This window comes from Triticum aestivum, chromosome 4A, assembly GCF_018294505.1.
Source record: "Triticum aestivum cultivar Chinese Spring chromosome 4A, IWGSC CS RefSeq v2.1, whole genome shotgun sequence".
NCBI classification, from domain to species: domain Eukaryota; kingdom Viridiplantae; phylum Streptophyta; class Magnoliopsida; order Poales; family Poaceae; genus Triticum; species Triticum aestivum.
In genome coordinates this window covers 269,392,592-269,464,680 of record NC_057803.1, presented here as the reverse complement: position 1 = coordinate 269,464,680, position 72,089 = coordinate 269,392,592, and positions in this window count along the sequence as shown.

The window sequence follows — 72,089 nt, the reverse complement described above, 5'->3', positions numbered from 1 at the left end:
TATGTATACCTCAAGCTGAAGATGTCTGGGCCCAAAGGCGTGATTACAATCACTGGTGATCGGCAGAGAGCGAAGGAATGTTTCCAGAAAGGCTCAAAGATTGCCGATGAACATATGGAAGCAGTTGAAATGCAAGAGTGCCAGAAGAACGCAGATCCGAGTGATTTGTTACGTGCCAACAAGCCCGCTTCAGAATCTTCATTTTAGTCGTCTGGTGAAAAGAAACAAGTTCATGTTCACCCGACCGATCCTAATGCTGCTCCGACTCATATCTCAACAACACTCGGTAGCAAATAGGAAGAAGCGCTCATCCAGTTCCTCCGTGAGAACTGGGACATCTTTGCATGGAAACCTTCTGACATGATAGCTTGTACTAGCTGTCCCCCTTCAAATTTGCCCGCCGTTGTTGGCTCCCTTCCTGCTCAATATTTGGGAAGAGGACCAGCGCCTCTATAAATAGGACTAGCACAACCATAGGCAGGGACGGATCATCAAGATCATCCCCCCACACACAAGTTGGCCAAGCACGAGAACACCTCACCCTCAGGAGGCTGTTCTTCCCATTGTATTGTTCATCATCAGACCAAGAGGCAATCCACCACCACCACACTGGAGTAGGGTATTACACCACAACGGTGGCCCGAACCAGTATAAATCATGTGTCTTTCTGTGTTGCGAGTTCGTCGAGTTCGTCCGCGAGATCTTAGTGAGCTAGGGCGTAGATCGGTGGGAGGGAAAGACTTCGCGCGCACCCTAGTGTTCGAACCTTAACGGTATGCCGGAACCCCACATCCAACATTTGGCTCGCCAGGTAGGGGTGCACCGTAGCTTCCCCTCCGTCAATCTGCGCTCCGTCACCACCGCGCTTCGCCCACATGGCAGATGCCCTGCCGCTGACCCCGACAGTCAATGTTGACGATGGGGCCAGGGAGCTCTGTGCCCTGGCCCCCACCCTGCGGTGGGTGCAGTGGCCGCCCAAGTTCAGGCCGGAGATGCCGCTGCGCTACGACGGCGGGGCGGACCCGTCAGCTTTCCTGCTGACGTACGAGGAGGCCGTCCTCGAAGCCGGGGGTGATGAAAAGGTCATGGCCAACTGGCTTCCCCTGGCCCTCGTCGACGAGCCGCGCGCCTGGCTGCTCAACCTTCCTGGATCCACGGTGGCATCTTGGGAGGAGCTCGGCGACCTCTTCACTGCTCGCTACGCGGTGCCGCCGCACCAAGCAGTCGTGGCTCTGCTGGGCGGCTCTCAAGCACCACCGTCAGACCGCCACGCCAAGCCGTTCCTTCGTCAGATCGGGGCCACCTCCGCCCGGGGGCTCCGCTGGGTTGGGTTGCGCCAGAGGCCCCGACCTCACCTTCGGCTCACAAGACCACCCCGACTCCACCGCCGGCTCCGGAATGCTCCCGATGCTCTGCACGCCCACCATCTACAACGTGGCTGTCACCAAGACCCTCATCGATGGCGGTGCTGGCCTCAACTTGCTCTTTGTAGAAGCCTTCATCCTTCTCCACATGCCACTCGAGTGGCTCGGCCTCAGCAAGCCCTTCTCGGGAGTGGGTGGTGGAGCTGTCCACTCCCAGGGGCGGATCCGCCTCCTTGTCACCTTTGGCATGTGCGACAACTATCGCACCGATCTGGTGGACTTCGACATCGCTCGCATCGGTCTCCTGTACAACGCCACGCTCGGGGAGCAAGGGCGTCCTCACCATCAAGGGAGACACTAAGGAGGCCGTGACGGCGCTCAGGCTCGCCTTCAAGACCGTGGCAGCAGCATAACCCGCCGACGCCGGTGCCCCCGCGGCCAGGGAGGCCGCGCCCACCAAGAGGAAGCAGCTGTTCACCAAAGACAAGGCGGAAACCAAGCAGGTACCGGTCAGCGAGGACGGGTCTTTAGGAGCCACCTTCAACATATGAGTCGGCCTTGACCCGGAACAAGAAGAAGCCCTGGTGAGGTTCTTGCACACGAACAAGGAGATATTCCCGTGGGAGCCCAATCAGCTGGTAGGGGTCCCGAGGGAGCTTATCCAGCAACATCTAAGGGTGTGCCCCAACATCTGCCCCGTGAAGCAGCAAGGAAGATGGCAGTCCACTGAGAAGCAGGCCTTCATCGTCCAAGAGACACGCAAGCTGGAAGCGGCAGGTGCCATCCGGGAGGTCTGATACCCCGAATGGCTGGCAAACCCAGTCGTAGTGCTGAAAAAGGCGGGAAGGAACAGAAGTGCATCGACTTCACCAATCTTTACAAAGCCTGCCCCCAAGATACGTTCCCTCTCCCGCGCATCGACCAGATTGTCGACTCCACCGCCGAGTGTAACCTGCTGTGCTTCCTGGATGCGTTGTCAGGGTATCATCAAATCAAGATGGCGGTGGAAGATGTGGAGAAGACGGCCTTCCTGACACCATGTTCCTGGTGATGCCTTGGAACCACAGCTCCACCATCTCTTTGTTAACCTCCTCCGGGTGGATCCGAGTGGTGTCCTAAATGCCCGAGGACATCCACATAGGATGATTGTGGGCCTGGAGAGGCTGGATGCGTCGACTGAGAAACACTTCCAGCAGGTCCATACTAGTCACGACGTCCCGAACTAATAGGACCACTTGCTCCATTAGCATGCTCACCTCTGCCTTTTCTGCTGGAGTTACTTTGAAAGAAGTGGGCTATTGGAATCTTTCCATGGAGAAGGGAGGGAGACCAGTCCACTGACCAGGAGTCGGTTGGTCCTTGAAGTAGAACCAGGTCGGCCCATGTTGCATAACCCGGACGCCTGAGGACCCCCTTATCCAGGACTCCCTCAGTAGCCCGTGAACCAGGCTTCAATGACGATGTGTGCTGTGCACAGACTGTCTTCGGCATTGCAAGGCAGGTTCTTCCTCCGAATACTTTAAAGTAGTTGATCAACAAGAACAATGTTCGGATCTGTTTAACTGGTTAACCCTCCAACAATAAAAGCATAATACTTAAAATATGATATACCCATCGATAACTTTTTCCAGCGAAACGTCAAGCTTAGCTCTGCTATCATGTCGAACCGTTTTTGGGCCTCTCGCCTCGCGTTTTAACACGCAACTCCTATTGACACGTCTTGTCAAACCAAAGATCATGTCCCCTTATTGCGGGATTCTCATCAATATAAGTTTTGGTAATCGAACCATCCGGTTCGCAAGACCCCTTGGGAACAGGCAATTTTTAAGGCTCAAGGGAGGGGGGCGCTTGATATTCGTAGTCTATATAATTGGATAGATTCCAACTCTTCCATCCCACGCCTCATTATCTCTCCCTGCCTCCCCATCCAAGATCCAGTGCCCAAGTTCCAAGCTTTTATCCCCTCCACAACTCCTCCGACCATGTCCAGCTCTCAGGGTAAGTAGATGGCTTCCTCCGTCATGGAGGAGAACATCATGGAGCTGCGGGAGGCGCGCTATCTAACCGCGGAATTCAAGCATAGGCTTCCCGATATGGCGCAGGTCATCCCTACTCCGGTGCCCGATGAGAGGGTGGTGTTCATCCCCCACTTCCTTCGCGGACTCGGATTCGCCCTCCACCCCTTTGTGAGGGGTCTCATGTTCTCCTACGGGCTAGATTTTCATGATCTAGCACCAAATTTGTTCCTCCACATCTCGGCATTCATCGTCGTGTGTGAGGCCTTCCTCCACGTCCCTCCACACTTTGGCTTATGGCTCAAGATTTTCATCTGAAGCCGAAGGTGGTTGATGGGCAACTCGCGGACTGCGGTGGCGCCATTGTGAGCAAGCTCCCCAAAGACAACTGGCCAAAGGGAGTCTTTGTGGACACCGTCAGGATATGGCAACAGGAATGGTTCTATCTCACAATACACCGCGGCCCTAAGTGAGCAGCCGATCCAGCCTTCAGATCCGGACCCCCGCTAAGGCGCAAATCCTGGACCGACAAGGGTCCGGACTGGGGGTCGGTCAATGAGGTGCTGCTGCTGCAGAAACGCGTCCAAGGCATGATAGCGAAGGACATTACCTCGTTGATGTGATCCAAGTGATGTTGATCCGCCGAGCACTTCCCTGCCAGCGGCGGCCCCTCAAGATGTGGGAATTCAATCCGGAAGGGCCGCAGACCCTACAATGGTTCTACGACACAAAGCATAAGGGGATCTGGAAGTCGTGGCCAAAGTCTTCGGATGACACCGGCCTCGACTGCAATCATCCAGCCTCCGTGGTAAATTCTAAAACCTCCGAACACCAATTGGTGTGTCCATCCGAAGGAGAAGTATTGAGTAGTCCATCTACAAACAGGTCTGGACCAAGAAGGCGGAGCATATCCGGTGTCCGTCTCCGCTCCCCGTAAACCCAGCCAGTCCTCTACTAATGAGGATGCTGGTCCTGGTGCCATACAAGGCACCGGTAAAGAAGGAGGAGGAGGAGGAGGAGGAGAAGAAGAAGAAGAAGAAGAAGAAGAAGAAGAAGAAGAAGAAGAATAAGAAGAAGGCGCTTCAGACGCAGTGTCCGGAGAAGCTGATGCCCAGTGCTCTGACGAGGGCGACGATGACGATGAGGAGGAGGAGGAAGAAGAATATCCTCCCCGCAAGGGCAAGAAGAGGGCGGCTCCAAAGACCTGGAGGCCGAAGCAACCAAGAGGGACAAGATTACCCTCTCCAATGACTCGGAATCAGACGCCGAGGCCATCCCGAAGCAACGTTGTCGGACCAAGCCCCAAGACGACTCGTTAGTAGTCCTGGATTTTTCCACATACATCCAATCTCTATGGACTATGATGATAACACTAAGTTCTATTTATTTATTCCGACCCGCAGTCTGCCCCAGTAATCCTCATCCTCGGGTGATCTGCCACCGGAGATGATGGAGAGCGAATCGCCTCCACTAGCTTCCCCGCTGCCTAGTGCAGATGACACCGAGGTGTCATCACATAGGCCCTCCACGGGCCTCTAAGTAACGCAGCGGGGTGACCAAACGGCGCCGGAGGGCTACACCTCGGCTGCCAAAGGACTGGGGGTACGACCCCTATTGAGACCAGCGAGGGGGCCCCCGGTCAATCCGTCCCACAGCTGGATACTACTCCGAAGACCCATACGGCTCCGGAGTCTAGTAAGCGACCCCTTGCAGGGGAAGGGGGAGCGGCGTCCTCTGTTAATCCGAAGGCACCGAATACCACGACGGACGCACTACAAAGTGCATCCGTCTTGGATGAGCACCGCATCCTGATGGTTATGGTGGCTGAGAAGATTCAGTCCGCCCAGAGCGGGCTGAACGATGCCTTCTCCATCCTGCTAGGAGGCTTCGAGTTACGCCATGTAGTATTTTTGATCATTTTTACGAGAAATATGCCTGTATATAGAAAGTAGCCCCTGAGACTCTATTCGGTTCTTTGAAAGAAAAGTGATAAGAGGATCAATAGTCAGTTGTCAGGTGGTAACATGCTATTTTATTTGGATTAAAATAGGCCTCCCTGTTAGCGGGGACTGCCCAATCGGCGGAAATTTCTGAACTCAAACAGAAACTAGAGCGAGCTGATGAGGACCTAGTCCTTTTTAACAAGCGGCTCGACCAGGCGCAATGTATGAGATGCTAGTATGTTATTCCTATTTATGTCCGTATTCTGTGGGATTTCCAGAGCTGCAATGTGTGTGTTTGTGCAGATGGTGCTACCCCCGTAAGTGCGAGTCCTTAGAAGAGGAAAATAAGGCGAAGAGGGCCGAACTCACCAAGGCCCTTCAAGACACCAAGGAGGCGCGGTCCAAATCCCGCACGGTGCGCGAGGAAATCCGGCAAGCCGGACATACAGTGGCTGGTAAGCCCTTTCCATTACAGGATAAATTTGGGGATCGGGGTATGCCTTGCTTAATCGACTATGGAGTTATCCAGACGCATATGCGGATCTGCCGAAGAGTGCTGCGGAAGCTGCCCAATTCTTCCGGGCCAAGGATGGGTACGCAACGGAGAAGCTTTTCTACTCACAGTTTGAGGGGCAGGAGCGTCCCGCACTACTAAATGACCAGATTGCACAATGGGCGGAGCTGCACAAGATGTCTAGCACAGCCATGAAGGACGTCATAGTCTGCTTTTGGCCGACCGAAGCCATTCCGGACAGCTACTTCGGCCTTGTGCGGCGTCTCGTCGATGCGCTGCCCCGAATGGACGCCATCAAGAGGTGGTCCTGCATAGAAGGAGCGCGAATGGCCTTCGCCCGTTTGAAGATGCACTGGGCAAAGATGAAGGCCGAAAAGGTGGCAGTTGAGGGCCTGCCCGAAAGCAAGGACCATCGCACACCGGAGCGCTATTTTGAGGACGTACTAATAGGTGCCCGCCTTGTAGAAGGCCAATGCTCGAAGGATGTAGTGTTCGAGCGAATGAGTCCGAACTATTCAGGAGTTTGTATTATGAGCTAAGGCTTTTGTAATATATTCATGCCTTTATGAAGTGTTTTATCCTCCAGTGCAGCCTCTTTTTATATCTGAGAGTTCCCAGTCATCGGCTTCAACCCCCATGTAGATACTACCGGGGTGTTCAGAATTACGCATGACTACACATATCCCAACGTCTTGGTCCATGAAGGAGGTGTCAGCACGGTGAACCAGGCAATTAGACTATGCAGTTTTATTCATCTCACTTAGCCATAGGAGTTTGACGATGGGTCTACAAAGTAGCCCCTGACGTGTATGCGGCCATCCCAATGAGGATGCATTGCAAATGTGACCCGAAAACAGTCGTTCATGTAATACGGAAAAAATCGCTAAAGATTTTAATAGGTCGCCGAGTCGCTGACCAGCTCTCACCGCATCATGACAGTCCGTTTTCGGCTTTCTCTACTGAGGTGATTAACCGGACGAACCGGAAACATAATTGTAGTAGTTCTCCCTTTACTACCCTAGCGGATCAGACGTAATGTAAGGTAGCAAACACAGGAGCCGGTGACCCAACTATTGACCAAAGATATGATTCGGAGTCGATGCATATAGTGTCGAGCTCGGGATGCCGAATTGTGCTATAAAGTTGTTCGAACTTTTTCATTGGGAACACATGTGTTGCCATATAGAGCGCCACGCAATTTGTGCCGAGGTGTGTGCGTGAGACAACTAAAGAGATGGAATAAAGTTTATAAGTAAAGACGATACCCAAGAATAATTTGGTTTACTGGAATCTGGTTGATGCATCAAAACGCTAATCTTACAAAGGGTACCATAGTCACCAAGGTCATTTTACATGCCGGTGATCTAAGGCTAAGGGAAAAAGCTTTATACAGATTCTTGAGTGAAGTTGTGGTCTATGAATGTAACACCCTCGATGCGACTATAGCTCCCACGTGTCGAGGCACGACTTAGAGACAAAATCGCATTGAAGGCATATGTCGCAAGTTAGGCAATCTTCACAACATCCCATGTAATATAAATAATAAAGGGAAGAAAACATAGTTGGCTTACACTCGCCACGTCAATCAAGTACATAAATAACATTACATCATCCAAACACTCAAGGCCCGACTACGGCACCAAAACAAAAGAGAACCTAACATGCGACAACGGTCCCATTCACCCCCAACTGGGCACCACTACTGATCATCGGGAAAGGAAACATAGTAACGTTGAGAGTCCTCGTCGAACTCCCACTTGAGCTCATACGCGTCTCCTGGAGCGGAATCATCAGGCCCTGCATCTGGTGTAATAGTAATCTGTGAGCCACAGGGACTCAGCAATCTCGCACCCTCGCGATCAAGACTATTTAAGCTTATAGGTAAGGCAAGGTAAAATATGAGTGGAGCTGGAGCAAGCGACTAGCAAGTATGGTGGCTAACTTATTCGCAAAAGAGAGCAAGAAGAGGAGGCAAAGCGCGAGCGAGAAACTAGAGAGCAACCTGTGCAAACATTACTCCAACACCGTGTCCGCTTCCCGGACTCCGTCGAGAAGAGGCCATCACGGTAACACACACAGTTGATTCATTTTAATTAATTAAGGTTCAAGTTATCTACAACCGGACATTAAAAAATTCCCATCTTCCCATAACCGTGGGCACGGCTTTCGAAAGTTCAAATCCCTGCAGGGGAGTCCCAACTTAGCCCATGACAAGCTCTCACGGTCGATGAAGGAATAGACCTCCTCCCAAGATGTTCCGATCAGACTCGGTATCTCTGTAATTCAAGACACTTCGACAGGTTAAAACAAGACCAGCAACACCGCCTGAATGTGCCAACAAATCCCGATAGGAGCTGCACATATCTTGTTCTCAGGGCACACTCAGATGAGACTAGCTACGAGTAAAAAACCAACCCTCAAGTTTCCCCGAGGTGGCCCCGCAGACAGCTCAGTTCGGACCAACACTCAGAGGAGCACTGGCCCGGGGGGGTTAAAATAAGATGACCCTCGGGCTCCGGAAACCCAAGGGAAAAAGAGGCTAGGTGCAAATGGTAAGACCAAAGTTGGGCATTGCTGGAAAAGCTTTAATCAAGGCGAGATATCAAGGGGTTCCCATTATAACCCAACCGCGTAAGGAACGCAAAATCCGGGAACATAACACCGATATGACGGAAACTAGGGCGGCAAGAGTGGAACAAAGCACTTGGCAAGAGGCCGAGCCTTCCACCCTTTACCAAGTATATAGATGCATTAAGATAACAAGATAATATAATGATATCCCAACAAGTAAATAAATGTTCCAACAAGGAACGGCCTCCAATCTTCACCTGCAACTAGCAACGCTATAAGAGGGGCTGAGCAAAGCGGTAACATAGCCAATCAACGGTTTGCTAGGACATGGTGGGTTAGAGGTTTAACATGGAAATTTGGGAGGCTTGAAAGCAAATGGTAGGCATCGTAGCATTGGCATAGCAAAAGAGCGAGCAAACTAGCATAGCAAAGATAGTAGTGATTTCGAGGGTATGATCATCTTGCCTGCACAGTTGTCAGAGTTGACTGGATCCTCGAAAGCAAACTCAACGGGCTCCTCGTTAGCGAACTTGTCTCCCGGCTCTACCCAAACAAGACAAACAAGCAACAAGGGCACAATCAACCACGTGCAAACTCAAACAACACAATGCAAAGATGATATGCTATGCGGGATGCGATGCGGGATGCAAAATGTAAGATATGACAGGAAATGCATGAACCTGGCCTCAACTTGGAAATCCAAGTGTGCCACTGGAAAGATGAGATGAAATCGCTTGAAAACGATATAAAGAACGCCGGAATCGGAGTTACGGTTTGGAAATGGCAAGCGATTCGAATATGACACCGGTCTGCGATTTACAGCAAGTAGCCAACTAAATGCAATGAGATGAACATGCTACAGCAACCAAACATGACAACAAAATACATGGTAGGGATGCATTCAAGACGCTTAACAAAAGTCTAGCACTGAGCATGGCAAAGTAAAGCATGGCATGGAGCTACTCAAATGGCTTAACAAAAGTCCCTTAGTGACCTTGAGCCAAAAGGGATCAGAAAATACAATTGTAAGCACGTGAACATAGCAAAAACATAATCAGTTTTCAGACTTAGTGAAAAACTGACACATACTGAAATATAGCTCAAGTAGGCATGTTTACGAGCTCGATGCACTCACTACGGTGCAAGTCATGGCAAGACAAGCATACACCCATCAAGAAGGCACAAAACGCAAGCTAGACATGGCAAGAACAATAGCATAGCATGCACGGATCAACTACAACATCATCGGCAAAATTGCAAACAAGTTGACAATCTGCCCAGATTCACAAAGTAGCAAAAATAGAGCTCGATTGACTCAAGCTAAGGTGCTCCATAATTGCAAACAAAGACATGGATGGATAGAGCACTACAATATTAACAAAACATCCTTACTGATCTTCCTCAAAAGAGGCACGGATCACTAGGAAACAACATGAACATATGACATCATGAGATATACAGCTCCAGGACTTAGTGAAATCACAAAGTCCCTGAAAACAGAATTAGCAAGTGCACCACTTTGCAAGATTGCACAATTCACCACACACATCACAAAAATACATGGGTTGCACCTCTGGAAAGATGACAAAACCCTTAACAAGACACATGTAGAGCATCAGGGCATAGCATGCACACAATAATCATGGCAAAAATGACAAAAGTGCTAAACGGAGTAGCAGATCTGACAATTAACTCAAGTAGCCCTCTTCTAACAGCATTTCTGGCATCAAGATGAACTCAAATGAAAATGATGTAATGGAATGAAATAATGTACTCTTTGAGACGAACATTTTGATATGCTATATGCATGAATCGGAGCTACGGATGCAAAGTTACGGGGTCATGAACAGAGGCACTTGGATCGGAATTTCTGGGACTTAGAGAAAATCAACCTCGTGAAAAAATTAGGGTTACTGTAGCAACCGATCAGATCTGGGCGCGCCTCCCGAGGTTCGACGCCGGGCCCTGTTGGCCGGAGTTGAGGACGGGGATGGGCGGCGCCGGCGAGGACGGAGATGAGGCGGCGGGGTCGCGGCCGGGCGCGGACAGGGCGGCGGCGGCGGCTGACGGCGGGAGCGGCGCGTCCGGGCGACGCCTGATCCAGGCGGCGTGCGGTGGCTGACGGCGGCACGGGCTGGTGCGATGGCGGCAGGGAAGCGGTGAGCGGCTCGGGAGGAAGGAGAGAGGGCGCGGGGCGCGCGGCCCGGTGAGGCGCGGGAGAGGGCCCGCCTCGGGCCTGGGCGGGCCGGCGGGAGTGGTGGCGGTGATGTGGTCTGGGGCGCCCACGTGGCGGCTCCCAGTCGGCGGAGGCGTATCCGTACGTTGTCCGGCCTGTGCGGACACGTCCGGCGGCGGCGGAGATGGTTTTTTTTAGGGTTTGACGAGGGGATCCGAGATTTGGAATGGGGGAGGTATATATAGGCATAGAGGGAGCTAGGAGAGTCCAAATGAGGTGCGGTTTTCGGCCACGCGATCGTGATCGAACGCTCGAGATGGTGGAGCAGAGTTTGGTGGGTTTTGGGCCAAATTGGAGGGGTGTTGGGCTGCAACACACACGAGGCCTTTTCGGTCCCTCGGTTAACCGTTGGAGTATCAAACGAAGTCCAAATGGTACGAAACTTGACAGGCGGTCTACCGGTAGTAAACCAAGGCCGCTTGGCAAGTCTCGGTCCAATCCGGAAATGTTTAATCCCCACACACGAAAGAAAGCTAGAAACGACCACCGGAGGAGAACGAAGCGCCAGAATGCAAAACGGACAACGGGGAAAATGCTCGAATGCATGAGACGAACACGTATGCAAATGCAATGCACATGATGACATGATATGAGATGCATGACAACGAAAACAACACACGGAGACAAAGACCCGAACCCGAGAAAATAAAATAACTTAACGTCGGAAACGGCAAGAGTTGGAGTACAAATTGGGAAATTTATATCTGGGGTGTTACAACACTCCACCACTACGAAAGGATCTCGTCCCGAGATCTAGGACTGAAAGAACGCCGGGTACTCAGAACAGAGGTGATCCTCGTGTTCCCAGGTAGCTTCACGGTCGGAATGGTGTGACCACTTGACTTTGAGAAATTTGATTGACTTGTTGCGAGTCTTGCTTTCAGTCTCTTCAAGAATAGCAACTGGGTGCTCACGATAAGAGAGATCTTCTTGGAGCTCAATGTCCTCGAAGTTGATGGTGCGGTCAGGAGTCTTGAAGCACTTTCAAAGCTGAGAGACATGGAACACGTCATGAACATTTGCAAAGTTTGAAGGAAGCTCGAGTTGATAGGCGAGGTCGCCTCTCTTGCTGACAATCTTGAAAGGTCCCACGTATCTGGGGGCAAGCTTCCCTTTGATACCGAAGCGACGAGTACCTTTCATAGGAGAGACGCGGAGGTAAACATGATCTCCGATCTCAAAAGCCAAATCACGGTGCTTACTATCGTGGTAGCTCTTCTAGCGGGATTGGGCTGCTTTGAGGTTATCTTGAATGACTTTGCACATTTCCTATGCCTCTGTGATTAAGTCATTACCCAGAAGCTGACGTTCACCGGTTTCAGACCAGTTGAGAGGGGTACGGCACTTCCTGCCATACAGATTTCAAATGGGGCCTTGCCCGAACTTGCTTGAAAACTGTTATTGTAGGAGAATTCAGCATAAGGAAGACAATCCTCCCACTTCATGCCGAAGGAGATCACACAAGCCCTGAGCATATCTTCAAGAATTTGGTTAACACACTCGACTTGACCGCTAGTTTGAGGATGGAAAGCTGTGCTGAAGCGGATGTTGGTGCCCATGGCCTTCTGAAAAGAATCCCAAAACTTCGAGGTAAAGATGCTGCCACGGTCTGAAGAGATCACTTGTGGGATACCGTGCAGAGAGACAATACGAGAGGTATAGAGTTCCACCAATTGAGCTGAAGTGATCGACTCTTTGACAGGCAGAAAGTGAGCCACTTTGGTGAGTTTATCGATGACAACGAATATAGCATCATTGCCACGCTTGGACTTAGGAAACCCAGTGACGAAGTCCATCTCAATGTGGTCAAACTTCCATTCTGGAATGGCAAGAGGTTGGAGGAGACCTGCTGGCCTTTGGTGTTCTACCTTCACTCTTCTGCAGACATCACATTCATTCATGAATTGAGCGATCTCGCCCTTCATTCGAGTCCACCAATAAGCTTGCTTGAGGTCCTGATACATCTTCGTGCTCCCAGGGTGGATGGAGAGGAGAGAATTGTGAGCCTCGTTCATGATCACTTTACGGAGGTCACCTTTGGGTACAACAATACGATCCTCGAAGAAGAGAGTGTCCTTGTCATCAAGGCGGTAGCACTTGTACTTGGACTGACTCTTGGCAATCCCAATCTTCACCTTTTTCACCATAGCATCAAGAAGCTGGGCTTGGCTAATCTGGTCTTCCAAGGTAGGAGAGACTTGAAGGTTGGCGAGGAAACCTTGACGAACAACTTGCAGGTTAAGTTTGCAGAAAGCTTCACAAAGCTCGGGTTGATAAGGCTTGAGAATCAGACTGTTGCAATAAGCTTTCCTGCTCAAAGCGTCAGCAATCACATTGGCCTTGCCTGGAGTATACTCAATACTCGGATTATACTCTTGAATCATTTCAACCCATCGAGTTTGCCTGAGGTTGAGATTAGGCTGAGTGAAGATGTACTTGAGACTCTTGTGATAAGTGAAAATGTCCACTTTTCTTCCCAATAGAAGATGTCTCCAAGTCAAAAGAGCATGCACAACTGCCGCCAACTCGAGATCATGAGTGGGGTAGTTCTTCTCATTAGGCTTCAACTGGCGAGATGTATAAGCAACAACTTTCTTCTCTTGCATCAATACTGCCCCAAGACCTTGGAGAGAGGCATCACAAAAGACCTCGTACGGCTTGGATTCATCGGGCGGAGTCAGAACTGGAGCAGTGATCAATTTCTCTTTCAAAGTGTTGAAAGCAATATCACACTCCGGAGACCAAACGTACTTGACGTGCTTCTGGAGAAGATTAGAGAGAGGCTTCGCGATCTTAGAAAAGTTTTCAACGAATCTTCGGCAATAGCTTGCGAGACCGAGGAAGCTACGGAGTTGCTTCACGCTCTGAGGAGGTTCCCAATTCACAATTGCAGACACCTTCTCAGGATTCACGGCAATGCCCTTGGCAGAGATGATATGACCAAGATAAAGAACCTCATCAAGCCAAAATTCACACTTGGAGAACTTGGCGTAGAACTGATGTTCCCTTAGCTTATCGAGAACCAAACGCAAGTGCTTGGCATGATCTTCCTTGTTCTTGGAGAAAACCAGAATGTCGTCGTGATAGACCAAAACGAAGTCATTGGTGTAGGCGTTGAAGATGAAGTTCATCATGTGAGAGAACGTCGGAGGAGCATTGACGAGACCAAAAGACATGACAGTGTATTCATATGAACCAAAGCTTGTCCTGAAAGCCGTCTTGGGAATATCTTGCTCACGGATTCGAATCTGATGATAACCCATACGGAGATCAAGCTTGGAGAATACTCGAGCACCTTTGAGTTGTTCGAACAGCTCATTGATGTTGGGAAGTGGGTATTTGTTCTTGATGGTCTTCTTGTTCACTGGACGGTAATCAACACAAAGTCAGTCTGTTCCATCCTTCTTCTTCACAAAAAGAACACCACAACCCCACGGAGAAGAACTAGGCCGGATGAGACCCATTTTCTCTTGAATATCAAGTTGCTTCTTCAGCTCCTTCAACTCTTCAGGTCCGAGCTTGTAAGGACGCTTGCACACAGGTTCCGTGCCAGGCTCAAGATCAATAACGAATTCAACTGGCCGGTGCGGAGGCATTCCTGGAAGCTCTTCTGGAATAATGTCTTGATATTCGCAAACGACTGGAATTTGAGAGATGGCATCCAATTCACACTTCTCATTGAGAGAAAACAGACGGATGGTATTATCCCGAGCGGCAAAGACAATAACATCCTCAGACGAATGAGTCAATTGAATCTGCCTGGCAGCACAATCAAGATGTGCCTTGTGCTTAGAAAGCCAATCCATTCCGAGAATAAGATCAATATCCGAGTTACCAAGAACCATTGGAGAAGCCAGAAACTTGAAATCACCCATCAAGATAGAAATATTCGGAACCATCACACTAGAACTCAGACGCTTAGCCGGAGAGACGACTTGCATAGCTCTAGGTAAAGCCTTAGTACTAAAGTTATTCTCCGATGCAAATGGGAATGACATGAAGGAATGCGATGCACCAGAGTCAAAAAGTACTTTTGTGGGAATATCATTAACAGGAAGGTTACCCATGATCACATGTGACGAGTCCTCTGCCTGAGCTGCATTCATCAAGTTGACCTTGGCGTGCTTGGGGTTATGCTTGAGGAGGAAGACGCCTCTGGTTGAAACACTTGTTGGCATAGTGACCCTTCTGTTGGCACTTGTTGCACGTGACCTCTGAAAGCGTACGGTGATACGGAGCACTCGATCTTGGAGCTTGAGACGAAGTTTTGTTCTGAAAGCCAGGGTTGGGTGGGTGGGAAGAACCACTGCTCTTCTGCTGATACGGCTAACGGAACGGAGGAGGAGGAAGCCAATACTTCTGCTGCTTGGCCACTTGAGTAGAGGATGAAGGAGTAACATCTCTGTCTTGCTTCTTGGAAGCATCACACTTCAACTGAGCAGCCTCTTGTTTCAATGCCATGTTGTAGAACTCATCATATCTCAAGGGCTCAAAGAGGGCAAGAGCTAGCTGAATTTCTTCTCTGAGACCACCCCTGAACTGATATATCATGCTCTTCTCATCAGGGACGTCCTGCTTGGCAAAGCGGGCGAGCTTCTGGAACAACTTGTTGTAGTCATAGACAGACAAAGAGACTTGCTTCAGATTGCGGAATTCCTCATACTTACTTTCAACCACGCTCTGAGGAATATGATGAGCTCGGAAATCTCGACGGAATTCATCCCAGGTGATAACACGTCCACCTCTGGAATCCTTGTACAGCTGGAACCATTCTGCAGCTTGATCTTTGAGTTGGAAGGAAGCGAACTTAAAAAAGTCCTCAGGCCTGACGTTACTGCACTCGAAATGCTTGCACACATCCACTAGCCAATCGTCAGCATCGGTTGCCTCAACACAATTGCTGAAAGTCTTTGGCCCGTTAGCAAGGAACTAGTTGAGTGTAGCAAAGTGACTCTGATTGTTGCCTTGATTCCCTTGACTGCCTTGATTGCGCTCTTGAAGAATTTGCATGATCAACTGTGTGTTTGCATTGCTTGCGGCCATCAGAGCTTGCCATGCCTCTGGAGGAGGTGGAGGTGGTGGCCGATAAGGATTCGGAGTCATGCGCGTTGGAGGAGCCATCCTGAAGAGGTTGACATCCATTAGCACATAGACAGACAAATATTGAAGATGAATCCAACGGAATGAAAATTGCAACATATGGTCTTCACATCCGAACAAAATGAACGAATGCATTCCTCTTGAAATGGTCACATATCCATAAATTGAGAAGCCACGTAGAATTAAGGTAGAGAAATAATTCAACAAGGTATGGATCAAGAACGAATAATCGGTAAGAAATCCCAATCTCAAACCAATATCCATGGAAGAAGAACTATAGCTACTAGAATTCCCACCTATGAAACTCCCGAACCTTTCCGGTTATGCAATCAGGTGTTGGGGATACAGGCAAAGCATAATATCTCACCCAAACTAGCAAATCCTACATCCAGCTGTATCCATCCTTCAACACATAACCAAGAAACCTTCAGAAACCATCTACCTCAACCTTCAAAAAGCATTCGTTATACAAGTTATGGCGATACTCCCGAACTCCCTCCCCAGTATTGGGTGGCGTCGAGGTTATCTCACCAATGAACTGCATAAAAGAGATTTTCGATGTCGACGTACTAAACTCAGGTATTCCAGAACTGCAAGGATAAAATTATGATGACAACACCTTAGAGCTCAACTCCCCAGGACACTTCCACTAAACCCCTGACAGGAGGCACCAAGACAATGTTCTCATCATAAAACCATCGGAACGATTCCAAGATACCCGCATGATCCTAAAAAAATTTAGTGAAATTTGAGAAGACAATAGTCAAAACTCTACGTCAGGATGCCTTACCAGAGCGATGAGGAGACTGGGAAGTAAAAAGAATTCCTAATCTCTCCGATATATAATTCCTAAAAGACTCAAAACATTTTTCTAGACACAACTCGGCCGCTAAAAACGATCAAGCAATGGGGCTCCTAAGGTCGGGGAAGGCTCTGATTACCAACTTGTAACACCCTCGATGCGACTATAGCTCCCACGTGTCGAGGCACGACTTAGAGACATAATCGCATTGAAGGCATATGTCGCAAGTTAGGCAATCTTCACAACATCCCATGTAATATAAATAATAAAGGGGAGAAAACAAAGTTGGCGTACACTCGCCACGTCAATCAAGTACATAAATAACATTACATCATCCAAACACTCATGGCCCGACTACGGCGCCAAAACAAAAGAGAACCCAACATGCGACAACGGTCCCGTTCACCCCCAACTGGGCACCACTACTGATCATTGGGAAAGGAAACATAGTAACGTTGAGAGTCCTCGTCGAACTCCCACTTGAGCTCATACGCGTCTCCTGGAGCGGAATCATCAGGCCCTGCATCTGGTGTAATAGTAATCTGTGAGCCACAGGGACTCAGCAATCTCGCACCCTCGCGATCAAGACTATTTAAGCTTATAGGTAAGGCAAGGTAAAATATGAGTGGAGCTGCAGCAAGCGACTAGCAAGTATGGTGGCTAACTTATTCGCAAAAGAGAGCGAGAAGAGGAGGCAAAGCGCGAGCGAGAAACTAGAGAGAAACCTGCGCAAACATTACTCCAACACCGTGTCCGCTTCCCGGACTCCACCGAGAAGAGGCCATCACGGTAACACACTCAGTTGATTCATTTTAATTAATTAATGTTCAAGTTATCTACAACCGGACATTAAAAAATTCCCATCTTCCCATAACCGTGGCCACGGCTTTCGAAAGTTCAAATCCCTGCAGGGGAGTCCCAACTTAGCCCATGACAAGCTCTCACGGTCGACGAAGGAATAGACCTCGTCCCAAGATGTTCCGATCAGACTCGGTATCTCGGTAATTCAAGACACTTTGACAGGTTAAAACAAGACCAGCAACACCGCCCGAATGTGCCGACAAATCCCGATAGGAGCTGCACATATCTCGTTCTCAGGGCACACTCAGATGAGACTAGCTACGAGTAAAAAACCAACCCTCAAGTTTCCCCGAGGTGGCCCCGCAGGCAGCTCAGTTCGGACCAACACTCAGAGGAGCACTGGCCCGGGGGGGGGGGGTTAAAATAAGATGACCCTCGGGCTCCAGAAACCCAAGGGAAAAAGAGGCTAGGTGGCAAATGGTAAGACCAAAGTTGGGCATTGCTGGAAAAGCTTTAATCAAGGCGAAATATCAAGGGGTTCCCATTATAACCCAACCGCGTAAGGAACACAAAATCCGGGAACATAACACCGATATGGCAGAAACTAGGGCGGCAATAGTGGAACAAAGCACTAGGCGAGAGGCCGAGCCTTCCACCCTTTACCAAGTATATAGATGCATTAAGATAACAAGATAATATAATGATATCCCAACAAGTAAATAAATGTTCCAACAAGGAATGGCCTCCAATCTTCACCTGCAACTAGCAATGCTATAAGAGGGGCTGAGCAAAGCGGTAACATAGCCAATCAACGGTTTGCTAGGACATGGTGGGTTAGAGGTTTAACATGGCAATTTGGGAGGCTTGAAAGCAAATGGTAGGCATCGTAACATTGGCATAGCAAAAGAGCGAGCAAACTAGCATAGCAAAGATAGTAGTGATTTCGAGGGTATGATCATCTTGCCTGCACAGTTGTCAAAGTTGACTGGATCCTCGAAAGCAAACTCAACGGGCTCCTCATTAGCGAACTCATCTCCTGGCTCTACCCAAACAAGACAAAAAAGCAACAAGGGCACAATCAACCATGTGTAAACTGAAACAACACAATGCAAAGATGATATGCTATGCGGGATGCGATGCGGGATGCAAAATGCAAGATATGACAGGAAATGCATGAAACTGGCCTCAACTTGGAAATCCAAGTGTTCCACTGGAAAGATGAGATGAAATCACTTGAAAACGATATAAAGAACGCCGGAATCGGAGTTACGGTTTGGAAATTGCAAGCGATTCGAATATGACACCGGTCTGCGATTTGCAGCAAGTAGCCAACTAAATGCAATGAGATGAACATGCTACAACAACCAAACATGACAACAAAATACATGGCAGGGATGCATTCAAGATGCTTAACAAAAGTCTAGCACTGAGCTACGGCCAATTCATCCATTAACAGGTTCAAACAAGCATGGCAAAAATGCATATGACAAACAGATTTCAGACTTGGTGAAATTAACACTTGTCTGGAATTTCAGATCAGGTAGCCCTCTTCGGAGAAACAAAACTACATGCTACAAGATCTGAACATGGCAATGTAAAGCATGGGATGGAGCTACTCAAAGAGCTTAACAAAAGTGCCTTAGTGACCTTGAGCCAAAAAGGATCAGAAAATACAATTGCAAGCACGTGAATATAGCAAAAACATAATTAGTTTTCAGACTTTGTGAAAAACTGACACATGCTGAAATATAGCTCAAGTAGGCATGTTTACGAGCTCGATGCACTCACTACGTTGCAAGTCATGGCAAGACAAGCATACACACATCAAGAAGGCACAAAATGCAAGCTAGACATGGCAAGAACAATAGAATAGCATGCACGGATCAACTACAACATCATCGGCAAAATTGCAAACAAGTTGACAATCTGCCCAGATTCACAAAGTAGCAAAAATAGAGCTCGATTGACTCAAGCTAGGGTGCTCCATAATTTCAAACAAAGACATGGATGGATAGAGCACTACAATATTAACAAAACATCCTTACTGATCATCCTCAAAAGAGGCACGGATCACTAGGAAACAACATGAACATATGACATCATGAGATAAACAGCTCCAGGACTTAGTGAAATCACAAAGTCCCTGAAAACAGAATTAGCAAGTGCACCACTTTGCAAGCTTGCACAAGTCACCACACACATCAAAAAAATACATGGGTTGCACCTCTAGAAAGATGACAAAACTCTTAACAAAACACATGTAGAGCATCAGGGCATAGAATGCACACAATAATCATGGCAAAAATGACAAAAGTGCTAAACGGAGTAGCAGATCTGACAATTAACTCAAGTAGCCCTCTTCTAACAGCATTTCGGGCATCAAGATGAACTCAAATGAAAATGGTGCAGTGGAATGAAATAATGTACTCTCTGACATGAACATTTTTATATGCTTTATGCATGAATCGGAGCACCGGATGCAAAGTTACGGGGTCACGAACAGAGGCACTTGGATCGGAATTTCTGGGACTTAGAGACAATCAACCTCGCGAAAAAATTAGGGTTACTGTAGCAACCGAAGCAGATCTGGGCGCGCCTCCCGAGGTTCGACGCCGGGCCCTGTTCGCTGGAGTTGAGGACGGGGATGGGCTGCACCGGCGAGGACGGAGATGAGGCGGCGGGGTCGCGGCCAGGCGCGGACGGGGCGGCGGCGGCGGGAGCGGCGCGTCCGGGCGACGCCTGATCCGGGCGGCGTGCGGCGGCTGACGGCGGCGTGGCACTGGCGCAATGGCAGCAGGGAGGCGGCGAGCGGCTCGGGAGGAAGGAGAGAGGGCGCGGGCGCGCGGCCCGGTGAGCCGCGGGAGAGGGCCCGCCTCGGGCCTGGGCGGGCCGGCGGGAGTGGCGGCGGTGATGTGGTCCGGGGCGCCCACGTGGCATCTCCCGGTCGGCGGAGGCGGATCCGGACGTTGTCCGGCCTGTGCGGACTCGTCCGGCGATGGCGGAGATGGTATTTTTTAGGGTTTGACGAGGGGATCCGAGATTTGGAATGGGGGAGGTATATATAGGCATAGAGGGAGCTAGGAGAGTCCAAATGAGGTGCGGTTTTCGGCCACGCGATCGTGAACGAACGCTCTAGATGGTGGAGCAGAGTTTGGTGGGTTTTGGGCCAAATGGGAGGGGTGTTGGGCTGCAACACACACAAGGCCTTTTCGGTCCCTCGGTTAACCGTTGGAGTATCAAACGAAGTCCAAATGGTACGAAACTTGACAGGCAGTCTACCGGTAGTAAACCAAGGCCGCTTGGCAAGTCTCGGTCCAATCCGGAAATGTTTAATCCCCACACACGAAAGAAAGCTACAAATGACCACCGAAGGAGAACGAAGCGCCGGAATTCAAAACGGACAACGGGGAAAATGCTCGAATGCATGAGACGAACACGTATGCAAATGCAATGCACATGATGACATGATATGAGATGCATGACAACGACAACAACACACGGAGACAAAGACCCGAACCCGAGAAAATAAAATAACTTAACGCCGGAAACGGCAAGAGTTGAAGTACAAATTGGGAAAGTTATATCTGGGGTGTTACAATGAAGTCCTTTGCACCTTCCTGCCACATGTCTGCGCCGCTTTCGCCTGAGTAAGAAAAGATTCCTTGAGAGGAATGGTTTTCAACTATTTGTACAGAACCAGGCTTGGAGAGAGTCCTTATGGGTCCGTAGGATTAGCAGGTTTTTATGCACCTATGGTAAAGATAAAATATAATTAAAGAAAAAGGGAAGGTCGAATAGGGTCAAGCCGTACTATAGGTGTCGTGGTTTTGTCACGGCAGATGTCCTAGAGAAAGGACTTAGTCGTGGAGCCATCGCGACGGGTTAGCTTGAAGGGGTTAAAGCGGACACAGGGACGCAAGAGAGTTTATACTAGTTCGGCCCCTTCGATGAAGGTAAAAGCCTACGTCTAGTTGTGATGGAATTGATGGGGTTTCGATGACTAGGGAGCAAACAAGCTTCGCCTAAGTCTCGAGTTGTTGTCTATTGTCCTTGAACCGCCGTCGGGTCATCCCCTTATATACACGGGTGACGCCCGTCGGTTCACAGAGTCCCAATACCGGCTCATAGATGTGTCCGGTTTGGTCTCTACTTATTCCTAACTTACAATACAAGTTAAATACCAACGGCGTTTTACGGCTACAGGCCTTGAACCGACTATGGGCCTTGAGCCCTCATCCTCCTTCTTGGGCTTTAACATACTTAACTACTGACGAAGTTAACCTAGTCCAGATAGGCCGGTTTACGCCCAGTAGTGATATCCCCAACATTAGGCCCCAGATTGATTTGAACAGGTTCATGTCAATCCTTAGCAAAAATCTTCATCTTCAATATCTTCTTGTAGTTTGTTGAACCGCCGTGATGTCATCTTCTTTGGTTGTTGTAAACTGGCATGACGTCACCAGTTATAAAGAACCTTAATAGATCTGCAACAATTAAGGCGACAGCTTCGTTTCCAAACCCATGGTCCCTTGATTTTCGCGCCTGACACCTATCCCTTGCCTTATAAATAGGACCGAAGGGTCATTTCTTTTTCCCCTTCGTGCACTTCTGCTTCGTCTTCCCCGCGTCATCTAGCTTCGGAGCCCCGCCGCCGTCGACGACCTCTGCTCCAACCTTGGCCGCTGCATCACCCTGGTTGTACCAGAGCATCGCGGCGACCTTCTGTTTCTTCCTCGGCTCCAGTGAATTCTTCACCTTTTCCTCCGTAGTTCCGTTCTAGGGTTTCCAAGTTCTTCAGTGTTCATCGTCTGCTTCGTACTCATATGATAGATCCTAGATGAACCTGTGAACCTTTGCTCTGTGTAGCAGTAGTTCTTAGCATCCGCCTTTACTTATATGCTTCAAGACCATAGATCTACATGTATCTCTTCCCATTGATTCGGTACTGTTCTTTTTTGAGCCTTGAATATTTTCCTTGTTTTCTAAACTTGCTTCAGATCCGTCGCTGTAGAGAAATCTTGTGAAATCTGTTTCTTGTACACTTATCCATCCGCAATCTCAACTATTTTCAATGCTTAGATCCGGCGGTTTAACTTTGTAGAAAAATTGCCAAACCGATATATACCATTAGTTCCCTTGTTGAACCGCCGGATGCTGTTGCTTCATAAAACTCCGGTTTAGATAGAATTGTCTTCGGTTTAACATTGTACGTACCATTGCACTTTAATCAATTCATTCTTGAACCGGAATCACCTATCTTGTAGATTTCATCATGGCCAAGCAAGTATATGAGTGCAACTGGGTTCCTTCTCGCGTCACAGAGACTCAACTGAACAATTTAGTCCTGATCGGCGCTTTAGGCAGCAAAAACACCATCCATTGGAGAGCCCCTGGCAAAGAATGTCCTCCCACACCTCAAGAAGGAGAGGTCGTTGTTTTCGTAGATCACTTAGCCCGGGGCTTTAAGCCGCCCGGTTCTAAATTTTACCAGGACGTTTTAGCCGATTTTCAACTCCATCCACAAGACACTGGCCCCAACTCTGTTACAAACATGTGTCACTTCCAAGTGCTCTATGAGGTGTTCTTTCAAGAGGAGCCCACAGTGGAATTGTTCGGAGACTGTTTCCATCTAAACCGCCGAACTGAATTTTCTGACGGTTCCAATACGGAATTGGGTGGTGTGGCGATTCAGAAAAAGAAAGAGGTCACATACCCTCACGCCAAACTGCACAGCCACCCCAAAGAGTGGAATCAAACATGGTTCTATTGCAAAGACACCTCCCCTGCTGGTGAAAATCCTTTGCCTGGCTTTCGTCCGGAGCGACTTAGCAATGCACACCCCTTTCCGCAAAGGTTGACTGCCAAGGAGAGAAGCAAATACGCTCCTCAACTGTCCAAGCTCAGAGCCTTCATGGCCAATGGTTTAACAGGAGTTGATCTTGCTCGCTGTTGGATATCGTGGAGCATACTGCCCCTTAGTCAGCGCTCCGGTTTAATGTGCGAGTATACTGGCAGTGTTGACGACCCACTGCGACATGCTAACATCCAGCTCACCGATGAAGAAATCACAGAGGCTGTGAATAAAATGCTGAATGAACCGGAATACGTCTATGCTCGAACCGGCCTGCTTCCCTTCTGTGCCACCAACAAACCGCCAGCTGTAAGAATTTGATTTTTTTTTCTTTTTACTGAACCTGTTATTGATATATCTGGTCATTGATTAATATCAATGTCTGTTTAAACAGGGTAATGATCCGTTTTGGAGCAAGAAACTTCCACAGGAGAAGCCAGAAAAGCCAGACAAACCGGAACGACCAACCCGGCCAAAGACTAAAGTCGTGAAACGGCCTGCTCATAAGAAGAGAACCACTTCATCTTCTGATCCGGCACAAAAGAGACCCAAATCGCTGATCTCCAAGAAAACCTAAAGTCCCAACAGACTGAAACCTCAAAAGCAAAAGAGGAGTTGACCAGCGCCTTAAGCGTCATGGAACAGCTTAAGAAGGATTTCAAGAAGGAGCGGGTGGATTGGGCTACTGAAAAATCCGCTTTAACCAAACAAGCAGAAGACGCCGAGGCTGCACTAAAACCGGTGGTGGACGAACTGACCAGCATAAAGCGGCACGTGCATGCCATGACCGCTTCTACCTTTGGTAAGCCGGTTTGATTTCTGAATTGATTCGGCCATCTTACAGAGCTGCCGGTTTGTTAACCCTTTGTGATATTTTAGGGACACGCATTGGTCACTTGGGGTCAGATGTGCGGAAGAAATTGAAAGCCGCATACACGTTGATCGAACAACTGTACACTGGTGCACAGCGGATCATCTGTACCGCATCCCACAACTATCCGGTGCCCACTTTGATTCAGGACACTCTGAAGAAACTGTCGGTGCTTCCTGCTCAGGTTGAAGAGCTGAAGAAATCTGCTGCTCGAACCGGCGCGATCAATGCCTTAATCCGGGCAAAAGCTTGGGTGCCGGATTTTGATCCTATTGAAGTGCCTCAGGGCTATCCCAGTTTGAAGGAAGACGGGTCAGAGTTTAGTGAAGCGGATCTGCGAGCAATAAACCAGGAGGTGCGTCCACTAGCTTGTCAATTGGTTGAAGAAGCAGACTTGTCTCATTATCAAGCCCAATATGACAAGCAAAACAAGCGAGTAGCTGCACCAATTCATGAAGCGGAAAATCTTATCCCTCCAATCTGTAAGCATACTTACGCTCCCGATATTGAACCGTCATTGCTGATCCATGATGAAGCTGTCTTTCGAGCATTAATGGGAATCGACTGGACAACTGTTGATTTACAGCCGCTGGATAGAGAAACTGAAGTTGAAGCGGCGCGGGATGACCCACAACCATCAGGCCAGGCTGGTGACCAAGCTTGAACCGGAAGCCGGTTTAAACTGCTTCTCCTTTGAAAAAACAATGATCTTATTTTGGGCACCGTGTTGCCTTGTAATAGGCTAGCTGATACTCTTGATCTTAATATGCCTTCGTGCATAACCACTGCAACTTGTGCTTCCTTTGGGTGATGAACTTTCCAAAGTATTTTCTGCAACATAAAAAATCTTAAAGTGCCACCGCGGTTGTACCGTCAGGCGGAGTATGATGTCTGCATATATAAAATCAAAATATCTGAAATTTAAGCATATGATCAAATCTTTGAGATACATAATACCTGCCATCGTTGGGCATGAAGTTGGCTTAGCCAATCTTGAAGCGGAGGTTTCATAAACCCACACTGTTGGAGGAGATAGCAGCTCCTGTATATATATAATGCCGGTTTACCATGTAAACCGTGCCGGGTTATAATAAAACACCGTGTTACTCCGTAATAGGATGTTAACAAAAAATCAAACCGAGCAAATAGTCTCCGGATTAAAAATGGACCGTGTTCCGTCAATTGACAGTGTGAACCGGTTTAAAATTTTGTCGGTTTAAAAAACGCAACAAAAAGAAAGAAATATCTATCAAAGAAAATTGTGAAGCAAAGGCAATGATAAAACCGTTTGCAAAAAGAGGCTTATTTGAGCCGATCAGATGGCGTTACCATGGTCGGACACGACCAAGCTCCCGATAGGTGTAGCTATGGTTCAAGTCAGCCAGGTCCCCAAATGAAACCGTGGCATTTATGCCGATCAAGAGGCGTGGCAATGGTTCGGGTTCGACCAAGCCCCCAAGTGATTCTGTGGCCTTAGGCCGATCAAGAGGCGTGACTGGTTCAGACGTGACCAAGTCCCCAAGTGATCTGGTGGCTCTCGCCTATCAAGAGGTGTTGCATTGGTTCGGACACGACCAAGCCCCCAAGTGATATAACATGATGCTTTTGAAAAGCTAACTCAAGGGGTAAACCGGAGGCCGCTTTAGAACAACTCCGTGTAACCACACATGATGTAAAAGAACAGATACCCCGCTTTAGCTGAGGTTCCGGTTTATTATATTTAATCATAATATATACATCATCGTAATATGTACATAAGTAGAGCCAATGGCTCAGGTATAGTAAGGCCGAAGATGAGCTATGTTCCACGGCCTGTTGGTCTCTTCCTCTGATGTACGTGAGTCTTTATGCTCTCGAATATCGATCAGATAGTATGACCCGTTGTGCAGATTCTTGCTGACCACGAAAGGTCCCTCCCAAGGTGGGGATAGCTTATGCATATCAGTCTGGTCTTGGATGAGCCGAAGCACCAAATCTCCTTCCTGAAAGGCTCTGGTTCTGACTCGGCGACTGTGATAACGACGAAGATCCTGTTGGTAAATCGCCGAGCGGGCGGCTGCTATGTCACGTTCTTCATCCAACAGGTCCAAAGCGTCTTGCCGTGCTGTCTCGTTGTCCGCTTCAACATAAGCCGCCACACGAGGTGAGTCATGACGGATATCACTTGGGAGAACCGCCTCCGCTCCGTAGACCATGAAGAACGGCGTGTATCCTGTTGATCTGTTGGGTGTAGTATTGATGCTCCATAACACAGATGGTAACTCTTCTACCCAACAACCCGGCGTTCTCTGCAAAGGAACCATAAGCCGGGGCTTGATGCCTCTCAAGATCTCTTGATTAGCCCTTTCTGCTTGACCATTGGACTGTGGGTGTGCCACTGATGAAACGTCAAGCCGGATGTGCTCCCGTTCGCAGAACTCCTTCATGGCACCCTTGGACAAATTGGTACCATTATCTGTGATGATACTGTGTGGAAAGCCAAACCGGAAAATCACTTTTTTGATGAACTGAACCGCCGTGGCCGCATCACACTTGCTAACAGGTTCTGCTTCCACCCACTTTGTAAACTTGTCAACCGCCACCAGGAGGTGGGTCTTCTTATCTTTGGACCTTTTGAAAGGCCCAACCATATCCAGCCCCCAAGTCGCAAACGGCCAAGTAATTGGAATCATTCTCAATTCTTGAGCCGGCACATGAGCACGTCTTGAAAACTTTTGGCAACCGTCACATCGTCTGACCAGATCCTCCGCATCAGCATGAGCAGTTAACCAATAGAAGCCATGGCGAAACGCTTTAGCTACCAAAGATTTTGAACCGGCGTGGTGACCACAATCTCCTTCGTGGATCTCACGCAAAATTTCACAGCCTTCTTCAGGAGACACACAGCGTTGAAACGCCCCTGATACACTGCAATGATGCAACTCGCCATTGACAATAGTCATGGACTTGGACCGCCGGATTATCTGTCGGGCCAGAGTCTCATCCTCTGGTAACTCGCCCCGGTTCATGTACGCCAGGTAAGGAAGCGTCCAATCCGGAATGACATGAAGAGCTGCCACCAATTGAGCCTCCGGATCAGGAATAGCCAAATCCGCTTCACCAGGGAGCTTGACCGACGGGTTGTGCAGCACATCCAGAAAAACATTGGGCGGGACCGGTTTGCGCTGAGAGCCCAGCCGGCTTAAAGCGTCCGCCGCTTCATTCTTCCGTCGGTCCACGTGGTCCACCTGATAGCCTTTAAAGTGACCTGCAACAATATCCACCTCACGACGATATGCTGCCATGAGTGGGTCCTTGGAGTCCCAAGTGCCAGATACTTGTTGAGCCACGAGGTCCGAGTCACCGAAGCACTTAACTCGACTTAGATTCATCTCCTTAGCCATCCGGAGACCATGGAGCAAGGCTTCATACTCAGCTGCATTGTTAGTACAAGGGAACATTAAGCGGAGAACGTAACAAAACTTATCACCTCGTGGGGAAGTTAATACGACTCCAGCCCCCGAGCCTTCCAATTGCCTGGATCCGTCAAAATGGATGGTCCAATATGTGTGATCCGGCTTTTCTTCAGGTGCTTGCAGTTCCGTCCAATCATTGATGAAATCAACAAGTGCTTGAGACTTAACCGCCGTCCGAGGCACATACTTCAATCCGTGCGGCCCAAGCTCTATAGCCCACTTGGCAATCCGGCCAGTCGCTTCCCGGTTCTGGATGATATCCCCCAAAGGAGCAGAACTGACCACCGTAATTGGGTGCCCTTGGAAGTATTGCTTAAGCTTCCGGCTTGCCATAAAAACTCCGTACACCAGCTTCTGCCAATGCGGATACCTTTGCTTGGACTCAATGAGTACCTCGCTGATATAATAGACCGGACGTTGAACCGGATGCTCCTTACCTGCCTCCTTTCGCTCCACCACAATAGCCACGCTGACCGCACGAGCATTAGCAGCAACATATAGCAGTAACGGCTCCTTGTCAATGGGAGCGGCGAGCACAGGCGGATTGGCCAATTGCCGCTTTAAGTCCTCAAATGCTTCATCAGCAGCGGAACTCCAGACGAACTGATCCGTCTTCTTCAACATCTGATACAAAGGGATTGCCTTCTCACCAAGGCGGCTGATAAACCGGCTTAACGCGGCAATCCGGCCTGCCAGGCGTTGAACATCATTGATACACTTCGGTTTAGCCAGGGAGGTGATGGCTGTGATCTTCTCCGGATTAGCCTCAATTCCCCTGTTGGACACCAGAAAACCCAATAACTTGCCTGCCGGTACACCAAAGACACACTTGGCCGGATTAAGCATCATCTTGTACGTCCTCAGGTTATCAAAGGTTTCCTTCAAATCGTCAACCAGAGTCTCCTTCTCCCTGGACTTAACCACGATATCATCCACGTAAGCATGTACATTACGGCCAATCTGCTTGTGAAGACAATTTTGTACACACCGTTGATAAGTTGCCTGGGCACTCTTGAGCCCAAAGGGCATAGACACATAGCAGAAGGCTCCAAAGGGAGTTATGAATGCCGTCTTCTCCTGGTCCTTAACTGCCATTTTGATCTGATGATAGCCAGAATATGCATCCAAAAAACTTAAACGCTCACAACCCGCCGTAGCATCAATAATTTGATCAATACGGGGGAGGGCAAAAGGATCTGCTGGACAAGCCTTATTAAGATCTGTGTAATCCACACACATGCGCCAGGTGCCGTTTTTCTTAAGGACCAGCACCGGATTGGCAAGCCACTCAGGGTGAAAAACTTCAACAATAAAGCCAGCTGCTAAGAGCCTGGCTACCTCTTCTCCAATCGCCTTGCGTCTTTCTTCGTTAAACCGGCGGAGGAACTGTTTCACCGGTTTGTATTTAGGATCCACATTAAGGGTGTGCTCAGCGAGTTGCCTCGGTACACCTGGCATGTCAGAGGGCTTCCATGCAAAAATGTCCCGATTCTCACGGATGAACTCGATGAGCGCGCTTTCCTATTTCGGATCCAAGTTGGCACTGATGCTGAACTGCTTGGACGAATCGCCAGGTACGAAGTCAACAAGCTTAGTTTCTGCTGCCGATTTGAACTTCAGGGCCGGATCATGCTCCGTAGTTGGCTTCTTTAATGGAGTCATGTCCGCCGGATCAACATTGTCCTTATAATACTTCAGCTCCTCGGTGGCACAAACCGACTCTGCGTAGGCCGCATCTCCTTCCTCGCACTCCAAAGCGATTTTACGGCTTCCGTGAACCGTTATTGTCCCCTTGTGACCCGGCATTTGAGCTGCAAATACACATAACAGGGCCGTGCCATAAACTTGGCGTAGGCCGGTCGCCCAAACAGGGCGTGATATGGACTTTGGATTTTCACCACTTCAAACGTCAATGTTTCCGACCTGGAATCATGATCATCTCCAAAGGCCACTTCCAGAGCTATCTTACCAACAGGATATGCTGACTTGCCAGGTACCACACCGTGGAACACCGTATTAGACGGTTTGAGATTTTTATCTGTTAGTCCCATACGACGGAAGGTCTCATAGTACAAGATATTAATGCTGCTCCCTCCATCCATGAGCACTTTGGTGAACTTGTAACCTCCCACCTGAGGCGCCACCACCAGAGCCAACTGACCCGGATTATCAACCTGGGGAGGGTGATCCTCTCTGCTCCATATGATTGGCTGTTCAGACCAGCGTAGATAACGGGGCACGGCCGGTTCAACAGAGTTGACTGCCCGCCTCTGAACCTTCCGGTCTCGCTTGTCCAAGCTAGTGGTGAAGACATGGTACTGCCCACTATTCAACTGCTTTGGGTTGCTCTGGTAACCTGACTGTTGCTGCTGCTGGTTGTAACCACCCTGGTTGTTCTGATTATTTTGATTATTATGTCCGCCCGGATTACCATTAAATCCTGAACCGGAATTTCCTCCACCGTAACCCGGCCCGGATCCTGAGCCACCGCCGGAGCCGTGATCATACCGGAAAGCATTAGAATTCTTGAACTCCTGCATAATGAAGCAATCCTTCCAAAGGTGGTTTGCTGGCACCTCCTTCGTCCCATGTCTTGGACAGGGCTGGCTCAGTAGATAATTTAGGCGGTCCGGGTTAGGGTTGGGTGCCCCACTGCGATTTGGCGGTTTACCCTTGCGTCGCTGGCCCTTGTCCTGCGCGTTGGTATTAGCCACAAAGTCCATGTTACCATCCGCTTTACGCTTGCCTCCGCCACCATTGCCTGCCAAGTGATGCTGCTGACCTTTGGAGTTGTTGTTCCTCTTTCCCTTCCCTGCCTTGTCATCATCAGATTCGGGATCCTTGGTACTATCAGAATCAGCATACTTTACCAAAGCAGCCATGAGGGTCCCCATGTCAGTGCAATGGCGCTTCATCCGTCCCAACTTCAGCTTTAGGGGCCCAAACCGGCAGTTGCCTTCTAGGGTTAAGACTGCGGTGTCAGCGTTGATGCGGTCTGATGAATGCAACACTTGTGAGACCCGGCGCACCCAATGAGTCGTCGATTCTCCTTCCTCCTGGACACAGGCAGCTAAGTCCACTATCGACATAGGCTGCTTACATGTATCCTTGAAATTACTGATAAACCGGGCTCGTAATTGGGCCCATGAACTGATAGAGTTGGCCGGTAAGCTTTTTAACCAAGTGCGGGCCGTTCCTTCAAGCATCATGGTGAAGTACTTCGCACATGCCGCATCATCCACATCAAGCATCTCCATGGCCATCTCATAGCTCTCCACCCATGTCTCTGGGGGTTGATCCGCCGTGTAATTTGGTACCTTGCGCGGGCCCTTGAAATCCTTGGGCAGGCGCACATTGCGTAAAGCGGGGACAAGGCAAGGCACCCCCAAAGAGCTAGAAGTAACACCGGGCTCGATCGAAATAGTTGGACAAAACGGCGTAAGCTGCCGAGCCTGATACTGTGCGGCTAACTCGGCCTCCCGGCGCGCTCGGGCCCGGTCCACCACTTGTTGAGCGTTATCAGCACCACCCGTCCGGGTTATTGCCGCGGGGTGCTCGACGTCGTTCGTTACTTGATACTGCTGGTTCATCCATACGCCTGCTATAGCTCCGGCTTGGACGAGGGGTCGAGTGGATCCGGTCGCAGCTGTACGAGTATGCTTCCTGTTGGACCAAAGCTTTCCTAAGAAGCTCTTTGACCTTTCGTGTATCTACCGCCTGCGGTGAGTCACCCTCAACTGGAATGGCCTCTAGCCGTGCACCAGCGGCAACGAGATTGTCCATTGGGTTGGAGTAGTGACCCGGAGGTGTTGAAACAGCCTGAGGTATAACAGTATTTTGACGAGGCAGATTCATCAGACGGGGCTGAACCGGCGCACCGGTCCCCGGAGCTTCCAGCTGGTTTCCCTCCAGCGGATTACTGGTTCCTGCTCCTGGGGTGTTGAAAAGGTCTCTGGCCTCGAAAACTGAAGGCAAACGGGATCGCTACTTCCTCTTCATGACTTCATGTGACGCGTTCTGGTCCAACATGAGCCTGTAGGCTTGTGCGTCTAAAGCGGCCTGCTCTGTGGTCATCCTAGCATTCTCAACTACCAGGTCCGCCTTGGCCTGGGTGATCTATTCCTTCACCTTTGCAATCTCCACGTTGTGGACTTCCTGATCCGCCGGATTAGCTTCTGCCATAAGCACAACCAATGCATCAAATAGATCTGATAGAACTTGAGCCGGCGGGCGTGCAGAGCTTCCTGCCCCGGCAGCTGTCGCCGCTACTGAACCAGAGGTTATTGGCGCAGCGGTCGAAGAATGAAGCGGTGCTTGTGTGCCGGCCATGAATATTCCAACTCGGTTGGGTAGATCAGAGGGGTCCGGAATACTGTCACCATGGGAACAGCCCCCAATCCGGCCATCTTGTAGCTGATATAGAGATTCGGTTTCTCCGGTTGATGACTCATCGCCGGAATAAACGACGGTCTCGCCGCGAGATTCCGATCCATCCTCGTAACTTCCTCCATGGATGAGTCCCACAAAGGCACGCTTCATGGTTGTTTTAACCCTTGCGGACTGCGCATGCTGAGCCGTTTCGACGAGGTTGGTGCAGATGTCCAGCTCAGGGCCCGGTTCACCGATCTTGCCGATGAAAACATGTATGCTACCAAAGGGGACCCGGTACCCGTACTCAACTGAGCCGGCCTCGGGGCCCCAGCCTGCATCATCGATGTAGAGCTTGCCGCGACGACTCTTAGTCATCCGGCCCACAGTGTAGCCCTCGAGTCCTTCAAAGCGGCCCTCCAAGAACTTGAAACCATCGTGCGATAGCCCCACGGTGGGCGCCAACTGTCGTGGTTTTGTCACAGCAGATGTCCTAGAGAAAGGACTTAGTCGTGGAGCCATCGCGACGGGTTAGCTTGAAGGGGTTAAAGCGGACACAGGGACGCAAGAGAGTTTATACTAGTTCGGCCCCTTCGATGAAGGTAAAAGCCTACGTCTAGTTGTGATGGAATTGATGGGGTTTCGATGACTAGGGAGCAAACAAGCTTCGCCTAAGTCTTGAGTTGTTGTCTGTTGTCCTTGAACCGCCGCCGGGTCGTCCCCTTATATACACGGCTGACGCCCGTCGGTTCACAGAGTCCCAACACCGGCTCATAGATGTGTCCAGTTTGGTCTCTACTTATTCCTAACTTACAATACAAGTTAAATACCAACGCCGGTTTATGGCTACAGGCCTTGAACCGACTATGGGCCTTGAGCCCTCATCTGCCTTCTTGGGCTTGAACATACTTAACTACTGATGAAGTTAACCCGGCCCAGATAGGCCGGTTTACGCCCAGTAGTGATATCCCCAACAATAGGCATGTTCGTATTGTGTCTCCGCTAATGCCCAAGGTACGTTGACTATGTAATTATGCACGCACGGTAGGACTTTCGCAGATACACAAGGCGATCCATGAAGGCAAAGCTGGTAACCCAGCTCTGGAATTGCCAAGCTGTTAGCATGCAGAATTGGCCGGCCTTGTGTAATAGAGTCCGACGGCTTAATAACCGATGACGTTTGTGGCTTGACAGGGCCTCTTTGTACTTCGGCCGCAATGGCCGGGGTATGCTCCTTAGTACAGAGGGAGCGTTCCATGTTTCCGTTGATTGCAATGACACCATGTGGACCATCTTATGCTTTAGATAGGCGTAGTGCGGGACCGTGTTAAAGCGGGCGACAGCGGTTCGTCCGAGCAGTGCGTGATAGCCACTATGGAACGGGACGATATCAAATGTCAGGTCTTCACTTTGGAAGTTGTCCGGCGAACCGAAGGTGACTTCCAGCGTGATTGAGCCCGTGCAGCGGGCCTCTACACTAGGTATTACTCCTTTAAAGGTAGTTTTAGTGGTCTTGATTCTTGACTGATCGATGCCCATTTTGCGGACAATGTCTTGATAAAGTAGATTGAGACTGCTGCAGCCGTCCATGAGGACTCACGTGAGATGATTGGATCGAGGACCAGAGCTGCCGAACCTCCATGATAGATACTGGTTGGGTGGTCCTTTCGAGCGAAGGTGATCGGGCAAGCCGACCATGGGTTGAATTTTGGGGCGACCAGCTCTATGGCGTAGACGTCCCGTAAAGCATGCTTGTGCTCCCTCTTAGGGATATGTGTGATATATATTATATTCACTGTTTTTACCTCGGGGGAAATTGCTTCTGTCCCCCCGTGTTCGGTTGACGAGGCTCTTGGTCATCGTCGGCCAGGCGACCCTTTCCTCTTGTGTTCGGCGTTGATTTTGCCGGCCTGTTTAAAGACCCAACAATTTCTGTTTGTGTGATTGGCGGGTTTATCGGGGGTGCCATGAATCTAGCAAGGCCAATCAAGTATTTGGTCTAAACTGGATGGGACATCTCTGTTTGCCTTGAATGGCTTCTTCTTTTGAACGGGTTTGGAGCCACTGAATCCGGCATTGACCGTCGTGTCTTGGGTCCCTTCATTATTGTTTCTACGCTTGTGCTTGTTGCATCGTGGCTTGCCGTTGCCGTCCCTGGGTTCGGAGGTGCAACGGTCGCTGGTGCTATTGCTTCTATGAGCAAGCCAACTATCCTCTCCCACGCTAAAGCGGGTCATAAGTGCGGTAAGGGCTGCCATGGACTTCGGCCTTTCTTGGCCGAGGTGTCAGATGAGCCACTCATCTCGGACGCTATGTTTGAAGTCCGCGAGGGCTTCGGCGTTCGGACAATCCACAGTCTAGTTCTTTTTGATTTAGAACTTAGTCCAGAGTTGTTGTTTCTCCGGGTTGCTGGATTATGTGAGTAAGATTATCGGCGTCTGGGGGCCGAACATAGGTACCTCGGAAGTTGTCTCCGAATGCGCCCTCCAAGTCTTCCCAACTACCAATAGAGTTTTCTGGTAGGCTACTCCGCTAATGCCGTGTTGTCCCCTTGAGTTTTAGGGGGGGTACTTGATGGCATGTAGATCATCACCGTGTGCCATGTGAATGTGGAGAAGAAAATCTTCAATCCATACTGCAGGATTTGTTGTGCCATCGTATGATTCGATGTTCATGGGTTTAAACCCTTTTGGGAACTGGTGTTCCATTACCTCATCGGTGAAGCATAGGGGGTGTGTGGCACCTCTATATCAGGCAACGTCACGCACAGTCCGGATGAAGCCCGTATGCGGTTTTCGGCCCTGGTCGAGTTGTGTTTGTTGCGCCATACTTGATGGCCGTCCTCTCGCGCTTGGGCACGCCCCCTTGATCCGTAGATTGACCTGGTCTCGTCGGATCTATTGTCCAGGTCCTGACATAGGTCATAAGTGTATCCCCAAGCTGTTGTTTCTCTCCTTTTACGGAGAGGTGGCGCGGGCTGGTGTTCGGCTTGAGTTGTTGTTCTGTCCCGGCCACATGGTGGTCGGTTAGGTCCCTCAGGCGCATTACGCGTGGGTAGTATGGGCTCCAGCGCCTCATCGTCTAATTGGGGTAGCAGTTTATGCTTCGGGTAACTCTTTGTTGGGCGTTCGAGGTCGTTTTTTCGGCTGCTTGGACATTAGTCCATCTGTCGTTGAGCGGTCTTGGTCAGCTTGAAGTTGTTGCTGCTTTTTCTTTAGGCTTCTTGTAGTGGCTATTAGCCAGCGCTTAAAGCACTCTTGTTCGAGGGGTTCCTCTGGCACGATGAAATCTTCGTCACCGACACTCACGTCGTCCTCGGAGAGTCGTATATAGTTGCTATCCTCCGAGTCTTTCGTTCCCTGCTTGATCCTCAGGGTCAATTTGCCCGTCCTCCCGATCATCCTGTTCGGATGTTAGTTTGATGGGGTCTTCTTAGTCTTCGGTGTTCTCCAGAGTGTCATCGTCTCCGGTGCTGGTATTGTTATCTTTTCCGCGACACGATTTAGAGCGGCGCCGCTGACGTCAGCACTTTGGTGGTATCTCAGGAGGTTTGTCCTCAACTGGATCCTTTTCATCATCGTCGTCGCCTTCTTTAGGTGTGCCCACCATGTACACGTCGTATGAGGAAGTGGTCATCTAGCATCTAATGAACAGCGGGTTTTGGACCTGCTCCTCTCTGGCATCGTCATCCAACCATCGACGTCTTCAGAGGCGTAGTCGAGCGTGTTGGTTAGATGATCGACAATGTCTATGAAGTGGGTGGTGGGTGGGAAGTAAAAAACCCTATTTTCAGCCCCTAGTCCGAGTTGGGCGTAATTCGGAAGAGGTTCCTCTATGATGGTGAGGGATCGCATTAAGTCCAAAGCCTCGCTTAAGAGCGAGGTTTGGATGGGGACAAAAGTTCCCGGGCCGAGCTTGCATGACGCGGACTTCGAGGGTTTGGAGCCAGTGTCCACAAAAGAGTCCGGCCTTCAGATGACAGCCGGTGACACTATTCTCTCCGGTTCTCCAGTGTTGAGCTCTATGGTCGTAGAGGGTCCGGCGTGTTCTAGACCCCCTATCTTCGGACCTAGTGGCGTGCTCCGGATCTAAGGCCGGAGCGGTGGTTGGGGCTGCGAATCCTTGGAAGATCAAGTCTCCTCGGATATCAGCGACATAGTTCAGATTTCTGAAACTGATCCGGTGACCAGGGTCGTAGCTGTCGATCTGCTCTAAGTGGCCAACCGAGTTGACACGCAGTGCGGAGCCGCCGAATACAAAGATCTGGCCGGGGAGAAAAATCTTCTTCACAGCAGCATCCTTGTAGATGATCGATGGAGGAATCAAGCCTTTCGACGATGGCACAGTGAAACTCTCAATGAAAGCACCAATGTCGGTGTCAAAACCGGCAGATCTCAGGTAGGGGGTCCCGAACTGTGCGTCTAAGGATCGAAGGTAACAGGAGACAGGGACACAGTGTTTACCCAGGTTCGGGCCCTTTTGATGGAGGTAATGCCCTACCTCTTGCTTGATTGACTTTGAGTATAGGGGTTACAAGAGTTGATCTACCACGAGATCGTAATGGCTAAGCCCTAGATGTCTAGCATGTATGATTATGATTGCCTCTACGGACTAAACCCTCTGGTTTATATAGACACCGGAGGGGGTTAGGGTTGTACAAAGTCGGTTTATAGAGAAAGAATCTTCATATCCGAACGCCAGGCATGCCATCCACACAAAGGAGAGTCCCATCCGGACACGGTGTAAAGTCTTCTATCTTGTATCTTTGCGGCCCATTAGTCCGGCCCCCATGTTGCAAAGCCCTGATGCCCGAGGACCCCCTTATCCAGGACTCCCTCAAGCACCTTCTCCAGGGGGTACACAGAGACAACTTTAATGGGGTGGTCCTGGAAGTAGTGGCATAGCTTCCTAGAGGCGACGAGGAGCACGAGTAGGAGCTTCTGCATTAGGGGTAGCATGCACGTTATGCAACACTGTGCCGACGTAGTACACAGGGTGCTCAACGAGGGAAGGGGTGTCGGTGATGTGTAGCCCTCCTTGCGATGAGGGGGCCTCGGGAGCCTTGCGGTCTGACGGAGTAGCCAGGGCCTCAGGAGTGCCGTCCTAAGGTGGCGATGCCGCGGCCGTGCATGGGGCTCTACGCCGCATACCCGCGTCTGAGCGCTCCTGCCAGACCGCCACAAGCGCTGCACTGGCCGAATGGGGTGTGGCAGCCAGGTAAATCACCAGGGTCTCGAGAGGGCGAGGCGCCACCATCACCAGCGGCCTCGGCCTCCGGAGTCCATTTGAACGGGCCCTTCTTTTTCATCATCTTAAAGAATGGGAGGGCGCGCTCGCCAAGCTTGGAGATGAAGCACCCCAAACGAAGTTACGCAGCCTGCGAGCTTCTACATCTCCTTGAGGGTCTGCGGCGGGATCATCCTCTCTATCACCTTGATATTCGTCGGGTTAGCCTCAATCCCTCTGTGTGACACCAGGAAACCCAATAGCTTGCTGGACGGGACACCGAACACACACTTCTCCGGATTGAGGTGCAGGTTTACCATGCGCAAGTTGGTGAATGTCTCTTCCAAATCTTCGACAAGGGTCCTTGCTTCCCGTGACTTGACCAATATGTCATTGATGTATGCCTCGGCATTTCTCCTGAGCTGCCAGCCCAGGGCGATGTGCATCAACCGTTGGAAGGTTGCGCCGGCATTGCGCAGCCCGAACCGCATGCATGTGTAGCAATACATCCCGCACGGGTTCAGGAAAGCTATCTTCTCAACATCCTGCATCACCATCTTGATTTGGTGGTCGCCCGAGAAGGCGTCTCGGAAGCACAACAAGTAACACTTGGCAGTGGAGTCGATGATCTGGTCGATGCGCGGAAGAGGGAAAGGGTCCTGAGAGCAAGCTTTGTTGAGGCTCGTGAAGTCGACGCACATGCGATCCTTCCCGCCCTTCTTGGGGATGATGACCTTATTGGCCAGCCAATCTGGGTGTCGCACTTCCCGAATGACGCCAACTTCTTGCAGCTTGTGGACCTCCTGGACGATGAACGACTACTTCTCCATGCTTGCCGCTGCGCCTTCTACTTCATCGGGCGTGCACCGGGGCACACCATCAAATGGTGCTCGATCACATCTCGTGGGTTGCCAACCAGGTCCGTTTCCTCCCATGTGAACACATCCTTGTTCGGGCGGAGGAAACCGACCATCGCCTCTTCCTGGCCCGGGGGAGGCCGGCGCCTATGGTGAAGGTGGGGCCTGAGTCCCTGTTGTCGACTGACACGTGCTTCGTATCAGCCCGATCTTGAGAGGACAACTGTTTCTGCTTTGAGGGCATGGCTTCCGGGAACTCTGGGGTGTCTTTGGCGCCTTGTTGTGCGGCTGCCACGGCCTTGAAGGCGAACTTGAGGGCCAGGAGTGCATCCTGGGTATCCCCTATCGCAGTGAGGATACCGCTGCTCCCAGGCATCTTGGTGATATTTTAGCCGACATGCGTCGCCGCCATGAACTTGGCAAGGGCCAGATACCCAAGGATGGAGTTGTACGGGAGGATGATGCGGGCGACGTCGAAGTCGATGAGCTCGGTGTGGTAGTTGCCACGTGTGCCGAAGGTAATGGGAGGCGGATCTGCCCCAGAGGAATGGTGGAGCCGTTGACCACCCCTGAGATGGGTTTGGTGGGGGCGAGCTAGTCGTAAGGCACCTGAAGCTGATCGAAAGCTTCCATGGAGAGGACGTTGAGGCCAGCACCACCGTCTATGATGGTCCTGGTGACTGCAACACTACTGATGGTTGGCGTGCAGAGCATGGGGAGCGTTATGGCGCTGACCATAGTCTTGGGGTGATCCCGGGAGTCGAAGATGATGTCGGTCTCAGGCGCTGCCTAGACTGGAGGAGCCCCCTGCCATGGCTGGGCAGCCCCCACCTGTCGGAAGAGCTTCTTGATGTGATGGTGCCCGCGACCCGCAGAGAATGGCCGCTACGGCATGGGGCCCAGTTCCATGAAGCTTGAGATGAACAGATCGCGCAACTCTTCCCAAGAAGCCATTGACTCCAGCAGGCTGAGCAGCCTGGAGCACGGCATACTCGCGAGGGCCATCGGGAGACAATTCACCATGACTTTGTCGCTGCCGCCTGCCGCCCAGATGGCCTTTGCATGCACCCGGAGGAACTTCGTGGTGTCCGTCGCACCATCGTAACGCGGGGGCAACACCGGCCTGAACTTCAGCAGCCATCGCACGTGTCGCAAGGCAGGGGAGAAAGCTCAAAGGCCCTGGATGCCTCTGAACGCGCCCGGTGGCCCGGTAGGTGGGGCGGGCCTGCCATGGGAACCATGCGGTACGGGCGTAGCGTAGCTAATGAAGAGGCGTACCTTCGACACACCCCAACATGGCGCGCCAAATGTCAGATTCAGAGCTCCATAGAGCCAAGAAAGGTTTGAACTCTAGGGCGTGTGCGAACAACTCAACCTCTCCAACCAACCATGTCATCACCCCCATGGCCTAGCTCGATGAACAAGGAACAAGACAGACACAATAGTTTTACCCAGGTTCGGGCCACCTTGCAGTGTAAGACCCTACTCCTGCTTTGTGGTGGATTTGCCTCACCCGGAGTTGAGGATGAACTAGTACAAGGGATGAGCAACCTCGTGAGGTCTTCTCTGGTGGGGGAATGAGTTAACCAGGTTGAAATTCTTTTCTATGATGGTGGCAAACCTATACATATAGTGGCCTCGGTCCTCTTCACCCAAAATGTAGGCAGGAAGGGATCCCACAATGGCCAATTTGAAATTAGACAAGTAGTACATCTTCTCCTGATGAAAGGTGGTCTTCGCGTGCAAAGCTTCTGGTCATGACGCTGTGGTGGGCCCGGTGATGACATCCGTCCTGCCGGTCTTGGTCTTGTTGCACTAAAATGGAAACCTTTGCTTGATTCCTCGGGGACTCATGCCTCTGCTTGCTTCCTTTGCACCAAAGAGGAAACTGCCTCATCTGCGCCCGCTGGCACCTGCCTAGCCATGGTCGTCATGGCATGCGTCACCACAACCTCATGAAGCTAGGTGCCTGCATAGAAATCTCCGCTCCTCAGGGGGCCGCCTGGGGTGGCCGCTCCCTCCGGAGGTCTTGGTGTCGCCCGCCTCGCGAGGTCTTGTCTTGATGGTCTCGTAGATGGGCCGTATCAGGACGTCGATGGAGCCACGCTGTGGGCCGCAGGCAGGCAAGTCTGGGTACCCTAGTTCCACGAACTCCGACATAACTGCCTGCTCGCTCGACATCCACTGACAAGCGACTAGCTGGTTGGTGAGTTGGAGCGGTGGAAAGGTAGTGGGGTCTTGCCGGCACGGACCTTGTCGGGTCTTCGCTTGCCGGCATGTAGCTTGTCGGCAACCTGAATATGGAATCTTGATTAGGGTCATCCTCCGGCAAGCGTTTCCGTCGGGAAGGCAACTACTGTCTGTGCATAAGTCACGGTACTGAGGCATCCATGTCTTAGTACACCGACAGTGCTAAATGCATATGAGGAGGAGAAGATCACTTTCCGTCTCATGGACCGAGATTTCGGAATCACTCTCAATGAGTGGGGTAATTACTTTGGCTTCACCAACAATGATGATGATGTTTGAGATGTCTATGATTTCACTGACCCGCACCCAAGGCAATCATTCTATCGGATGAGTTATCATGGCTCAAGGCAAATAGCTAGTTGCACTGAAAGTCCTGTTATAGGCTATTTTTATTATGTTATCGCTAACTCATTGTAGGCACGAGGAGAAGTTTCTAAGGTGAATGATGAGAACATGCTAGTTCTTGGGAAAGCAGCAAACCTTCATGTCGGTTATTCGCCCAACCTAGGGGCAATACTTTTGCTACACCTCACGCATCAAGCAAATAATGCACAAGGACACATCGATTGTGCAGGATTGATCTGTTGGGGAACGCAGTAATTTCAAAAAAAAATCCTACGCACACAAAAGATCTATCATGGTGATGCATAGCAAATGAGACGGGAAGAGTGTTGTTGACATACCATCGTAGACCGTAAGCGGAAGCGTTATGACAACGCGGTTGATGTAGTCATACGTCTTCGTGATCTGACCGGTCCTAGTACTGAAAGTACGGCACCTCCGCGATCAGCACACATTTGGCTCAGTGATGTCCCACGAACTCTTGATCTAGCTGAGTGTCGAGGGAGATCTTCGTCACCACGACGGCAGGATGAAGCACTACGACAATATGACAGAGGTGGATTATGGTGGAGGGAGGCACCGCACACGGCTAAGGGAGCAGTGATCAACTTGTGTGTTCTAGGGTGCCCCCATGCCCCCGCATATAAGGGAGCAAGGGGGGAGGCCGGCCAGCCCTTGGGGCGCGCCAGGAGAGGAGGAGTTCTCCTCCTAGTACGAGTAGGACTCCCCTTTCCAAGTCCTACTAGGAGGAGGAAGGGGGAAGGAAGGAGAGGGAGAGAAGAGAAGGAAAATGGGGCGCCCCCCTTCCCTAGTCCAATTCGGAATAGAGGGGACGGGGCACACGACCCTTCCTTGGCCGGACATCTCTCTCTCCACGAAGGCCCATGTGGCCCATTAGTTCCCCACAAGGGTTTCGATAACCCCCGGCACTCCGATAATTATCCGGTGACCCCCGGAGCTCATCCAGTGTCCGAATATAGTCATCCAATATATCAATCTTTATGTCTCAACCATTTCGAGATTCCTCGTGATGTCCGTGATCATATCCGGGACTCCGAACTATCTTCGGTACATCAAAACACATAAACTCATAATACCGATCGTCACCGAACGGTAAGCGTGCGGACCCTACGGGTTTGAGAACTATGTATACATGACCGAGACACATCTCCGGTCAATAACCAATAGCGGAACCTGGATGTTCATATTGGCTCCCACATATTCTACGAAGATCTTTATTGGTCAAACCGCAAAATGATATATGTTGTTCCCTTTGTCATTGGTATGTTACTTGCCTGAGATTCGATTGTCGGTATCTCAATACCTAGTTCAATCTCGTTACCGGCTAGTCTCTTTACTCATTCCGAAATGCATCATCCCATAACTAGCTCATTAGTCACATTGCTTGCAACGCTTATAGTGATCTGCAATACCTCTCCGATACTCGGAGTGACAAATCCTAATCTCGATATATGCCAACTCAATAAACACGATCGGAGACACCTGTGTAGCATCTTTATAGTCACCCAATTACTTTGTGACGTTTGATAGCACACTAAGTGTTCCTCCGGTATTCGGGAGTTGCATGATCTCATAGTCATAGGAACATGTATAAGTTATGGAGAAACAAATAGCAACAAACTAAACAATCATCGTGCTAAGCTAATGGATGAGTCAAGTCAATCACATCATTATCCAATGATGTGATCCCGTTAATCAAATGATAACTCATGTCTATGGTTAGAAAACATAACCATCATTGATTCAACAAGCTAGTCTAGTAGAGGCATACTAGTGACACCCCGTTTGTCTATGTATTCACACAAGTATTAAGTTTCCAGTTAATACAATTCTAGCATGAATAATAAACATTTATCATGGTATAAGGAAATATAAATAAAAACTTTGTTATTGCCTCTAGGGCATATTTCCTTCAGTCTCCCACTTGCACTAGAGTCAATAATGTAGATTACACTGTAATGATTCTAACACCCATGGAGTGTTGGTGCTGATCATGTTTTGCTCACGAGAGAGGATTAGTGAATGGGTCTGCAACATTCAGATCCGTATGTATCTTGCAAATTTCTATGTATCCCTCCTTGACTTGATCGCGGATGTAATTGAAGCATTGATGTGCTTAGTTCTCTTGTGAAATCTAGATTCCTTTGCTAAGGCAATTGCACCAGTGTTGTCACAAAAGATTTCATTGGACCCGATGCACTAGGTATGACACATAGATCGGATTTGAACTCCTTCAACCAGACTCCTTCATTTGATGCTTCCGAAGCAGCTATATACTCCACTTCACATGTAGATACCGCCATGACGCTCTGCTTGGAACTGCACCAACTGACAGCTCCGCCATTTAATAAAAATACGTATTCGGTTTGTGACTTAGAGTCATCCGAATCAGTGTCAAAGCTTGCATTGGCGTATCCGTTTACGACGAGCTCTTTGTCACCTCCATAAATGAGAAACATGTCCTTAATCCTTTTCATGTATTTCAGGATGTTCTTGATCGTCGGCCAGTGATCCACTCCTGGATTACTTTGGTACCTCCCTTCTAAACTAATAGCAAGGCACACATCAGGTCTGGTGCATAGCATTGCATACATGATAGAATCTATGGCTGAGGCATAGGGAATGACTTTCATTTTATCTCTATCTTCTGTAGTGGTCGGGCATTGAGTCTGACTCAACTTCACACCGTGTAACACAGGCAAGAACCCTTTCTTTACCTGATACATTTTGAACCTCTTCAAAACTTTATCAAGGTATGTGCTTTGTGAAAGTCTAATTAAGCGTCTTGATCCATCTCTATAGATCTTGATGCCCAATATTTAAGCAGCTTCACCGAGGTCTTTCGTTGAAAAATTCTTATTCAAGTATCCTTTTATGCTATTCAGAAATTCAATATCATTTCCGATCAATAATATGTCATCTACATACAATATCAAAATGCTACAGAGCTCCCACTCACTTTCTTGTAAATACAGACTTCTCCAAAAGTATGTATAAAACCATATGCTTTGATCACACTACCAAAGTGTATATTCCAACTCCGAGAGGCTTGCACTAGTCAATAAATGGATCACTGGAGCTTGCACACTTTGTTAGCACCTTTTGGATCGACAAAACCTTCTGGTTGCATCATATACAACTCTTCTTTAAGATATCCATTAACGAATGTTGTTTTGACATCCATTTGCCAAATTTCATAATCAGAAAATGCGGCAATTGCTAACATGATTCGTACGGACTTAAGCATCGCTACGGGTGAGAAGGTCTCATTGTAGTCAACTCCTTAAACTTGTCGAAAACCTTTTGCAACAAGTCGAGCTTTGTAGACAGTGTCACTACCATCAGCATCAGTCTTCTTCTTGAAGATCCATTTATTCTCGATGGCCTGCCGATCATCGGGCAAGTCAACCAAAGTCCACACTTTGTTCTCGTACTTGGATCCCATCTCAGATTTCATGGCCTCAAGCCATTTTGCGGAATTTGGGCTCATCATCGCTTCCTCATAGTTTGTAGGTTCGTCATGGTCAAGTAACATGACCTCCATAATAGGATTACCGTACCACTCTGGTGCGGATCTTACTCTGGTTGACCTACGAGGTTCAGTAGTAACTTGATCAAAAGTTTCATGATCATCATCATGTAACATCCCGGATGTAACTTGCCATATTTGTAACTCCGACTCTTGCCATTTTCGGCCTTAACTTATGAGATTCCCTTCGTGGTTGGGTTTTGTCTTCGTTTTGCTTTTTGTCCATGTCATGCATTTCATATCATGTCATCATGTGCATCGCATTTGCATTCGTGTTCATCTCATGCATCCGAGCATTTTCCCCGTGTCCGTTTCGCAATCCGACACTCCCACGTGCACCGGCGCACCCCTCTTGTCTCTTTTCATGAGCAGGTGTTAAACGTTCTTGGGACGGACCGAGATTTGTCAAGTGTCCTTGGTACAGCACCGGTAGACCACCTGTCAAATTTCGTTCCATTTCGAGCCCTTTTGATACCCCAACGGTTCACCGAGTAACCGCAAAAGCCTCTTGTGTGTTGCAGCCCAACACCCCTCCAAAACAGCCCAATAACCCATCTAAACCATCTCCATGTCCTCCGTCGTTGGATCACGATCGTGTGGGCAAAAAACCGCACCTCATTTGGACATTCCTACCTCCTTCTACCTATATATATGTGTCTTCCCCCCGAAAAAATCACAGTCTAACCCTAGCTCTCCCTCTCCTCGCACCGCCGGACAAAAACGCCGCCGCCGGACGTGTCCGCCGGCCACATCTCCCCCACCATTTGGACGCCGCCATGTAAGCCTCGCCGCCGCCACATCCAATCGGACGACGCCGTGTGGCCCGACTAGCACAAGCATGCAAACTAGGCTCCAAAATGTTGTTGTTTTTAGGGACTTAGGATTTTGCTAAGTCTTTTCCCTGCTATTATTTTGATGCCATGTAAACTTGATGCTACAGTGAGATACATGCTTCTTTTGGGATACTTCAGTAAGTATGTTTTGAACATGTGGTTATTCTCTATCCATCCATTACCCTATTTGCAATTATGGAGTGCTCTAGCATGTCTTTTGCTTGCTCTACTTTTGCTATAAAATGTTCCTGGCAGAATGTTAACATGTTAATCAATATTGCCATGGTTGTTGCTAGTAATCCATGCATCCTATGAACTTGTTCTTGCCATGGTTAGCTTCATGAGCATGTCATATAGCTATTAGTCTGCTTATTTTGTCATGCAATGCTTTGTGTTGAGTGGCAAGAGCTCGCAAAGTTGCTATCGTGAATCTGTTTATGGTATGCCCTGCTTTTCTGCCAAGTCTGAAACTGTTAATAAAACTTGCTATGTTTAGATGGGAGCCATCATATCTTATGTGCCTTTTTGGCTCATGATCAGTAAGGGACTTTTCATCTATGCTTTCAGTAGAATCATGCCATGCCTTGGTTTGCTATGATATGTTCCTGTAGAATGATGTTTTCTTGCTCTAAACTTTGCTTGCTGATGTTGTTTTTGACATGTTAGTATTTCCACAAAGTCTGTGATGCTGATATCTTTTGCACTTTTTCCATGCTTGTTTGAACCTATTCTGTTGTGTTTTAGCCGTAGCTCAGTGTTCATATTTTGTAAAGCATCTCTTGTACATCACTGACATGTGCTTTGTTGTTATGTTGGAGTGCAGTAGCTTAGTTTCGTGCTGCATTCTAGATGGCATCGTGCTGTTAATCGTAGAATTGTGTCATTCTTGTTTTGCTTGCCATTTGCAAACCGTGCATCCGTTTACAGTGATCTTTATATCGTTTTCACCCGAAATCATCTCACCTTTCCAGCGGCACACTTGGTTTGCCAAGTTGATGCCTTGACCATTCTTTCCTTTCCGGAGCATGCATATGCATTGCATATCATGTCTTGCATATCATGCCATGTATTGCATCATGTTGCTTGTGCATTGCACCATGATTGATTGTTGTTCCATTTTCTTTGGTTCTTTCCTTGGGTAGAGCTGGGAGACGAGTACGTGAATGAGGAACCTGTTGAGTACGCTAACAAGGATCAAGCTTTCGACAACTCTGAGAACTTTGCAGGCAAGATGATCATACCCTCGAAATCACCTCTATCTTTGCTTGCTAGTTGTTCGCTCTATCGCTATGTCGCGCTACCTACTACTTGCTATATAATGCCTCCCATATTGCCATGTCAAGCATCTAACCCACCTTCCTAGAAAACCGTTGTTTGGCTATGTTACCGCTTTTGCTCAGCCACTCTTATAGCGTTGCTAGTTGCAGGTGAAGTTGAAGTTTCTTCCATGTTGGAACATGGATATGTTGGGATATCATTATTATATCTTATTTACTCTAATGCATCTATATACTTGGTAAACGGCAGAAGGCTCGGACTTATGCCTAGTGTTTTGTTCCACTCTTGCCGCCTTAGTTGTCGTCATACCGGTGTTATGTTCCTTGATTTTGCGTTCCATACGCGGTTGGGTGTTATGCGAACCCCTTGACAGGTCGCTTTGAATAAAACTCCTCCAGCAAGGCCCAACCTTGGTTTTAACATTTGCCACCTAACCCTTTTTCCCTTGGGTTTCGCGGACTGAAGGGTCATCTTTATTTTAAACCCCCGTGCCAGTGCTCCTCTGAGTGTTGGTCCAAAATAGGCGTTGTCCGGCGCCCCCTGGGCAACCAGGGTCTATGCCAACCTGACGTCTGGCCCATCCGGTGTGCCCTGAGAACGAGATACGGGCGACTCCTATCGCAATTTGTCGACACATCGGGTGGTTTTGCTGGTCTTGTTTTACCATTGCCGAAATGTCTTGTAACCAGGATTCCAAGACTGATCGGGTCTTTCTGGGAGAAGGAATATCCTTCGTTGACCATGAGAGCTTGTGATGGGCTAAGATGGGACACCCCCTGCACAGTATAAACTTTCGAGAGCCGTGCCCGTGGTTATGTGGCAGATGGGAATTTGTTAATATCAGGTTGTAGAGAACTTGACACTTAACTTAATTAAAATGAATCAACTGCGTGTGTAGCCGTGATGGTCTCTTTTCGGCGGAGTCCGGGAAGAGAACATGGTCTTGTGTTATGCTTGAACGTAAGTAGCTTCAGGATCACTTCTTGATCACTTCTTGCTTCTCGACCACTGCATTGCTTCTCTTCTCGCTCTTATTTGCGTAAGGTAGACACCATATATGCTTAGTGCTTGCTGCAGCTCCACCTCACTACCCTCTTCTACCCATAAGCTTAAATAGTCTTGATCTTGCGGGTGTGAGATTGTTGAGTCCTCATGACTCATGGATACTTCTAAACAGTTGCAGGTGCTAAGGATTCTAGTGCAGGTGATGCTACTAAACTCAAGTGGGAGCTCGGCGAGGATTCGGGCCGTTTCTATGTTTTCTTTCCAGATGATCAGTAGTGGAGCCCAATTGGGACAATCGGGAATCTAGCATTTGGGGTTGTATTTCTTTATTTTGGTTCCGTAGTCGGACCTTTGTTTGTACCTTGGATGTTGTATGGATTATTTATGTATTGTGTGAAGTGGCGATTATAAGCCAACTCTTTATCCCTCTCTTATTCAGTACATGGGATGTGTGAAGATTACCCTCTTGCGAAAAGCCTACCATGCGGCTATGCCTCTAAGTCGTGCCCCGACACATGGGAGATATAGCCGCATTGTGGTTGTCACAAGTTGGTAATCAGAGCCATCCCCGACTTAGGACCCCCCTGCTTGATCGAATCGCTGACGTTGTTGAGTCTAGAACAAAATGTTTTGACTCTTAGGATTATATATATTGGAGAGTAGGATTCTTTTTACTCCTCATTCCTTTCATCACTCTGGTGAGGCCTCTTGACGTAGAAGTTTTGACTCTTCTCTTCTCAAATTTCACGAAAAAATAGAATCACGCGGGTATCTTGGAATCGTTCTGATAGTCTTGTGATAAGAACATTCTTCTTGGTGCCTCCTGACATTTAGGGGTTGTGGCAGTGTCCCAGGGAGTTGAGCTCCGAGGTGTTGTCGTCGCAATTTTATCGTTCTAGTTCTTGAATACCTGAGTTCGCCGACATCAAAAATCCCTTTTATGCAGTTGTTGATGAGATAACCTCGACGCCACCTAGTACTAGGGCGGGAGTTCGGGAGTATTTCCATAACTCATATAACGGATGCTTTTTGAAGGTTGAGGTACATGATTTCCGAAGGTTTCTTGGTTATGTGTTGAAGGATGGACACAACTGGATGTAGGAATCGTTAGTTTGGGCGAGATATTATGCTTCCCCTGTATCCCCAACACCTGATTGCAGAGCCAGAAAGTTTCCGGAGTTTTATAGGTGGTAATTCTAGTAGCTCTAGTATTTCTTCCTGCAGATATTTGGTTTGTGATTGGGTAATCCTTACCACTTATTTGTTCATATCCGTACCTTGTTGCTTTACTGATATACCTTTATCTAAGTGGCTTCTCAACCTAATGGACATGTGATGATTTACTTTAGAATTCATTCATGCATCCTTGTTCGAATGTTTTTTATGAAGACTTTATATTGCAATTTCCATCCATTGATTCATCTTGAATATCTGTCTTTCAAAAATTCTAAAGGATGTCACCCTCTTCAGGATGGCTCCTCCAACGCGTCAGAATCCGCCACCACCTCCACCTCCGGAGGCATGGCAAGCTGTTATGGAAGCCACCAACGCCAACACTCAGATGCTTATACGACTATTGCAAGGGCGCAACCAAGGAAATCAAGGCCAAGGCAACAATCAGCCTCAGTTTGCTACCCTCAACCAGTTTCTCACAAACCAGCCGAAATCTTTCAGCAAGTGTACCGAGGCCACAGATGCCGACGACTGGCTCATGGACATCTGCAAACATTTTGAATGTAGCAATGTCAGACCTTAGGACTTTGTCAAGTTTGCTTCGTTTCAACTCAAGGACCAAGCTGCTGAGTGGTTTCAACAATACAAAGATTCCAGATGAGGTCGTGTGATTACCTGGGATGATTTCCGCCGAGACTTCAAAGCTCATCACATCCCACCAAGTGTTGCTAAGAGCAAGCGTGAGGAGTTCCGCAATCTTAAGCAAGGCAGCATGTCTGTGTATCAATACAATATCCAGTTTCAGAAACTTGCTCGCTTCTCTAAACAAGACGTTCCTGATGAAAAGAGTATGATCTATCAATTCAGAGGTGGCCTCAGAGAAGATCTGCACTTAGCTCTCATGCTTCTTGAGCCGACCAAGTTCAATCAATTCTATAACATGGCACTAAAGCAAGAAGCTGCTCAGCTCAAGTGTGAGGCATCTAGGAAGAGAGTCAGGGACGCACTTCAATCTTCTTCTTCATCACAAGTGGCAGCTAAGCAACAGAAGTTCTGGTTGCCTCCTCCTCCATTTCGCCAGCCCTACCAGCAGAAGAGCAAAGTTGGCAATGGATCTTTCCACCCACCCAACCCAGGCTATCAGAACAAAGCTCAGTCTCAAACTCCAAGGTCAAGTGCTCCTTATCATCGTCCGCTCTCAGAGGTTACTTGCAACAATTGTCAGTAGAAAGGGCACTATGCAAACAAATGCTTCAACCAAAGGAGCCTTCCGCCTCCTCCTCCAGTGAGATCTTCCAACAATGCAGTGGTCAAGCATAATTCCAAGTCAGCAAAGGTGAACATGATGAACGCAGCTCAGGCAGAGGATTCTTCAGAAGTGATCATGGGTAACCTTCCTGTTAATGACTTTCATGCAAAAGTCTTATTTGATACTGGTGCATCGCATTGTTTCATTTCAAGACCTTTTGCATCGAAGCATGAGTTGGTCTTCCAAGATTTGCATAGACAGTTGTCAGTTGTCTCTCCGGGTAAATTCATGAACGCAAGCTCCATGGTTCCGGATGTTTCTACCAAGATGGGAAACTATAAATTTCTGTCTTCTCCAATTTGTTCTTGGTGACTCGGATATTGATCTAATTCTCGGGAGGGACTCGCATTCTAAGCACAAGGCTCAGCTTGATTGTGCTGCCAGGCAGATTCAATTGACACACTCTTTTGACGAGGTGATCATCTATGCCGCTCGTGATGAAACCATTCGACTATTTTCTATCAATGAGAAGGGTGAGTTGGATGCCATCTCTCAGATTCCAGTTGTTTGTGAATACCAAGAAGAGCTTCCGGGAATATCTCCTCACCGGCCAGTTGAATTCGTTATCGATCTTGAGCCTGGCACGGAACCTGTTTGCAAATGTCCTTACAAGCTTGGACCAGAGGATTTGAAGGAGTTGCAGAAACAACTCGATGAACAAGAGCGTATGGGTCTGATCAGACCGAGTTCATCTTCATGGGGTTGTCGTGTCCTTTTTGTCAAGAATAAGGATGGAACGGAATGACTCTGCGTCAACTACCGTCCATTGAACAAGAAGACAATAAAGAACAAGTATCCACATACCAAGATCAATGAGCTATTCAAGCAACTTAAGGGTGCCAAAGTATTCTCCAAGCTTGACCTCCGTATGGCTTATCATCAGATTCACATTCGTGAACAAGATATCCCCAAGACAGCATTCAGAACAAGCTATGGTTCTTATGAATATACTGTCATGTCTTTCGGCCTTGTCAATGCTCCTCCAATATTCTCTCGCATGATGAACTTCATCTTCAACCCTTACACAAATGATTTCGTCCTAGTGTATCTTGATGATATCTTGGTCTTTTTCAAGAATAAGGAGGATCATGCCAAGCATTTGAGATTGGTACTCCACAAACTCAGAGAGCATTGATTCTATGCGAAGTTTTCCAAGTGTGAGTTCCGGCTTGAAGAAGTTCTTTACCTTGGTCATATCATCTCCGCCAAAGGCATTGCTATTAATCCCGAGAAGGTGTCTACAATTGTGAATTGGGAACCTCATCAGAATGTCAAGCAGCTCCGCAGTTTTCTTGGGCTTGCAAGTTATTGTCGAAGAACCGTTGAAATTTCTATAAGATTGCAAAGCCTCTTTCCAACCTCCTCCAGAAGCATGTCAAGTATGTCTAGACGCCTGAGTGTTACGTTTCTTTCAATACCCTAAAAGAGAAGCTAGTCACAGCTCCTGTCTTGACTCCTCCTGATGAATCCAAGCCATTTGATGTTTTCTAGGATGCCTCCTTACAAGGTCTCGATGCTGTGTTAAAGTAAGAGAAGAAAGTTGTGGCTTATACCTCTCGTCAGTTGAAGCCCAACAAAAGGAACTACCCCACTCACGACCTTTAGTTGGCGGCAGTTGTCCATGCATTATTAATTTGGAGACATCTCTTGTTGGGAAGGAAAGTTGACATCTTTACAGATCATAAGAGCCTCAAGTACATCTTCACTCAACCCAACCTCAACCTCAGACATAATCGATGGGTCAAAATGATTCAAGAATACAATCCAAGTATTGAATATACTCCGGGCAAGGCCAATGTCATTGCAGATGCTTTGAGTAGGAAGGCTTACTCCAACAGCTTAATTCTCAAGCCCTTCCAACCAAACCTTTGTGAAGCTTTCCACAAACTGAATCTCCAAGTTGTTCCTCAAGGCTTTCTTGCCAATCTTCAAGTCTCTCCTACCTTGTAATATCAAATTTGTGAGCCACAACTCCCGGATTCTATGGTGAAGAAGGTGAAACATGGGATTGCCAAGAGCCAACCCAAATACAAGTGCTATCGCATTGATGACAAAGACACTCTATTCTTCGAGGACCGGATTGTGGTTCCTAAAGGTGATCTAAGGAAAGTCATTATGAAAGAAGCGCACAATTCCCTTCTATCCATTCATCCCGGAAGTACGAAGATGTACCATGACCTCAAGTAGTCGTATTGGTGGACTCGAATGAAGCAAGAAATTACTCAATTCGTGAATGAATGTGATGTCTGCAGAAGGGTGAACGCAGAACACCAACGACCAGCTGGTCTCCTCCAACCTCTTGCTATTCCAGAATGGAAGTTTTACCATATTTAAATGGACTTCATGACTGGATTTCCCAAGTCCAAGCGCAGAAATGATGCTATCTTCGTTGTCATCGACAAGCTTACTAAAGTGGCTCATTTCCTTCCAATCAAAGAATCTATCATAGCAGCTCAGTTGGCAGAGCTATACACCTCCAGATTGTCTCCTTGCACGGTATTCCGCAACTGATATCTTTAGATCATGGAAACATTTTCACATCCAAGTTATGGGACTCCTTTCAGAAGGCTATGGGCACCAACATTCGCTTCAGCACAATTATCCATCCTCAAACTAGCGGCCAAGTCGAGCGAGTCAATAAAATCCTTGAAGATATGCTTAGGGCTTGTGTCATTTCCTTCGGTATGAAGTGGGAAGATTGTCTTCCATATGCCGAGTTCTCCTACAACAACAGCTTCCAAGCGTGTTCGGGCAAGGCCCCATTCGAGATTCTCTATGGCAGAAAGTGTCGTACTCCTGCCAATTGGTCAGAGACTGGTGAACGCCAACTTCTTGGCAATGACTTAATCATAGAAGCGGAAGAAATGTGTAAAGTCATCCGTGAAAATATCAAAGCCGCACAATCGCGCCAGAAGAGTTACTATGATAGCAAGCACCGTGACTTGGATTTCGAGATCGGAGACCATGTCTACCTCCGTGTCTCTCCAATGAAAGGTGCTTGTCGCTTCGGTATCAAAGGGAAGTTTGCCCCTAGATACGTGGGTCCTTTCAAGATCATTGGCAAAAGAGGCGACCTCGCCTATCAACTTGAGCTTCCGTCTAACTTCGCAAATGTGCATGATGTGTTTCACGTGTCACAGCTTTGCAAGTGCTTCAAGTCTCCTGAGCGCACCACCAACTTCTAAGAGATTGATCTCCAAGAAGATCTGTCTTATCATGAGCATCCCGTTGCTATTCTTGAAGAAACCGAGCGCAAGAATCGCAACAAGTCAATCAAATTCCTGAAAGTGAAGTGGTCACACCATTCCGATCGAGAAGCCACCTGGGAATGCGAGGATCACCTCCGTTCCAAATATCCGGAGTTCTTTCAGTCCTAGATCTCGGGACGAGATCCTCTCGTAGTGGTGGAGTGTTGTAACACCCCGGATGTAACTTGCCATATTTGTAACTCTGACTCTTGCCATTTTCGGCCTTAATTTATGATATTCCCTTCGTGGTTGGGTTTTGTCAATGTTTTTCTTTTTGTTCATGTCATGCATTTCATATCATGTCATCATGTGGAACACATTTGCATTCGTGTTCGTCTCATGCATCCGAGCATTTTCCCCGTTGTCCGTTTCGCAATCCGACACTCCCACGTGCACCAGCGCACCCCTCTTGTCCCTTTTCGTGAGCGGGTGTTAAATGTTCTCGGAATGGACCGAGATTTGTCAAGTGGCCTTGCTACACCACCGGTAGACCACCTGTAAAATTTCGTTCCATTTGGAGCCCGTTTGATACCCCAACGGTTCACCGGGTAATAGCAAAAGCCTCTTGTGTGTTGCAGCCCAACACCCCTCCAAAACAGCCCAATAACCCATCTAAATCATCTCCATATCCTCCGTTGTCGGATCACGATCGTGTGGGCGAAAAACCGCACCTCATTTTGACATTCCTACCTCTCTCTACCTATATATATATATATATATATGTGTGTCTTCCCCCGAAAAAATCACAGTCTAACCCTAGCTCTCTCTCTCTCCTCGCGCCGCCGGACAAAAACGCCGCCGTTGGACGTGTCGCCCGGCCCCGTCTCCCCCACCAATTGGACGTCACCACGTCAGCCTCACCACCGCTGCATCCAATCGAACGCTGCCGCATGGCCCGACCGCGTCCTTCCGCCACCGCATGCCGACACGGCCCGCGGGGCCCGAGGCCGGCCCGTTTGAGCCGCGACCGGGCCCGAGCGGCCGAGCGTCCCGCCGCCGCCGCCTTCGCCTTCGTCGCCTCCGTCCCGCTATGCTGTGCAACGCCCGCCATCTCCTCCACCGCACGCCGCCCGCCGTCTCCTCCACCGCGCGCCGCCACTCCTCCGTGCCCGCGCCGCCTCTCCCTGCCGGCGCCAGATCCGGTCCCCTCCTCTTCGGCGAGCTCCTCCCTCGACGCCTCTCCGGTCTCCTTCCTCCTCTCCAGCCAACTCCGGCATATATTCCGGCGATCCTCGAGCCGCGTTCCCCGAAACCCTAGATCCATCTTCAGGAGGTAAATTTAGTCTAAGTCTTTTGCTCTGTGACATGTTTTTCAAGCCTACTTCATCATGACGTATCTCGATGACCGTAGCTCCAAATGATGCATATGATATGTCGAATTGTTCATCTCGTTGAGCTTTACATGTTAGAATCATTTCCATGCATGTTACTATCTATTATGATTCCTTTTTAATTGATGCAAGAGCGCTATAAAATGTTAACTACTGGTACTTATCAGATGATGAGGTTTTGTCATTTTTGTTGCATTTGATGTGTGCATCATATGAGCTTGAGGACTACATGAGTTTTGAACTACATAATGCCATATTTATAGAGGTGCTTGTCGTGTATTTTTGTGATCTATTTGGTGACTAGCACAAGCATGAAAACTAGGCTCCACAATGTTGTTGTTTTCATAGACTTGATGCTATGTAAACCTGTCTTTTTCCTGCTATTATTTTGATGCCATGTAAACTTGATGCTACAGTGAGAGACATGCTTATTTTGGGATATTTCAGTAAGGATGTTTTCAACATGTGGTTATGCTGTATCCATCCATTCCCCTGTTTGAAATTATGGAGTGCACTAGCATGTCTTTTGCTTGCTCTACTTTTGCTATAAAATGTTCCTGGCAGAATGTTAACATGTTAGTCAATATTGCCATGGTTGCTGCTAGTGATCCATGCATCCTATGAACTTTCTCTTGCCATGGTTAGCTTCATGAACATGTCATCTTGCTACTCGTATGCTTATTTTGTCATGCAATGCTTCATGGTGAGTGGCATGAGCTCGCAAAGTCGCTATCGTGAATCTATTTATGCTATGCTCTGCTTTCTGCAGTCTGAAACTGTTAATAAAACTTGCTATGTTTACATGGGAGACATCATATATTCTGTGCCTTTTTGGCTCATTATTAGTATGGGAATTTTGATCTATGATTTTAGTAGAATCATGCCATGCCTTGGTTTGCTATGATATGTTCCTGTAGAATGATGTTTGCTTGCTCTAAACATTGCTTCCTGGTGTTGTTTTTGACATGTTAGTATTTTCAGTCTGTGATGCTGATATCTTTTGCACTTTTGCCATGCTTGTTTGAACCTGTTCTCATGCGATTTAGCCGTAGCTCAGTGTTCATGTTTTGTCAAGCATATCTTGTACATCCGTGCCATATGCTTCGTTGTTTTGTTGGAGCGCATTAGCTTAGTTTCTTGTTGCATTCTAAGTGGCATCGTTCTGTTAAACGCAGAATTGTGTCATTCTTGTTTTGCTTGCCATTTGCAAACCGTGCATCCGTTTCTGGTGATCTTTATATCAATTTCGACCGAAATCATCTCATCTTTCAGGGGACACACTTGGTTTGCCAAGTTGATGCCTTGATCATTCTTTCCTTTCCAGAGCACGCATATGCATTGCATATCATGTCTTGTATATTATGCCATGTATTGCATCATGTTGCTTGTGCATTGCACCGTGATTGATTGTTGTTCCATTTTCTTGTGTTCTTGCCTTGGGTAGGCCGGGAGACGAGTACGTGAATGAGGAACCTTTGAGTACGCTAATGAGGATCAAGCTTTCGACAAATCTGAGAACTTTGCAGGCAAGATGACCATACCCTCGAAATCACTTCTATCTTTGCTTGCTAGTTGTTCGCACTATCGCTATGTCGCGCTACCTACCACTTGCTATAACATGCCTCGCATACTGCCATGTCAAGCCTCTAACCCACCTTCCTAGCAAACCGTTGTTTGGCTATGTTACCGCTTTTGCTCAGCCCCTCTTATAGCGTTACTAGTTGCGAGTGAAGTTGAAGTTTGTTCCATGTTGGAACATGGATATGTTGGGATATCATTATTATATCTTGTTACTTTATTGCATCTATATACTTGGTAAAGGGTGGAAGGATCGGCCTTATGCTTGGTGTTTTGTTCCACTCTTGCCGCCTTAGTTTCCGTCATACCAGTGTTATGTTCCTTGATTTTGCGTTCCTTATGCGGTTGGGTGTTATCAGAGCCCCTTAACAGCTTGCTTTGAATAAAAATCCTCTAGCAAGGCCCAACCTTGGTTTTAAAATTTGGCACCTAAGCCTTTTTCCCTTGGGTTCCGCGGACTGAAGGGTCATCTTTATTTTAAACCCCTAGGCCAGTGCTCCTCTGAGTGTTGGTCCAAAATGGGCGATGTCCGGCGCCCCCTGGGCATCCAGGGTCTATGCCAACCCGACGTCTGGCCCATCCGGTGGGCCCTAAGAACGAGATACGTGCGAATCCTATCGTGATTTGTCGGCACATCGGGCGGCTTTACTGGTCTTGTTTTACCATTGTCGAAATGTCTTGTAACCGGGATTCCGAGACTGATCGGGTCTTTCTGGGAGAAGGAATATCCTTTGTTGACCGTGAGAGCTTGTGATGGGCTAAGTTGGGACAACCCTGCAGGGTATAAACTTTCGAGAGCCGTGCCCACGATTATGTGTCAGATGGGAATTTGTTAATATCCGGTTGTAGAGCACTTGACACTTAACTTAATTAAAATGAATCAACCACGTGTGTTGCCTTGATGGTCTCTTTTCGACGGAATCCGGGAAGACAACACGGTCTTGTGTTATGCTTGAATGTAAGTAGCTTCAGCATCACTTCTTGATCACTTCTAGCTTCTCGACTGTTGCATTGCTTCTCTTCTCGCTCTTATTAGCATAAGTTAGCCACCATATATGCTTAGTGCTTGCTGCAGCTCCACCTCACTACCCTCTCCTATCCATATGCTTAAATTGTCTTGATCTCGCGGGTGTGAGATTGCTGAGTCCTCGTGACTCACGGATACTTCCAAACAGTTGCAGGTCCTGAGGATACCAGTGCAGCCCAGCTTGACGAGGATTCGAGCTGTTTCTATGTTTCCTTTCCTGATGATCAGTAGTGGAGCCCAGTTGGGATGATCGGGGATCTAGCATTTAGGGTTGACTTTCTTTATATTGGTTCAGTAGTCGGACTTTTGATTGTACCTTGGATGATGTATGGATTATTTATGTATTGTGTGAAGTGGCGATTGTAAGCCTACTCTTTATCCCTCTCTTATTCAGTACGTGGGATGTGTGAGGATTACCCCTCTTGCGACAAGCCTACCATGCGTCTATGCCTCTAAGTCGTGCCCCGACACGTGGAAGATATAGCCACATTGTGGGTGTTACACATCATTAGCTTCCTCACTTACTGGTGTTGCAATTACTGGAACTGATTTCAGTGATGAACTACTTTCCAATAAGGGAGCGGGTACAATTACCTCATCAAGTTCTAATTTCCTCCCACTCACATCTTTCGAGAGAAACTCCATCCCTAGAAAGGATCCATTCTTAGCAATGAATATCTTGCCTTCAGATATGTGATAGAAGGTGTACCCAACTGTCTCCTTTGGGTATCCTATGAAGAGACATTTATCAAATTTGGGTTAGAGCTTATCAGGTTGAAGCTTTTTCACATAAGCATCTCAGCCCCAAACTTCAAGAAACGACAACTTGGGTTTCTTGCCAAATCACAGTTCATAAGGTGTCGTCTTAATGGATTTAGATGGTGCCCTATTTAATGTGAATGCAACTGTCTCTAAAGCATAACCCCAAAATGATAGTGGTAAATCAGTGAGAGACATCATATATCGCACCATATCTAGTAAAGTACGATTACGATGTTCCGACACACCATTACGCTGTGGTGTTCCGGGTGGCGTGAGTTCTGAAACTATTCGCATTGTTTCAAATGAAGACCAAACTCATAACTCAAATATTCTCCTCCATGATCAGATCATAGAAACTTTATTTTCTTGTTACAATGATTTTCCACTTCACTCTGAAATTCTTTGAACTTTTAAAATGTTTAAGACTTACGTTTCATTAAGTAGATATACCCATATCTGCTCAAATCATTTGTGAAGGTTAGAGAATAACGATATCCACCATGAGACTCAATGTTCATTGGACCACATACATCAGTATGTATGATTTCCAATAACTCTGTTGCTTGCTCCATTGTTCCAGAGAACGGAGTTTTAGTCATCTTGCCCATGAGGCATGGTTCACAAGTACCAAGTGATTCATAATCAAGTGAGTCTAGAAGTCCATCAGAATGGAGTTTCTTCATGCGCTTTACACCAATATGACCCAAACGGCAATGCCACAAATAAGTTGCAGTGTCATTATCAACTCTGCATCTTTTGTCTTCAATACTATGCACATGTGTATCACTACTATCAAGATTTAGTAAAAATATACCACTCATCAAGGGTGCATGACCATAAAAGTTATTACTCATATAAATAGAACAACCATTATTCTCTGATTTAAATAAATAACTATCTCGCATCAAACAAGATCCAAATATAATGTTCATGCTCAACGCTGGCACCAAATAACAATTATTTAGGTCTAAGACTAATCCCGAAGGTCGATGTATAGGTAGCGTTCCGACGACGATCACATCGACTTTGGAACCATTTCCCATGCACATCGTCACCTTGTCCTTTGCCAATCTTCGCTTAATCCGTAGCCCCTGTTTCGAGTTGTAAATGTGAGCAACTTAACCAGTATCAAATACCTAGGTGCTACTGCGAGCATTAGTAAGGTACACATCAATAATATGTATATCAAATATACCTTTCACTTTGCCATCCTTCTTCTCCGCTAAATACTTGGGGCAGTTCCGCTTCCAGTGACCAGTCCCTTTGCAGTAGAAGCACTCAGTCTTAGGATTAAGTCCAGACTTGGGTTTCTTCACTTGAGCAGCAACTGGCTTGTTGTTCTTCTTTCAGTTCCCCTTCTTCCCTTTACCTTTTTCTTGAAACTGGTGGTCTTGTTGACCATCAACACTTGATGCTCCTTCTTGATTTCTACCTCCGCAGCCTTTAGCATTGCAAAGACCTCGGGAATAGTCTTATCCATCCCTTGCATATTATAGTTCATGATGAAGCTCTTGTAGCTTGGTGGCAGTGATTGAAGAACTCTATCAATGACACTATCATCAGGAAGATTAACTCCCAGCTGAGTCAAGTGGTTGTGGTACCTAGAGATTCTGAGTATATGTTCATTGATAGAACTATTCACCTCCATTTTGCAGCTATAGAACTTATTGGAGACTTCATATCTCTAAGTCTGGGCATTTGCTTGAAATATTAACTTCAACTCCTGGAACATCTCATATGCTCCAGGACGTTCAAAACATCGTTGAAGTCCCGGTTCTAAGCCGTAAAGCATGGCACACTGAACTATCGAGTAGTCATCATCTTTGCTCTGCCAAGTGTTCACAACATCTGGCGTTGCTCCTACAGCGGGTTTGTCACCTAGCGGTGCTTCTAGGACGTAATTCTTCTGTGCAGCAATGAGGATAATCCTCAAGTTACGGACCCAGTCCGTGTAGTTGCTACCATCATCTTTCAACTTAGCTTTCTGTAGGAGCGCATTAAAATTCAATGGAACAATAGCACGGGCCATCTATCTACAACAACATGGACATGCAAAATACTATCAGGTACTAAGTTCATGATAAATTAAAGTTCAATTAATCCAATTACTTAAGAACTCCCACTTAGATAGACATCTCTCTAATCATCTAAGTGACCACGTGATCCATATAAACTAAACCATGTCTGATCATCACGTGAGATGGAGCAGTTTTCAATGGTGAACATCACTATGTTGATCATATCTACTATATGATTCATGCTCGACCTTTTGGTCTCAGTGTTCCGAGGCCATATCTGCATATTCTAGGCTCGTCAAGTTTAACCCGAGTATTCTGCTTGTGCAAAACTGGATTGCACCCTATGTATGTGAACATAGAGCTTATCACACCCGACCATCACGTGGTGTCTCGGCACGACGAACTATAGCAACGGTGCATACTCAGGGAGAACAGTTATACCTTCAAATTTAGTGAGAGATCATCTTATAATGCTACCGCCGAACTAAGCAAAATAAGATGCATAAAGGATATACATCACATGCAATCAATATAGGTGATATGATATGGCCATCATCATCTTGTGCCTTTGATCTCCATCTCCAAAGCACCGTCATGATCACCATTGTCACCGGCTTGACACCTTGATCTCCATCGAAGCATCATTGTTGTCTCGCCAACTATTGCTACTACAACTATCGCTACCGCTTAGTGATAAAGTAAAGCAATTACATGCCGATTGCATTTCATACAATAAAGTGACAACCATATGGCTCCTGCCCGTTGCCGATAACTGTTTTACAAAACATGATCATCTCATACAATAAAATTTAGCATCATGTCTTGACCATATCACATCACAACATGCCCTGCAAAAACAAGTTAGACGTCCTCTACTTTGTTTTTGCAAGTTTTACGTGGCTGCTACGGGCTGAGCAAGAACCGTTCTTACCTAACGCATCAAAAACCACAACACCATATAGTGATTGCTTTTTGATCTTCAGAAAGAACCATGTTCATTGAATCCGATTCAACTAAAGTTGGAGAAACAGACACCCACCAGCCAGTTGTGTGCGAAGCACGTCGGTAGAACCAGTCTCGCGTAAGCATACACGTAATGTCGGTCTGGGCTGCTTCACCCAACAATACCACTGAATCAAGAATCAACTAGTGACGGCAAGCAATATGTATATACCCACGCCCACAACTCCTTTGTGTTCTACTCGTGCATATAACATCTATGCATAGACCTGGCTCAGATGCCACTGTTGGGGAACGCAGTAATTTCAAAAAAATTCCTACGCACACACAAGATCTATCATGGTGATGCATAGCAACGAGAAGGGAAGAGTGTTGTCCACGTACCCTCGTAGACCGTAAGAGGAAGCGCTATGATAACGTGGTTGATGTAGTCATACGTCTTCACGATCCGACCGATCCTAGTACCGAAAGTACGGCACCTCCATGATCTGCACACGTTCGGCTCGGTGACGTCCCACGAACTCTAGCTGAGTGTCAAGGGAGAGCTTCGTTAGCACGACGGCGTGATGACAGTGATGATGAAGCTACCGGCGCAGGGCTTCACCTAAGCACAACGATGATATGACTCAGGTGGATTATGGTGGAGGGGGCACCGCACAGGACTAAGGGATCAATGATCAACTTGTGTGTACTATGGTGCCCCCTACCCCCGTATATAAAGGAGCAAGGGGGAGTCCTGCCGGCCCTTGGGGCGCGGCAGGAGAGGAGGATTCCTCCTCATAGTAGGAGTGGGACTCCCCTTTCCTAGTCCTACTAGCAGGAGGAAGGGGGCAGAAGGAGAGGGAGAGAAGAGAAGGAAAGGGGGTGCCGCCCCCCCTTCCCTAGTCCATTTCAGACTAGAGGGGAGGGGTGTGTGGCCCTGCCTTGGCCGGCCCTCTCTCTCCACTAAGGCCCATGTGGCCCATTAGTTCCCCCCGGGGGTTCCGATAACCCCCCCCCCCCCCCCCCCCCCCCCGCACTCCGAGAATTATCCGGTGACCCCCAGAACTCATCCGGTGTCCGAATATAGTCATACAATATATCAATCTTTATGTCTCGACCATTTCGAGACTCCTCGTCATGTCCGTGATCATATCCGGGACTCCGAACTGTCTTCGGTACTTCAAAACACATAAACTCATAATACCGATCGTCACCAAACATTAAGCGTGCGGACCCAACGGGTTCGAGAACTATGTAGACATGACCGATACACGTCTTCGGTCAATAACCAATAGCGGAACCTGGATGTTCATATTGGCTCCCACACAACAATATACGTTGTTCCGTTTGTCATCGGTATGTTACTTGCTCGAGATTCGATCGCCGGTATCTCAATACCTAGTTCAATCTCGTTACGGGCAAGTCTCTTTACTTGTTCCGTAATGCATCATCCTGTAACTAACTCATTAGTCACATTGCCTGCAAGGCTTATAGTGATGTGCATTACCGAGAGGGCCTAGAGATACCTCTTCGATACTCGGAGTGACAAATCCTAATCTCGATCTATGCCAACTCAACAAACACCATCGGAGACACCTGTAGAGCATCTTTATAGTCACCCAATTACGTTGTTACGTTTGATAGCACACTAAGTGTTCCTCCGGTATTCGGGAGTTGCATGATCTCATAGTCATAGGAACATGTATATGTTATGGATAAAACAATAGCAACAAACTAAATGATCATCGTGCTAAGCTAACGGATGGGTCAAGTCAATCACATCATTCTCTAATGATGTGATCCCGTTAATGAAATGACAACTCATGTCTATGGTTAGGAAACATAACCATCATTGATTCAACGAGCTAGTCTAGTAGAGGCATACTAGTGACACTATGTTTGTCAATGTATTCATACATGTATTAAGTTTCTGGTTAATACAATTCTAGCATGAATAATAAACATTTATCATGACATAGGGAAATATAAATAACAACTTTATTATTGCCTCTTGGGCATATTTCCTTCATGATCACCATGTTGGCCAATTCCCTCGGTCTCAACTACAATCACCTTCGCCACATTGTCGATAACAACCTTGTTAATATTCGTGTTCTTACTAGAGCTGGAATGGTAGTAGTTCATAATGGCCGTCATTGCATAAGAATTCCTAGAATGTCATACTTGTTGCCCACTCCTATGCCTAACCATTTTCCATAAAACATGGACTCTCTTTATTTTGCGAAGGAATGATATGCAACATTTCACCAAGAAGGGCCAGAACCAGAACAAGTAGAAGATCTCGCCACCGACGAAGAAGAGGCGCAACCATAACAAGGAGACTATACCACCTATGCGGACCTCGACGGCCTCTAGGACTCTATCCAAGAAATGAGCAACCTCGTTGAGTCTCTTCGAGGCACATTCGCCTTCATGAACATGAACTTCTCCAATTGGAGCCAATAGTTGGCTCCTGACCAACCGCCACAATGATTCCATTGGTTTGGGCTTGCAAAAGCTTAAGCTTGGAGGAGGTCATCACCACTTCTACATCAAGACGTGGCGGTATTATTTGAATAAGTTGTAATGAGGTTGAATTAAGCTCTGGAGCTTCAAACCACTCGTGTTGGTTTGTTCCAACACTTTGCTTTTATTTGCTTTTTTCCTTTTTATTTACTTTTTCCTTTGCGATTTTTCATTTGCAAGTTAGTTTTCAAACCCCCCCAAAGAAAGAATAAGCTTTGCTTTGCTCTGATTCTTTATTTTTCCCCTTGGATTTTGTTTTTAGAGTAGTTGATCTACGCTAGACAACGAGGAATGCAGGAGTAAGGAAGAGAAGTGTGTAAATTTGCAATCGTGAAGATATGTCCAATGACTCATGTCTGTTGCACTTGGAATACATAGAGTAGTTGTTGTAGTAGTATGTGTGAAATGTGCAAATGGGAGTAAGTCTTGATAATTAAGACAAAGGTTTTGTTCTAGTATCTGAAATAATTTTTTAGCCTATGTTCTATTTAGTTTAGACAAGCAAGACTTGTCGTGGGATTGGTTTTCAAGCAAATGATCTCAACTAAGAATAACCATGCACAAGAGAAAGTCTTAAAACACTTGGGAGTTGATAAAAATTGTAGGAGAACTGATATTTGAAATGCTCAACCCCATGTTGTTAATTTTAATAGACTTGATAGCACTTGTGGATTGAATTTTCTAGAGGAACTTAGTTGAAGGGTAAATGAGGTTATGCCAAAAATATGTGATGTATCTCTTACATGGTGCTTTAGCTTCTTGCTGGTGCCATGGCCCTGCTGCTCTATTCACGTGTATGTGTGTAAATGTGGCTTTGTCACTTTTCTTGATATTATGCCGAGGACTCCGCTAGCCAATGAATGATCCACCAAGAGCGAAAGCTCAGATTTCGGCTATGAGTTTGTTACCGTACATAGTGGCAACACTACAAACACCTATAATTTGGCTTTCTCTTGAATGCGTGTCTATGTGGTAAATAAAGGGGATTGGTTAAAAGATCTTGAAAGAGACATATATCAAAGGTCCATAGTTCCCAGATACTAATCCATAACAAAACTCTATGCATGATCACTTATTTGGCATAATCCCTTCATGTGAAAACCAAAGTTCCAACGAACTATGATTGAAATGATGTGCTTAAGAGCGCCGATGTTGAAAAAATTGTGGGTATGCCTATGAGCACTAGAGCATCATATTTTGTACATGCCATTCACTCCCTAACATATGTTTTTATGGCCCAATCAAAGAAAACTCTTCTGTGCATTCCGGCATGCAAGTGTGGTCTAGAATAAATAGAATAAAGTTTTGCAAAGTTGTTTTATCTAGTAGATCAAGAACTTTGCGTTGATTACCTTTGTTTCACTAGCACTTGCACAATAACCATGACACGCTATAGCTATACAAAGTTTTTAGATCAATAAGTCGAGGGCTATCTAGGCATACCAATCGTAAGTGAACCAAAATCTTCTCGTCATTTCTGGTTTAAATAACTGAGTTCCTTATTATTTTGATTTCTGTCTATGTTGCTCAAGGACGACCAAGTTTAGGCCTGTGGGAGTTGATGAGTGATATTTTACACGCATTCACCCTTGTTTAAACCGAGATATTTCCTTTTAAATAGAGATATTCGCTCCGATGTTGCTACTAATCACCAATGGATGCAAAGGATTCAACAAATACTCTCTTTGATGTTTTTCCACTGGAAATGGGCTAAAAAGGGAGGAAATGACGTGTGGAAATGGAAAACAAGGAAAATAGAGGAATAAGGGATCAACGGGAGGCATTTCTGCGGAAACATCATGAAAGACAGTGTTCCATATGGGCGCGTGTGCTTGTATGATCGAGCGCACTTATGGCATGGAAAGCGAGGAAGATCGTCCACCTGAACAACTTTTACAAAGGGGAACCCATCGAAATCTCAAAAAAGGATAGTGAGGAGAGTGTCAACAGAAGCTAGAACACCATCCTCATATTCATCAACAAACCCTAGCCGTCGCCATTTACATCTTCATAGACACCATCACCACCATAGGGCTTCATCATCTAGTTCATAATTGTATTCATGCATCGCACAAGGCATCCATTGTAAGACATATTTGCAATTAATCAACCTTTAAGATGTGTTCTTCAATGTTTTCTTCTTGTGTCTGATCTCCATGTGTGAGTAGTTCGGTAAGGTATGGGTTGAGGTATGGGGCTTGCAACCATCTGTATTTTTTGTGGGGAACAATGGAAGGGCTTTGAATTAACTTCCCATGTGTGTGAAATAAAATTGTTTCATAGGTATCTCTCTTCTTATCCGTGATCTTCATCGCTGAAGGTATTAGGATCATGGAGATCGAGCACTGGTATGGCTAGGAGCAAGGAGACCGTGAAGTGTTATACCGAACACTAGTGACAGTAAGGTTCAATAAGGTAACATGGATCATATCCTCGGGGATACATGAGATGTAGTCATTAAACACCCAAAGCTCTTGTTTTATTACATCGATATATATCTATAATAATTAGAGACTCCTAATAAATTACCATGTTAATTATAAATTTGGAGCTGTTTATCTGGTGGGACCGAATTACTATGGTTCAGATCTACTCATATAATTATGGTAAAAAGTTGAAGTCCAATTTTTTTTCTGAATTCAGGCCAATAATATTAATAATCACTCATAAGGCCCAGAAACTATCAATGCAAACCACGTGAGAGAGTCCATAATTTCCCATGGTCAAGAAATAGAATCCATAATTGCCCATTGTTAGGGACTCACAAACCATGTCATGTTACAGTGGCACCAAAAGCCTCGCTCCCAGTCCGGCTCCTTTGGCTTCCTCAACGTATACGCTGCTGCCACCAACCCATGATGTCGCCGTCACCGCCAACCCACGATGTCGTCGCCGCCGTTGCCACCATACCACGATGTCGACCCCGCTACCGATGTCGTCATCCCATGATGCCGCCGCCGATTCCGCCGCCACCGATTCCTTCCTGATGCTCATGGTGGTGCGCATTAGCACTGCACGGTCCCGTCGCCGCTGGCTCCCATCGTCATGTTGTGGTGACAGCACCACGAGGGCGCCTTCTACTGGCACATTATAGGTCCTCTTGCTAATCCTTTTCTAGCTCATATCAATGACATCTTGAGCTTAAGATTTCCATCAACTCATCAATTGATCTAAAAAAGGGTCACAGACTCACGGTGTAATCTAATCTACCAAATCCCTTTTTTGTTCTGTAAATAATATCTCATATTTTGAGTTCTGACTACTATGCAGCATGCCAACATAAATCTTTTAGGCCAATTACTTAATCAATCACAGGATGACTGATGCAGTCTAAGGAAGCCGCCGTCATTTTTTTTAGAATCGCCGGGGGGAGCTCCCCCACCTGAATATATTACTCAAAGGGCTGTTGGGAAGCAAGTACATAATTACATAGGCATGGTGCAATGTGCAGAGAGGCAGGAATGCCACGAGAAGACGTCCTTCTTGACTCATGTTTCCACGAGACGGTGTGGCCAAAGGTCTAAATCAGAAATAAGGTTCCTAAGGGTTATTATAGAACATTGATCAACACTCCTAAACAACATATCATTACGTGCTACCCATATCTTCCATAGAAGTTCCATGAGGACCAAGGACCATGTATTTGTGGGGAGGTGATGAGGCAGAGTGGTGTCCCAAAGCTCAGTGATGTTGTCGGTTTGTGGCAGAATCCCAATTTGTTGACATATCCTATTTGGCAAGTGGGCATGTGATGAAGGCTTGCATGAAGTCTTCAGGTAACCTAGCAGATCGGGGGCATAAATCCGAGGAGATTATATGCTTATGGGCAAGGTTGACCCTGGTATTGAGGTGGTCCTTGAAGAGTATCCAGGCGAAGATTTTTAGCTTGCGAGGAGCCTTGGTGCCCCAGATGATATGGGCAATGAGATCATTGTCTGGCCGAGTCATGAGGGCACCGTACGCGTGCTTGGTGGAGAATACATGGCCTTGGTGTAGGAACCTTTGATCTTCCTCCGCCTAGGTAATGAAGTCCTACAAAATAACCACAAGCAAAACAAGTTGTTGTTCTGCCATAAGAGAGAGACGATTACAGACATTAGCTTCGAGACCGAAACACCAAGTATTAGCCACTTTAACTAGCTATAGGTTGAAGTGTGAGAAGAGGTGGGGAAAGGTGGTAGTAGGGGTTTTGGGGTCAACCAGGTGTCAAGCCAGAAGTATGTATGTGAGCCGCTGTTTGTTAGCACAAATGAGATAGTCTGTAGGGTGGGGATTTGTTGTGTAATTGTGCGGCAAGGAAAGGAGGTTTGAGGAGACGGGGAGAATAGAGCGTTGGGGTGTTAAAGGTCTAGCCATTCTATCCAAGGTGTCTGTGTAGAGGAGAGAGCTTTGGCTGCAAATTTCATGAGTAAACAATTAGTTTGGACATGCAGGTTTTTAAGCCATAAACCACCGAATTTTTTTGGTAAGCAAACATTTTTCCAAGCAATAAGGCATGGAGATCCTGAACAAGCATCGTCCCCTGCCCAAAAAATGCCCTTCCTAGAGAGTCGATGACTTTGAGCGTTTTCTTGGGAATGCGCAACACCGACATGAAGTAGGTAAGGAGGGAGTCCAGAACCGCAAAGATGAGAATGAGACAATCGCCCTTGTCAAGCAGTTTAGCACGTCAGCCCCGTCAGTAGTTTGCGAGATCGTTCTATCAACGGAGCGAAGGCATTGGTAAGAGGTTTAGTTGGGGCGAGGGGAAGGCCGAGACAAGTTTTAGGTAAGGGTGCGTGGAAGCAACTCATGGCGAGGGCAGTGGCAGTGGCCATGGCATCATCTATGTGGAGAGTGGTTTTGGAGAAGTTGATGGTGAGGCCCGTAGCTTGCGCGAAATTGTTTAAGGTTAGATTAAGGGATGCGGCGGCGACAGGGCAGGTGCTTCAATGATAAGCATATCATCGGTGTATTGGAGAACGGTGGGAGGCAGGTGGGAGAAGATGGGGTGGTGAAGAGCAGGTTCAGAGCACTAGAAGATGAGTTGTTGAAGCAGGTCGGCGACGATGAGGAAAAGGTAGGGGGATGCCGGGTCACCTTGCTGCAAGCCATTCTTGCATTGTATCCAGTTGCCTGGTGTCAGCGTCTTGGGAACGGGGGTCCCCAGACTTGCTTGCCTGTGGCCCACGACGTGGCTCCACGAGCGACCCTGTATGGCCCATCTTTATCAGTGAACACTCAAGACCCTCACGAGGAGCCAAGCCTCACAAGGCGGACGATGCAAGACCTCCTCGGGGGCGGCCTCACCAGGCTGGCTCGCGAGGGGCGGAGAGATCAAGGCGGGGGGCACCTCACGTGCTCCATGTGACGTAAGCCATGACGAACAAGGCTAGGCAAGCACCAGGCAGGCGCCTGCGCGCAGTGTACTCATTTCCTCTTTGGTTCTAAGGGGGCAAGCGCAGGCAAGGAGTCCCGAGGCATCAGGAAAAGGTTTTCATATCGGTGCAACAAGACCAAGACCAGCAGGACAGCAGGACGGAGGTCACCATGGAGCCCAGCACGGCATCACCACCAGAGTCTTGGGTAGGCGAAGACCACCTTTTTCAGGATAACTTGTACTAGTTGTCTCCTTTCAAATTTGGCCGTTGTTGGATCCCTTCCCGCCTACATTTGGGAAGAGGACCAGGGCCTCTATAAATAGGACTAGCCACCACCGTAGGGATCATCTCATCTTGAACTAGACCCATTCCACCAAGGCCACCACACAAGCTCATTGAGCTCAAGAACACCTCTCCTCAAGATGTTGTTCATCCCTTGTACTTGTTCATCCTCCGCCCAAGAGTTAATCAACCACACCACACTGGAGTAGGGTATTACACCACATCAGTGGACCGAACCAGTATAAACCATGTGTCCTCTATTGTGCGAGTTCGTCGTGCTGAGCTTGGAGATTGTGGTGGGAGCGTGAGCTAGGGGGAAGAGAGATCTTCGTGCGCACCCCAGAGTTCAAACCGCAAGGGTTTTGCCGGAACCCGAAATCCGACATTTGGCGCCAGGTAGGGGTGCGCTGAAGCCTCTCTTCCATCACCAGACCCACCAATAATCTGCAGCGCCGTGCTCCAGGTGGCACGCGCATCGCCAAACAACGCGGGGCGCGGGCAGCGTGTTCCGGCACCTTCCACCCTTTCCCGGCGGCGCGCGCGGGCCGCCGCATGGGCCTCAAGCTACGCCGCAGTGAAGACACCGCACACCCGACGGGAGCAAGCGAACATGAGGGCCGCGCTCACATTGGCACAGGAGCTGCTGCGGTGCCGACTGATGGAGGTCGGTTGAGATGCGTTGCTGGAGCGCGTTGCTGAGCTGTTGGACGCCGCAGCCAGGGGTACGCCGCCTTTCTGCTCCTTGCTTACGCCTCAGGCTGCAGCCAGATCACACGGTGGGCCTCGTCGCGCTAGCGCGCCCCTAGGCGCACCAGGAAGCTTCATCTGCACCGGCGGAACCAGCGGCGCCGGATACCCAACCACACATGTTCCTCTGCCGATGGGCGCAGGCATAAGCATTGCCACCCACGGCCCTGGCAGGATGCCGCCCTACCATCCTTAGAGCAGCGCGCCGGGCCGGACGACGTGGAGCGCAGGGCACTTTAGCGAGGTTTCTGGGGCGACGGCTCCGGAGGCCTATATGCCCCGCATGATGGACTAGGAGTACACGCCGGAAGATGAACCCAGCTCGTTCCTCGAGCCGGGATGGGAAGAGGAGACGCTGGAAGTTGAGGCCTTCCAGGAGCCACCCGGGAGCCTCGCTAACCACGCTGGCAACAACAGCTACAAGGTACCACTAATATCTCAGGAGCAAGCTTACGCTAACCATGGGTCGCTAGTGAACCAGGTCACAGCAGTGGACGACGGGCCTAGCACGGCCGCCCCCTTCAACCAGGGGAAGCGCACTGGGGGCTGCGTGGGAGGAGCCGGGAGCAAGGTCCCTCCGCACATCACATGGAGCAAGGAGTCGCCCGGAGGTAGGTCCTTTGCCATGGAAGCACTAGCGAGCCTTTCCCCGGAATAGGGTCTGTGGTCGTCGAGGGCGCCACTAGCATTCCCTTTGCCCCTTGGCATCATCGTGGTTTCCGGACGCCCCAATGGTGGTCGAGGGCGGCGCAAGGTGGGGCCCTCGCCTGGCGATGTGAAGCAAGGCTCACGCTTGTGAAGGTCTCCGCTGGTGACACTCTCATGTAATAATGAGTGGGGTTGTACACGCCCCGGAGTCTCCGGAGTGCCGCCCATGGGCCTCGGGGCCTCCTGCCCATGTCCTAGTGGAAGCACCATGCTCCGCGCTGGCCGTCGACACTGTCCCCCAATAACTATGCTCATGGCCAGTGAAAGAACTTATCTCCGCACTGGTGGGAAGACAAGAAGACTAGCTAGGTGCCGGACACGGCCATTTGCTTTTGACCTCTTTTCAATAGCTCAGACTAGCAGCTTTTGATCTTGAATTTGAAGTTGCATTTCCATTGGCAATCGTGGGGGGCATCCTTTCTCGTTCGCATTGATTTCGTGAGTTTCTGGATTCATGTTTTCTTTGGGATTTACGTCCGCTATCTCCCCCCCTTTCGAAAACCTCGCGAGCAGGGGCTAGCAGCGGCGCACCCGCACTACACGCGCATTGCGTAATTACTAGCACTCGCTTCACGCCAGGCCCTCTCGGATGGACCGACGGACCCCTCAGGAAACCAAAACCTCGCGAGATCGTGAGGGGCCCCTCTCATGAGGAATGCACATCCGCAGCTGCCATATCAGTTTGAAGTTCGACTAAACCAAAGTAAGTTACGACAGCAAGCCCGCAAGGGGTGTCGCGAGCAACCAAAAATGCGCTTTAAGCATAAGCCTAAGGAATAAAGTGGTAGTCTATTTACATGAGGGGCTTCCCCTCCCCAAAATGCTCTTACATTGTGAGGGGCCGTACCCAAGCTTTTGGATGCAGGTTCAAAGTAAAGGAGCGCGGGCTCAGATGGACATATCGCTCACCTCATCTCCCCAATCGCTTCCTGACAGACTGCTGGCACCGCTGCTCCCTCTCAGCTTGGCTTTCCAGGCACGTCACGATGTCGTCGAAGAAGCGAATATGGCTGGCGTAGTCCTCGGCATGCGGGTGGGGAGCGTGCTCATCGTAGATGGTACCAAGTGCCTGATTGGCCCTTGTCCTGAGGTCCCGAAGCATGGGAACATGCTCGCGCAGTGGCGTCGCCTCCTCTCTACTCTGCTCTACGAAGGACTCGACGCTACCAACCCGCTGCTGAAGAGAGAGCAGCTCGGCATGGGTGGAGGCCAGCTCAACCTGCACTAAGATCAGGGCGGCTGCGGTCACTTTCTCATGTTGTTCCGCCTCAGCCAGCCCTGACCTGAAGGCAGCGGGCCTGCCCATAGCTTCAGCTTCCACGAGCTTCAGCTTCAGGTCGCACCTGCCAGCAAGATCCGAGCAAGCCTCGGCCACCCTGCAGTCGACCTCCTCCTAGGACCTGGCCTCGCATGCGCTGACAACATCCTCTACTTGGGCGACCTGGCGCTCCCTCGTCTCCAACCGCTCAAGCTCAAGGCTGTGCTCCGTGTCCTGCAGAAGCAGTGCTTCCTCGTGCCTCAAGATCCCCTCCTCGTCGGACGGTGCGCCCTTCATGGACGCCAAGGCAACTCTGCGCGCCTCCACCTGCTGCTCCAGGGAGGCGTTCAAGGCCTGGAGCTCCTGCATGTGATCCTCGGCGGCCGCATGGTGATTGTCCACCTCCCTGGCCTCCTCCAAGGCCCGGGCGCTGGCCTCCAGCGAGGTTGCCAGGGATGCCTCGGACTTCACATTGGCGTGCTCATGCTGGAGGCGCCCGAGGTTGATAGCCACCTTTAGTTGATGCCACACCTCCACCAGCCAGAGACCCTCGGCTTCAAGGCGAGAGTCAATGTCCAAGAGTTCTCG